The sequence below is a fragment of the Lactuca serriola genome, chromosome 4, assembly GCF_051521515.1.
Source record: "Lactuca serriola cultivar US96UC23 chromosome 4, Lser_US96UC23_V15, whole genome shotgun sequence".
Lineage (NCBI taxonomy): Eukaryota > Viridiplantae > Streptophyta > Magnoliopsida > Asterales > Asteraceae > Lactuca > Lactuca serriola.
Genome location: NC_136411.1, coordinates 372,034,280 through 372,106,368, shown reverse-complemented (window position 1 = coordinate 372,106,368; position 72,089 = coordinate 372,034,280). Strand labels below are relative to the sequence as shown.

The 72,089-nt window shown below is 35.6% G+C and overlaps 3 protein-coding genes and 2 non-coding genes across 6 annotated transcripts; 2 read left to right on the top strand and 3 right to left on the bottom strand.

Annotated features, from left to right (window-relative positions):
• Positions 1-20,794: 20,794 nt before the first annotated feature.
• On the bottom strand, positions 20,795-20,901 carry LOC145103451 (small nucleolar RNA R71). The gene has a single exon (XR_013706543.1). It is a non-coding gene; the product is annotated as a small nucleolar RNA R71 (small nucleolar RNA).
• An 8,131-nt stretch (positions 20,902-29,032) lies between these two features.
• LOC145097724 (COBRA-like protein 4) lies at positions 29,033-32,028 on the top strand. The gene is made up of 6 exons (XM_079035359.1): positions 29,033-29,210; positions 29,286-29,365; positions 29,616-30,072; positions 30,166-30,313; positions 30,626-30,903; positions 31,662-32,028. The coding sequence occupies exons 1-6, from the start codon at positions 29,159-29,161 to the stop codon at positions 31,937-31,939; spliced, it is 1,293 nt and encodes a 430-aa protein (XP_078891485.1). The 5' UTR covers positions 29,033-29,158; the 3' UTR covers positions 31,940-32,028.
• Positions 32,029-32,079: 51 nt separating this feature from the next.
• On the bottom strand, positions 32,080-36,398 carry LOC145097723 (protein COBRA-like). The gene is made up of 6 exons (XM_079035358.1): positions 36,187-36,398; positions 35,488-35,567; positions 34,531-34,987; positions 33,370-33,529; positions 32,527-32,804; positions 32,080-32,448 (listed from the first exon to the last, which is right to left on the bottom strand). The coding sequence occupies exons 1-6, from the start codon at positions 36,275-36,277 to the stop codon at positions 32,165-32,167; spliced, it is 1,350 nt and encodes a 449-aa protein (XP_078891484.1). The 5' UTR covers positions 36,278-36,398; the 3' UTR covers positions 32,080-32,164.
• A 19,860-nt stretch (positions 36,399-56,258) lies between these two features.
• LOC145103533 (small nucleolar RNA R71) lies at positions 56,259-56,365 on the bottom strand. The gene has a single exon (XR_013706619.1). It is a non-coding gene; the product is annotated as a small nucleolar RNA R71 (small nucleolar RNA).
• Positions 56,366-63,379: 7,014 nt separating this feature from the next.
• Positions 63,380-68,669, top strand: LOC145097722 (Mitochondrial substrate carrier family protein). Of its 2 annotated transcripts, XM_079035357.1 has the most exons (8): positions 63,380-63,834; positions 64,336-64,717; positions 65,255-65,451; positions 65,529-65,673; positions 66,222-66,375; positions 66,474-67,716; positions 67,914-68,376; positions 68,520-68,669. In XM_079035357.1, the coding sequence occupies exons 1-6, from the start codon at positions 63,776-63,778 to the stop codon at positions 66,497-66,499; spliced, it is 963 nt and encodes a 320-aa protein (XP_078891483.1). In that variant the 5' UTR covers positions 63,380-63,775; the 3' UTR covers positions 66,500-67,716; positions 67,914-68,376; positions 68,520-68,669. The 2 variants fall into 2 exon arrangements, with proteins under 2 accessions (XP_078891483.1, XP_078891482.1); XM_079035356.1 differs by having other exon boundaries at positions 66,474-68,376.
• Positions 68,670-72,089: the final 3,420 nt, after the last annotated feature.

Below are 72,089 nucleotides of genomic sequence, written 5' to 3'. Positions count from 1 at the left end.
CTTTTATATATCATATTCCATAAGGTGATTCCAGCAAGCACGGGTTTGTTCCAATGCTCAAAACTAGTTCATAAGCACTCATGAACGTCACAGCAACCCTTTGCTATGCCTAATACCATTTAGACAATCTACGCACCAATTCATGACAATCTTCATTCATATCTACTTCCAACATATGAACGATTGTGGACAATTTGAATAATTCGATTATTCTTAATAAACTCAATTATTCTGGAAGTCAAAACATGCAAAGTGAAACAATAGTTAAACAATTAACATAAGACAGTAACATTACTTATAAATAAAACTCCTTTATTTAATCATCAAATGTTAATTACATTTATCTATTACAAGTTTCTAATACTATTATCTAATCTATGCTAATATCATCCTTCAGCCCAATACTCCTAGCATGCTGCAAGTGCTTAACCCTGCTCAGTCCCTTCGTAAGCGGATCTGTTGGGTTATCTTCCGATGATATCCTCTTCACTACGAGTTGTCCTTCTTCTACACGATGTCTAATAAAGTGATATTTTCTGTCGATATGTGTAGATCTACCATGATCCCTCGGTTCCTTGGTCAAGGCAACCGCTCCTTCATTATCACAGAAAATCTCCATGGGCTCCTTTATGGCAGGTACAACTCCGAGATCACCAATGAAGTTCTTCAACCATATTGCCTCCTTCGACGCTTCGCTCGCTGCAATGTATTCTGATTCGCACGTTGAATCAGCTACAGTTTCCTGCTTGGAACATTTCCAAGTCACTGCTCCTCCACTCAGGGTAAAGACCCAGCCCGACTGCGAACGGTAGTTGTCCCTGTCGGTCTGAAAGCTGGCGTCACTATACCCTCGCACCTTCAAGTCATCACTCCCTCCGAGGACTAAGAACCATTCCTTCGTCCTCCGAAGGTACTTAAGGATATTCTTCACCGCAATCCAATGGGCTCTGCCAGGATTTCCTTGATATCTGCTAACCATGCTCAAAGCAAAGGCTACATCAGGGCGAGTACAAGTCATAGTGTACATGATTGAGCCAACTGCGGAAGCGTATGGTACTCGGCTCATTTCTGCTATTTCAGCTTCGGTACTCGGACTTTGAGTCTTACTCAATTTGGCGTTACTCTGTATCGGTAATTCTCCCTTCTTTGAGTTTTCCATACTAAAACGTTTTAGTACATTCTCTAAGTAAGTGTTCTGACTAAGTCCTATTAGTCTCTTACTTCTTTCTCTCACTATCCTTATTACCAAAATGTAAGAAGCCTCTCCGAGGTCCTTCATAGCGAAGCACTTCCCTAGCCAGGACTTAACTTCCTGCAGAGTCGGGATGTCGTTTCCTATGAGTAATATGTCATCGACATATAGAACGAGGAAACTTACTATACTCCCACTGGCTTTGACATATACACATGATTCATCTTCGCTTCACACAAATCCAAACTCTTTGACTTTCTCATCAAAGCAAAGATTCCATATGCGAGATGCTTGCTTAAGTCCATAAATGGACTTCTCAAGCTTACACACTCTATTCGGATGCTTCGGATCCACAAACCCCTCTGGCTGAGCCATGTAAACATCCTCAGCCAACTTCCCATTAAGGAAAGCGGTCTTGAAATCCATTTGCCAAATCTCATAATCATGAAATGCGGCAATCGCTAGCATCACTCTAATAGATTTTATCTTCGAAACTGGTGAGAAGGTCTCATCATAGTCAACTCCGGGAGTTTGAGTAAAGCCCTTCGCGACCAATCGCGCTTTATATGTGTGTACATTTCCATCCACGTAGGTTTTCTTCTTGAAGATCCATTTGCACCCAACGGTCTTACGTCCGGGCACATAATCAACCAAATTCCAAACTTGGTTATCATACATGGATTGGATCTCGCTATCCATTGCCTCTTTCCATTTCACAGACTCCGGGCCTGCCATGGCTTCCTTATAGCTATTAGGTTCATCAAGATTTATTAGTGTACCATCACTAATATACGTATCCCCTTCGGTAGTAATATGAAAACCATAAAACTGGGGTTGAACTCTAACCCTTTTGGAACGTCTAAGAGGTAAGGACTCGTCAATCGGTTCAACCGGAGTTTCCTCCTCGGGTTGAGTGCTAGCGGTGGAGGTTCCTTCATCTATCGACTCTTGAATCTCTTCAAGCTCGATTTTCCTCCCACTGTCTCATTGGCCTATGATTTCTCGCTCTCGGAAAACCCCTCTCCTTGCAACAAAGACAACATTGTCCTTCGGTCTATAGAAGAGATATCCAAAGGATTACTGCGGGTAGCTAATGAAAATACATCGCTCACTTCGAGGTTCGAGCTTGTCGTGAGTATCTCGTCTTACGAAAGCCTCGCAACCCCAAACCTTGATATGTGCCGACGAGGGAGCTTTCCCTGTCCACATCTCGTGAGGTGTTTTGGCAACCTTCTTAGTAGGGACTCAGTTAAGGATATGGGCGGCAGTATCTAAGGCATACCCCCAAAAAGAGATAGGTAGTGAAGCACGACTCATCATAGAGCGAACCATGTCCAACAAGGTTCGATTACGCCTTTCTGCCACACCATTCAATTGTGGTGTCCTAGGTGGCGTCAATTGTGAAACTATTCAACACCCCTTGAGATAATCGTGGAATTCAAGACTTAGGTACTCTCCTCCTCGATCGGATCGAAGCATCTTGATTTTCCTGCCCAATTGATTCTCCACTTCATTCTTGAACTCTTTGAACTTTTCAAAAGTTTCTAACTTTTGCTTGATCAAATAGATATACCCATATCTACTATAGTCATCGGTAAAAGTCACGTAGAAGCGGTTCCCATCCTTCGTGGTTAATCTAAACGGTCCACATAAATCGGTATGTATTAGGTCCAATAGACCCTCACCCCTTTCACACGTACTCGTGAAGGGTGACTTAGTCAACTTTCCAAGTAAACAAGATTCGCATGTGTCGTCTTCCCTAAGGTCGAATGACTCCAACACTCCATCCTTTTGGAGTTGGGCTATGCATTTCTTGTTGACATGTCCAAGATGACAATGCCACAAGGATGCTCTATCCATACTATTGGAAGAATCTATGTTCAAAACATCATTTCCTAAGTTATCAACAATCATAACAGTTTCATATATTCCATTACATGGTATAGCTTCAAAATAAAAGACACCATTTAGATAAGCTAAAATAGAACCATTCTCATTATTAAAATAAAATCTAAAACCTTGTCTAAACAAACCATGAAATGAAATGATGTTTCTAGCCATTTCTGGCGAATAGCAACAATTGTTCAAATCTAAACTTAAACCATTCCTAAGCACTAAATAATACACTCCAATCTTGGTCACACGCGACGATCTTCTGTTCCCCATGATTAGATTTATTCTTCCAGCCTCCACATCCCTTTTTCTTCTTAGTCCCTGCACATTAGAACAAATGTGGTAACCACAACCGGTATCAAGAACCCAATAAATAGCAAGAGATGAATCATTAGATTTGATTGTGTATATACCTGCGAAAGACGGCTTGATCTTTCCTTCCTTAATGGCTTGCAGGTACTCTGGGCAGCTTCTCTTCCAATGTCCTATCTTGTGGCAGTGGTGGCACTCTGCCTCCTTCGGGTTAGGGCACGGTTTAGCAGGATCAACTTTGGTCCCACTAGAAAAGGCACCATCTCGGGCTTTAACCTTACGATAGTTCTTAGACGAAGCCTTCCTCTTCTTTCCCTTTCCTTGTCCAATAGCCAAGACAGGAGCAGCGGGCGGATTGGGAGTTGGTGCAACAGACTTGTCCTTAAAGTTGCTCTCAGCAACCCTCAAGAGACCTTGGAGTTTGCATAAGGTGACCTCCTCTTTGTTCATGTGGTAGGTCATCCTAAATTGATTGTAGCTTGGAGGCAAAGAGTGAAGCACCATGCCAATCGCCAAGTCTTCCCCAAAATCAACATTCAACTTGCGAAGGCGGTCAACATACCTTTGCATCTTTTGCAGGTGCACGGTAAGAGACTCTCCATGACCCATCTTAGCGGAAATCAAGTTAGTGAAAATCTCATAACGCTCCAATAAGTCTTGATGCATCTCGTACGGGTACATGTCCTCATAGGACTTTTGGAATTCGGAGTTCATGGTGGCTATCATGATGCAATGTACCTTCATTGCATCGCACTCATGAGTTTCAAAAGCGGTCATTTCAGCCGGAGTAGAGATTTTAGGGTTGATTTTCTTGAGCTTCTCATCGAGGACATACTCCTTATCCTCATAGCGAGCAATGGTGCAAATGTATCTTATCCATTCGCTAAAGTTCGTCCCATCGAAAGTGACCTTTTGACAAAGGCTCATCAATGGAAATGAACTAGCAGCAGCGTTGTTTGCATTCGACATCTACAAATAGAAAGGACAAAGATAGATTAGAATATGAATCCCTAATTATCACCCAATAAGAAAAATTCGGGCTAGGATCCAACAACAATATTTACATATTAGAAAAGGGATGTCGTAATCTAACATGCAAATAATATGAAGGTAAGTGAATGACGATTCACTAATTCTCCACCATAAAAGCATAACTTTAAGTCCTAAATGTATTGAGAATTCCTAGGTTCATATGAGATTCATTGAAACTATTCAATGGCATGTTTAAATCTCAATATGCCCCTCTTGTTTGTGACTGGGATACCGAGGATCACAAAGTGGGTGTGAATTACCATGCAAATTCACATGGTGCCTTCATTGTAACGATCACCTATTCGATGTGTCGATGAACCACACACGCTCCATCGAACTATGATAAACAATGAATCACCCTTTGCCACCTTTGCTTAGAACCAATTAGTGTGCCGGTAAACCACACACGCTCCACTAACTTCTTAGCAAGGGTGCAAAGTGTAATTTCATGGGATTGCACCAATTCACTTTTCCTAAAGTAACTAAGATTGGGAAATTTTAAAAAATGTGTAGTTACTTTGTATTTCATATTATACTTTTAATGAAAGGATGAGGTTGCCCTATCCTACCCGTTCGGCTAACGACCCTCCACCGATCAAGCAAGCGGTGGGTGTGAGTGTACACCCATTAAGCGCCATTTTATAGGCCGCAACCTTATACCCACCTCATAGATCGGCTTCGAGAATGAGGCCTACTAACGGTAAGACTAGCATTTTAGTTATACGTACACACATATATATATATATATATATATATATATATATATATATATATATATATTAATCTTGTAATATTATATTAGTATAGGGTTTTATTTTAAACTTGTAAAATTCTAGGGTTTGAAATTTAAATTGTCTAAATTAAAACTTTTAATCACAAAACATAAATTTCAAAACTTGAGGACAAGTTTTAAACATTTAAAACATGGATGATCAAATAGCAAATAATCTCAATTAACAATTAATTCCATAATTATCCATATTTGATTTATTTAATGATTTCTTGCAAGATAATTACCAATTTAATCAAAATAATTAATTAATTATCACATAAGGAAATTAAATATTTTATTAGTTGATAAATATCTTTAATTATATCAAGATTATAGTCATATATATCAGAAAATCGGATTAAGGTTGATCTAATATGATAAAGGCAAGTTTCCATAAGATAAATATGAAAAAATCCCGAATCTAGCCCTTCCTGACGCTCGAACTCGTCGAGTTCCCAACTGGACTCGTCGAGTCAGGCCAAATCGTCGAGTCCACCATGGGACTCGTCGAGTTCATGACACAGAGACACAAAATTCGAATTTTGCAAACAAGATTCAAACAAACAAGCAACAATTTAATAGAAACCAATCTAGGCTCTGATACCACTAATGGGTTTTAGCCATAAGAACTTTCCTATGTGCGCATGCAAAACCCTAATGCTTGGATCTAGGCTTTCTAATTAAACATGATTTGAATCCAAGACTTCTAATAACTAATTAGGTAGAAGAACAATACAAAATCAGATCTAGAAGTTTACCTTTGAATCTCTTGTTTGATCTTGTTGTCTTGGAGCTCTAGAGTCACAATTGTCACTCCTCTAATGGCTTACAAACACCAACTAGCAAAGAGGATGATTTGAGAGAGAGGTTAGGAAGAAATCGGCCAGGGGTTCTCTTCTTTTGAAGTGATGCCGATTTCCCTTGCTCAAGGGATCTATTTATACTTGTAGACTCCTTAGGGTTTCACCTTTAAACCCTAGTTCGATAATCTTTCCTTAAAGCAATCCAAATCCTTACCTTAGATAAGCCTTGGACGATTTTGAGCTATTCTAAGCCCTAGAATCCGTCCATCCCTTATCCCTTAAGGATTTACAGTCTAAAGTGTAACTATCAAACAATTGACAGTTTATACCCTCTTATTTAATTAATCTCTTTAAGTCACCAAATTAATACTAATTAATTTATGACTTATATTAATCAAATAAAAATATTATTATTCCTTATATTATTCTCATAATATATTAATAATATTTATTCTCTCATAATAAATCATCCTATCAAGTTGCTATGGTGAAGGCAACCCAAAAGGACCATGCACAATCGGGTCAAATACTTGCCTAATATAGTTGCAGCCTTAGACACTATTCCAACACCTTTATGGATGGCACTACTCCAAGGTATCCAATGAGGCTCTTCAACCATATAGCCTCCTTTGACACTTCGCTCGCAGCTATATACTCTGACTGACACGTTGAATCAGCCACAGTCTCCTGCTTGGAACTTTTCCAAGTCACTGCTCCTCCATTGAGTGTAAACACCCAACCATTCTAAGAACGGAAGTTGTCTCGGTCAGTGTGAAAATTGGCATCATTATAACCAGTAACTCTCAAGTCATCACTGCCTCCAAGAACAAGGACCCGGTCCTTAGTCCTTCATGGATACTTAAAAATGTTTTTAGCCGCTATCTACTAGGCTTTAACCTGTTTCCCTTGATATCGACTGACCATGCTCAAAGAAAAAGCCACATCAGGGCGAGTACATGTCATAGCATACATGATCGAGCCAACTGCGGAAGCATATGGAACTCAACTCATTTTTTCTATCTCAGCATTGGTACTCAGACTCTAAGGCTTACTCAGCTTGGTGTTGCTCTAGATAGGTAACTCTCCTTTCTTGGAATTCTCCATGCTAAAACTCTTTAGCACTTTATCCAAGTAAGTACTTTGACTAGTTCCAATTAGTCTTCTACTCCTATTTCTCAAAATTCTTACTCCCATAATATAAGCAGTCTCTCCTAGATCCTTCATAGCGAAATACTTTTCAAGCCAGGACTTAACTTCCTACAAGGTTGGAACGTTGTTTCCTATGAGCAGTATGTCGTCAACATACAGTAATAGAAAGCTAAATATAATCCAAGTAGCTTTGACATATACACAAGACTCGTCCTCACTCCTAGAGAATCCGAAATCTTTGACCTTCTCATCAAAGCAAAGATTCCATTTGTGAGAAGCTTGCTTCAATTCATAGATTGACTTTTCAAGCTTACACACTCTATTAGGGTACTTAGCATCCATAAAATCCTCTAGTTGACTCATGTAAACATCTTTATCCAACTTTCCATTAAGGAAAGCGGTTTTAACATCCATCTGCCATAGTTCATAGTCATGAAACGCATCAATGGCTAGCGTAACCCTACTAGATTTGATCTTAGCCACTGGTGAGAAGATCTCATCATAGTCAACCCCTAGGGTTTAAGTAAAGCCCTTCGCAACTAGTCGTGCCTTGAACATGTGTACCGTTCCATCCATGTCGGTCTTTTTCTTGAAGATCCATTTGCACTCAACTGTCTTACGACCTGATACATTTTCAACCAAGTTCCAAACTTTATTGTCATACATGGACTGGATCTCGCTGTCCATTGCCTCTTTCCATTTGGAAGGCTTAGGGCCCGACATGGCTTCCTTGTAGTTAGCAGGTTCATCCAAATTTATTAGTGTACTATCACTAATAAATGTATCACTTTTTGCAGTTATATGAAAACCATACAATACAGGTGAACGCTAACCCTACTAGAACGCCTAAGAGGTAACGACTCGTCAATTGGTTCAACAGGAATTTCTTCCTCGAGTTGAGTGCTGATATGTGAATATTTAGTTATATATTTTATGTAGATTCTTAATACTTTTGGCTATTTTATTTCAACTAATGAACAAAAGGTACTTAATTATGTTTAAATTTTATTTTCAGCCTAAAAGACATGCTCAGAAGCAAAAGGAAGCGGGAAATGCAATCGGAAGCTTGAGAATTGAAGAAAGAAGAAAAAGAGTCAAAAAACCGAATGTACTCGACGAGTCAGACACCTACTCGACGAGTAGGCACGAAACTTCGTGAACCAATGGGTGTCTTACCGCACACAGATTTTAAGTGAGGGACTCGGAGAGTCGGTCTATGGACTCGACGAGTCGTCCCTGTTTTCAAAAAAGTATATAATGGGCATAAACCCACGACAAAAGGACTTCTTTCTGGAACCCTTGGGGACTGACTTGTGATTGAAAGTGCACTTGGAGCTCTAGAACTCATGGATCAACCTTAGCATTCAATTTTAAGGGGATCGAAAGGCACGATTATATTCTCTTTTCTTCATCTAGTGTTTACATCATGTTTGAATCATTAGGTTTAGTTTATGAGATGGTTTCTGCTATGAATATGAGCTAAAAACTCGTTTCTTCTATTTAGGGTAGTCAAATTTATGACTATGGTTTGATTTTGTGGTTGGATTAATTTAATTTGGTGAATTTTGTTTTGTTAAGCTTGTTAAAGACCCTCATGTGTTGCCAATAACTATTTTCTGTTAATTATCAAGTATATTAAATTGCATGAACATCTCTTGATTGCTTGTCTCATATAATTTATGTGAAAACAATGTTATATGCCTAGGAATAGTGAACATGAAACTAGGGGTTAATTAGAAAATAAGGAAATCAATGTGTGAGCTTATGTGACGAACAACCATACAAGAAGTTAATTGAATTAGCAATTTAATTAGCTAACTACAAGTATTACTTAACCCGAATCAATAAACTATTAAACTCATTAATTTAACCAATTGGCCATTGTTTGAATTGATTTGTTTTTCTAATGATTAGTAATAGTGAACATGACCATAATCACATTAATCGGTAGCCAATGACAAATTAATCCATTACACGTGCCATAAAATCAACCATAGGAATAAGTAAGTTGAACCTCAACGGAAGTCTCCTTTATTATTGAATTTAGTTGATTTTTACTTATTTTAGCTGCTAATTGTTTTGTTTGAGTGTTAGTTAAGTACTTAAGTTTCTAGTCTTGCAAAACTAGAGAAAACCTCTTTTTGTTTATTATTTGTTTTTTAGATAATTCTAGTAGTTAGTTTACTTATTGTTCCCTGTGTTCGATACCCTCTTACTTAACTATACCACCAGTTGATAGGTACACTGCCTTTTGTGTGTCTAAACTATATTTAAAAAGTGGGATTAAAACTAGTGCATTTAACACACATTAAGTGTGACATCCCTAATTTCACGGCCAGAAAAAACCGATTTGTTTATGCTTTGTTTTATAAAATCAGAGTAATCCTTTGATTAAAAGAGTTGCGGAATTTGTTCCTAAAACAAAATATGATAAAATTTATCAAAACGTTTCTCAAAGAGAATGTATTTTCGTTAAATAATAAAACCACGGGAATTCATGTTCCGATACAGACCAAAAGCATAAATAGTACAATACAGACCTTACAACAGTTATTTGTAACTACTGATCTATAATCCAAAATCTCTCATCAAGTCCACCAATTTATACTCTTGTGCCATTACCTGTAATGCAAAGAAAACTGAGTGGGTCAGGCTTGGGAGCCTGGTGAGCATATAGGGTTTTCAACCTACAATAATACAATTATTATATTCAATCATCAAACAATCAACCCAATTACCCAACCCCATATCTCCTTTATTTCTTAAGGGTTTACCCTAAGAATCAACTATCCTTCATTCACTCATTCCTAAGGATTGACCTAAGGAATTGGCACGAAATCCGTTGCTGTCAAATTTTATCTATAAGATACTAAATCCATAGTTATCAGTGGCTAACTCCATAGTCAACAAGGTTTACTCAACAGGCGCTAACTCTATAGTCACCAAGGTTCACTTAACAGGCGCTAACTCCATAGTCACCAGGGTTTATACAATAGGCACGAAGTCACATCGTCACCAAGGTTTACTCGACAGGCACTAAGTCGCATAGTCGCCAGGGTTTACTCAACATGCACGAAGTCACATCGTCACCAAGGTTCATCAAATAGGCACGAAGTCGCATCGTCACCAAGGTTTTAATCAATAGGCACGAAGTCGCATCGTCACCAAAGTTTTACTCAATAGGCACAACGTCTCATAGTCACCAGGGTTTACACAATAGGCACTACGTCTCATGGTCACCAACTATTCTATCTACCCATGTTCTTGTTGGATTAATGTCTAAGTCCATAACTATAATTGGTAAGACTTGACCCGACCCGGCATGGTCCATTTGGGTTGCATGGCATCATGCATTTGGATAGACTATAATGAGAGAAATAACACTTAAGGTTTGTTAATATATTATAAGTTCTAATATATTAATAAGGTTAATTAATTAGTATTGATCAAGAATTAATTTGGAACTAATTAAGTGATCAAAAGGAGGCTAATTAAATATATGGGTTGATTGTGTAAATCATTTATTCTTATATATGTGGGCTTGTGATCCAAGATTCCTTATGTTGGACTAAGTCCATGGGGTGACCCATGGATACTCCATGGAGGTTAAAGTCCATGGAGCATAAGGAATGGGCAAAGTCATGAGTTACATGGTGTAATCCTAATAGCCACCATATAAAAGAATCTCATGGCTCAAGAAATCGTGCATTATGTGTGAGTGTGAGGGCTAGCCGATTCTCAAGAAGTGTAGAATTCTCTAAAGTTATTCCAAGTGTATTTGGTGTTGTGTGAACCATTTGAGGTGTCACACTTGAGGCACTAGGCACTCAAGCTTCATGAAGACTTTCTACATGAAAGAGGTATGTATTCTATCTTGTTATATTCATTGTCTTGTATGCTAGATTAGGATAATACCTTGGATGTTCATATTTGTATGTATAATAGAGAAAACATAGATCCAAGGTATTTAGGGTTGCATGTACACTTAGGAGTGTTAAAATGCTCAAAACCCAACAGTGGTATCAGAGCCTAGGCTTTTTTTTCTTGTTATACTTGCAAAAGTAGCTGAAAAATCGAGTTTTGATGATGTCTACTCAGCAGACTCGCCGAGTCCAAGGCAAAATGCATCCAACTCGCCGAGTTGGTTCGTGCACTCGATGGGTTGGACCCCCAGACAACATAAATTCAACTTTTTTGGCTGGAATTGGACTAGGAACATTACCCTAAGATGTTTTTGAACTTATAAACTTGTTTTTGGTGTGGTAATGTTCATGCTAATCCAATTTTAAAGATAATTGTCAATAGATTCATGTTTTGTATTAGTTTAAGGTTTAGACTAATTACATGAAAAAGTTTGATTTGAATTATCTTGTTCTTATGAGTTGCTTAGATTAATAGAAAAGTTGAGTGAAATAGTTGTTTTCAATCCAAATTAATCTAAGAGTTGATTCTAAAATGTGTTTTTGTAACTTGTCCTCAAGTTATATGAAAAGTCACATTTAAGTTTCATAAAACTCATAAAAGTTGGCAAAGGTTACAAAATGAAGAGTCTAGTTCTAATTAAATGGTTTTATGACTCCATAACTTGTCCTCAAGTTATGGAGGCCCAAGAGTCTCTTCATTAAATAATAAATTAGAAAAAGTGTAACCTTAATTAATTCCATAAGTTATAAAATAAAGAAAAGTTAATTCTTTTATTAGTTTAAAGTCTTCCATAACTTGTCCTCAAGTTATGGAACTTGAAGAGTTTTTGGATTAAAACTACTTTAAACACATAAGTTATGGAATTAATTAGTTTTGAATAGTTTCAAAACTTGCCCTCAAGTTTTGGAATTCGAAAAGTTTTCACTTATGAATACTTTAATTCCAAGTTAGCCCTTAGAATTTTAAAAGTTAAAATTCAACCCTTACACTTTATAATATTATAAGTTAATAATATTTATATATATGTATAAGAGCAAGTCAGTCTTACCGTTAGTAGGCCTCATTCACGAAGCCGGTCTATAAGGGGGGTATAAGGTTACTGTCTATAAAATGGCAGTTTAATGGGTGTCCACTCTCACCCACCGCTTCCTTGACCGGTGGAGGGTCATTAGCCGAACGGGTAGGACAAGGACTATAATTCTCCCTTCATTAAAAGTATTAATGATAAATACTAAGTAACTAAACCTTTTATAAATACCCAATCTTAGTTACTTAGGAAAATGTGAATAAGGTGCTAATCCATGAAATTACACTTTGCACTTTGTTTAAGTCGGTTAGTGGAGTGTGTGTGGTTAACTGGCATACTAACTCGTATTTAACAAGGTAGGCAAAGGGTAATTTAATGTTTATCAAAGTATCGATGGAGCGTATGTGGTTAACCGGCACATCGTTTGATGGGTAAACACTTTAGGGTACCACGTAATTTGCATGGTTACTTCACACCTTGTTTTGTGATCCTCGGCATCCCGGTCACAAAACCTGAAGGGCACACTCGAGATTGAAACATGCCATTGAAAAGTTCAATGAATCTCAAAGATCTAGGAGTTTCAAAACCAATTAAAAACTAATAATACATTTTGTTTATCTTGGTGGAAATTGGTGAATCGTCATTCACCTACCTTCAAATATTTTATAGCTTGGATTACGGCATCCCTCTTCTAAGTTATAAAATAGTTTGTTGGGTCCTAGCCTTAATATTTCATATTGGGTGTCATATTAAGGACTTTAGATCAACTATCTTGAATATCTCCCAAAAGATGTCTGGTTTAGACATTTATGATCTTCCTAAATCTCTTGAAACAAGCTTCCTAAATGAAGATGATGTCCCATGGAAATCATACTTATTTCACCTCCTCCAATTATTCTCCCCAACCCACAAGTTCTTGAAAAGTTTAAGGTCACTCAAGCCCTATTGGCAAGCAAAGGTCTATGTGTGATCATATCTTGGAGATGTAGTCACATATTGACAAGCCAGGAGAGTTGGGTGTCAGAGTCTTGAGAAAGTTGGTGGCTCAACTACTTTCTAAGTCACATAGTGAGTTCTTTTGGGACTCCTAGGAAACATACTATGACAAGACCCTTAATGATCTTATCAATTTGCTTGGTGCTGCTAAATCAGAAATGATTTGGTGTACTAGTAAAGCAAATTTTATTAGGAGATCAACTTCCCAAAACTTTATGGACAAGGACAATAGTGACATAGGAAATCCAGAAAAGCATTCTCTTCCCAATGGAAAGGGATTGGCCATAGTCAACTTGGCTGACCAAATGGTAAAGAGAAAGGCTAAGTCTGAGATAGTCCCATGTACTATTACCTAAGGGTCCATATGTTTCTATTTCCAAAGGAAGGGGCTTTTGTTACGAAGCTGCCAAACTTACCTAAGGATGGTAAAGTCAATAAGTTTGACTCTACTTCAGGTAAAGTCCACTATCTAACTCTGCTAAGTTTCTATTCTGAGATTCTTGATACATGATGTGACTGGGTCACATGGTGATGTTTTAAGAATCAAAGAAAAGTGAAGAAACTTAAAGAAAGAATATGTTGAATCTGATCGCATAGATGGATTTCTATCGCATAGTTTAAAGATCGGATTCTTGAGCTACTTCTTAGGGGTTATGATATTTTGCTTAGGAATAGATAACAAGTTTTCATATGGATTGTAAGGATAAGTTTTTCCGCAAAGTTTTTAAAATAAAAAGAAATTTTAGATTTTATTTATTTTAAAATATCCTTACAATGGCATTTGGTGAAAAAATTTGTTGCTTATAAGATTTCATTAATAGCAAGAGTGGAAATACGAAATTGATTATGTCATTTGTGGTAATGTCTAAATTTACCAAATAAGGAAAGATTCTCATCACCCAAGTTTCAATTGGACCGGAACTTGGAATCATGCAAGTTGTATAGCATGATGAATGAGAACTTTCAAGTATTGAAAAATTAAGACTAATTATTTGTTCACATGGATGTGTGAGTCAAGTAATGGACTAAGGGATCGAGTACACATTCTTGTGCACTGATTAAGTCCACCACAAAAGATCGATAAGACTATTCGTCATTATTTACTAAGGTTTAGTAAATATGGTTATACTTACAAGCTTAAGAATAAATTCTGAGACATTGGAAAAAGGTTCCAATGTATAGCAGAGCGAATAACAAGAATCAACTTAGGCAGAAAGATAAAAGTTTCTCAAATCTGAAAAGATGGGAGAGTACTTTAGTATCAGTTTTGTGATCATCTTAATGATTAAGAAACCATAGCACAATTAGTTCTCTAAGGAAATCTTAGTGCATTCTTATGACTAAGAAGAGGAACTTGAATTTTTGAAATGGTTAAATCAAGAATATGAGTCATACTTCGTTCCAATACAAGTCTTAGAGTCATACTCCAAGATTGTAACTTGAGTGACATGTCTTAAAGAAGGTTTAAAACACTTGTCAAATGTAAGAGTAAAAGTTTTCTACTCTTGTACATTTGAAATTGGTAAGTTGTGATCTTTTGGATAAAACAAAGACCAACTTAGGCCAATTTTGTGAAGTGTTTGTCTTGATTAGAATCCACACTATCTCTTGAATAACTGACAAGAAAGTCTTATATGTCAAGAGGACAGTGGGAGTCTTAAGAGTCTTGAAAGTCTCAAGAACGAATCAATAATAAAACCCAAAGTTCTTCACTAGCACACGACTTGAGGTTTATAACCTATCATGTTGACATATTATGTGCCCATTCCAGTTAAAGTTGGCTTTGCATATGAGTTCTTAGAGTTCTCAATTGGTTTCATAACAACTTGGAAGCAATGGCAGGCCCTTGAGCTGCCAGATGGCAAGAAATTAAGATTGAGTTCAGTCCATATGAGTTTGGATTTGTCATTATCCTTGTCTTGTGACTATGGGTTTGACAATTCACATGGATAAGAACACATACACCATTAAATCTAAGTGTCATAAGGTTTCTCTCCGATTCATGAAAATGATGGTGAGGAAAAACTTTCACTAAGTAGATTTTAGCTAGATAGCAATTGTAATATTTGCATTCTCAAAGTCGTTATTGGAGTGTGTGTGGTTTACCGGCACACTAACCTGGACTTGTGAGAAGTGGAAAAAAGGTCTAACCATTATGATTACAGCATCCCTCTTCATAATTGTTTAGACACACAAGTGTGCTATCTAAGGGAAGGTGTATGATTTTGATAAAGTTTTATCAAAACAATCTAGTATCAGAAATCTAAACTTTGGTAAGAAAGTCAGTTGATTTCTGAGTACATGTCAAAGCTAGTGGGAGCATAAGTGTCATGATAATAATCATCATGAAAGTGGGAGCATGATAATTATGATAAGTATTGCAAGTTAGCAATGTTAATTATAGAAAACAAAAGTTTCAATTGGGGAAGAGTTGTTTTGCTATAATTAAGGGAGAGGAAATTATACCTCATCTCAAATCTATAAGCTTAGATTGTGAGGTTTTAATCATTTAGTCAAGGATATATATATATATATATATATATATATATATATATATATATATATATATATATATATATATATATATGAATTTCATGTTGGAATGGCTCAACATAAGGAAATTCTATATATGGGTCCATTATTTGCGTTCTAAAATTTGATTATGATTACACCATCCCTTTTCATAATCTGAATTATGAGAACTTGGCAAATAGAAATGGAAATATTATAGCAAAAGACTGGTTTAGTCTTTATGTGAGACATCATGAATCGTGTCCCATATGCTTCGGATATAGGATCGATTACATGTGATATATTCATCCTTTCTAAAATTTTCCAAATGCCTGGGGCATTAAGAAGGGAAAAGGTTTAGAATTGGATATGACTAAAAGGATTAAACAATTGTCGAGGACAATCTAAGGTTTACCAAATATTGGTTGCTCAAGGACAGTTGGAAGTATATATTGACATAATCTGTAAGGAGGCAACTCTTGTTCAGAAGTGATAGTCAAAATGGAATCTGGAAATGTTTCAAAGTTAGAAATTATTCAATCTATGTAAGATTAGGAAACTTAATGCAAGAAGGATGTTTCCAAGGAGTTGATCTCCTTTGGAATGCTCTGTAATGGTTGTTGTCAAGTCTTTCTGACTTTGTGCATAATCATTACAAGAAGATCAATGCATATAAGTTTAGAATCTAACAGATTTCAGTAAATGGCATAAATTTGGAATTCTTGCATTTGCAGTAAGGATTTGGGACTGTGAAAGAGGATCATTGGAGTTATGTTCAATTGATCTAATTCACAAAGTAAAGATCATAGACAAACATAGTATGCATACTTGGTGTGTGGCATAACTAGTGTTTAGAAAACATAGTGTACATGCTTGGAGCATGGGACTACTATTGTTTTAAATTCAAGAATAAAGTTGATAGCTGAAACAGTATACAATTAATAATGTGTAATCATATGGTGATAAATAAAAGGTTTTTTATTTATGTTCATAGGTTTTGATACCATATTGGATTCGATTATTATTGTGTTTCACTTTGCATGTTTTGACTTCCAGAATAACTAGGTCATTGTTCTGATTGACTAAGTTATTTAAACCATCCACAGTCGGTCATATGTTGGAAGTAGATATGAATCAAGACTGTCATGAGTTGGGTTGTAGAGGTCTAAGATGTTGGACAAAGGGCTACAACACTCATGAGTGCTCATAATTTCTGAGTATTGGATTCAACACACGCTCATTGGAATCACTTCATGGATTTTATCACGAGTGATCATGAGACGACAATATCTTATATTCTTCAAACCTAGAGATATGAGTTGTTACTATGAGTTGGTTGTACATTGATTGCACGAAAATGGACTCGGTAACTCAGTGTTATAAAGCGTGCCTTTGTGTATGATTTAACAAGTAGTAGAACAAGCCATATGAGTCAAAGTTTATCCATTCCTTTTACCTTCGGGATAAAAGCGATATCTGTGGGCCCTTCGATGATTTGATGATGACAAATGGAAGTGCTCGGCCGGGCCAGGACTGATTTGATTTGTTCAATTAGTCAGTCGTCATAAATCGGAAATCGGGAAACAACAAATGGACAGAGAGAATGATTATAACCCATGTCTCAGTCCATACGATATCTAGAATGGAGGAATATATGATCCCTTATCTAATGGACAAGTCATTGACAAAGGTCAGAGTTCATCTACAAGGTCAGAGTTCGACATAAGCTTTTGAGAGCTACGATTGCCAGTCGGTTCCTGAAGTCATACGCAATAATAGTTTTAGACTTATCCAAGTGGGAGACTGTTGGATTAATGTCTAAGTCCAAAACTATAATTGGTAAGACTTGACCCAACCCGGCATGGTCCATTTGGGTTGCATGGCATCATGCATTTGGATAGACTATAATGAGAGAAATAACACTTAAGGTTTGTTAATATATTGTAAGTTCTAATATATTAATAAGGTTATTTAATTAGTATTGATCAAGAATTAATTTGGAATTAATTAAGTGATCAAAAGGAGACTAATTAAATATATGGGTTGATTGTGTAAATCATTTATTCTTATATATGTGGGCTTATGATCCAAGATTCCTTATGTTGGACTAAGTCCATGGGGTGACCCATGGATACTCCATGGAGGTTAAAATCCATGGAGCATGAGGAATGGGTAAAGTCATGAGTTACATGGTGTAACCCTAATAGCCACCATACAAAAGAATCCCATGGATCAAGAAATCGTGCATTATGTGTGAGTATGAGGGCTAGCCAATTCTCAAGAAGTGTAGAATTCTCTAAAGTTATTCCAAGTGTATTTGGTGTTGTGTGAACCATTTGAGGTGTCACACTTGAGGCACTAGGCACTCAAGCTTCATGAAGACTTTCTACATGAAAGAGGTATGTATTCTATCTTGTTATATTCATTGTCTTGTATGCTAGATTAGGATAATACCTTGGATGTTCATATTTGTATGTATAATAGAGAAAACATAGATCCAAGGTATTTAGGGTTGCATGTACACTTAGGAGTGTTAGAATGCTCAAAACCCAACAGTTCTACCCAACATTTTTTGTAGATATAAATACAAACACAGTTTAAATCATTTAACACCCGTATAAAAACATCAATTCTGAGCCCATCTCAAATAGACAAATAATATATAACACATAGCACGTATTTCATAGTTAATCATCCCTATACTAATAAAAGAGTAGTTGTTTTGCCATGTGTCACCATATTAGACATCCTAATTAATATGATGCCACTTGTCAATCATTTAATTCTTCATTTCAAATTTATTAGACCTCCTAATTAATGTGATATTACTTGTCAATCTATTTATTTTCCATTTTAAATTTTATATTATTGTTTACATTAATTCACAAATAAAAGTTATCCGATATAAATTAAAAATTAATTTCACATATTTATTTGAATCAACGAATATAATTTTACATAACTAATAAAAATATCTCTTAATTAATAATTTATTTAAAATAATTGATTAGCAATTTTGAATTTTTACAATGAAATTTTAATTAATTTTGTAACCGTGGTTCTCACAGGTTATAAACTAGTACTTTATATTTATGTGTTAGAAGAAAGTAACTATACACTCACTTGATCAGAAGATGATCGGACAGCGCTACGACTTGTAGAAGTAGTATTCTTCGGTGAAACCGGGAGATCTTCACAAAAACCAGGCTTCTCGCGGGCAGAGCTTCGGCTCGGGAATTTCACTTCTCGGGATGTTCGGGGCTTCGGGACTTGCTTCGGGTCTCGGGAATGATACTGGGGCTTCAGGATATTTCTTTCACGCAAAACAAGGTAAAAACGCGAGAGAAAGGGAAGAATGAAGCACCAAAACTCGGCAGCCCTCAACATCTATTTATAGGGTGCTGGAAGAAGGATTACGCTGGGCGTAATCTCTAGTTACGATGGGCATAACCTGGATAAGGTCGCTGACTCCCCTCCCCTCCCTTTGGATAATATTGAAATTTATAATTAAATTTAATATTTTAATTATTTAATAAACTTCAAAAATTCATATATTCCTCATACAAACTCCATTTTCGACATTCTTTATATCCACGCGTAGGTGATACTACACTCTATAACTTTCGTTTAGACCCTGTCAGCTAATTTTGACTTTATTCTTATTATTTATTTTTAGTATGCCAGGACAAGAAAATTCCGTTATAAATTCATAACTTCTTCATCCGACGTCTATTTTCGTCTGTCTTGTTACCGTTGCACTACTATCAACAAGATCTTCGATTCTCGTTTAGATTGTTTCGGCTAAAAACCACTCGATCTCAAATCGAATATTCGAGTTGCATACCGCTAAGTCGAAACTTAGAAAAATCATAACTTCCTCATACGAAGACAGATTTGGACGTTCTTTCTATGCACGCTCACAGTTTAACGAACTCTACGACTTTCATTTAGATCGCTAAGGCTAAATATCGCTCTAACGTAAATTCACCTTTTACTTCATTCAGTGTCGTGTCGGTTCTGTCGCGAAACTTCGACAGGTCATAACTTCTTCGTTATAACTCGGATTTTGCCGTTCGTTATATGTACGAAATCCTTGTAACATATAATATAAATTAGTTAAGATTATTCATTCTAAATAATCTTTCATCAAAATTTCATTTTTGATGTTTATCGTCTCTAAATTAACTAGCCCTAATCTACGGGCGTTACATTAAGTTTTTGGCGCCATTGTCGGGGAACAGTTCAAAAATAAAAATTTTAATTGCTAGTGTTATCGATCCTTTGTGTGAGATCTATCTTACACAAAGTTACTACTTTAGTAAATTAGTTATTAGGTTTGAGTTTTAGTTTATCTGTTTTTAGGATTTTTGATTTTTTTTTATGTTTTATCTTTGACTCGTCGAGTCCAGTCATAGGTACTCGAGTCCAAAGCAATTTTTCAATTTCGTTTTTATTTCATTTTTTGTTCTTTTTACGCGTGTTTCTTGTTTTCTTGCAGGTATTATATGACCCGCGGTACAAACACACCTCTGGTTCCTCCATTCGAAGACCCGGAATCCGCTCTTAGGAAGAACAAGGATAAAGTCGTTGAAGACTCAAACCTGTCAATGAAATCACATTTCAAGGACCTTAAATCAGTATTTGAGAAGAAGAAAAACAAGAAAGTAGGTGAGTCTAGCAGACAAAAGAGCGAGGAAAGCAAGTTTGAGAGTTTTGAAGAAAATCCGATCCCAAAAGTAACCGAATACGAGTTTGAATACGAAGAAGAAAGTGAGCAAGAAGGCGAACCCGACAACACCATGACGGAAATTGCCGACCTCTCGAAGGAGGCATACAAAAAGAGGATTAAAGACAAGACCGGTCCGGAGCTTGTGCAACCCGCCATACCTGCCACTACCACATTTGAACTTAAGGGGTACATCCTCTGTGCATTAAAGGAGATTCCTTTCACCGGAAAGGATCATTAAGACGCTTATAAGCATCTCGATGAAGTTAATGACATCGTTGACTACTTTAACATTCTGAATGTACCAAGAGAAACGGTGTTGTTGAGGATGCTCCCTGTCACCTTTAAAGGGGCTGCAAAGGATTGGTTGAAAGCACTACCACCGGGTGTGATTACTACATGGGCAAAAATGTGTGAGAAATTTTTAGAACAATTTTGCCCACCATCTAAAGTTGCTAAACTCAAAAAGGCCATTGCAAAATTTGAACAAAAAATGGGTGAGTCGCTATATGAAGCATGGGAGCGCTACAAGGGTCTAATTAGGAATTGCCCACAAAATGACCTCAATATGCAACAAGAAGTATCGATCTTTTATGATGGGGTAAACATCACCACTAGACAACTCCTTGACTCTCAAGGCCCGTTAACAAAAAAAATTCGGCTGAAATTAGGGAACTCATTGAAGAATTCTCTAAGCACTCTAGAGAATATCATAACCCAAGGAATGACTCAACTCAAGAGGTGGTGAATGCTATAACCGATGATATGGTAGCAGTAATGGCAAAATTGGAGAGCATGGATCGAAGAATGACTAAGATGGACCAATCCATCCATGTCATTAGAGTGGGATGTGATAATTGTAGAGGACCTCATCTTACTAAGGATTGTGATCTTGATGAGAACGGGAACCGTGAAGCCTAAGTATGGTACTCAAGCGGTGATAGATATGATGATGATTGGTGAAAACCCAAGAAAGAATGGATACCATGTGATGAATAGAAGAAGGCGAAGGAAGAAAAGTATAAGCAAAAAAGCAAGAGGTTTTTATCAAAAGGAGGAGTCGATGCAAGAAAAGAAATTAGACTTTAAAGATATGCTTACAAGATTTGCAGTTGCATCCGAAAAAAGGCACAACGATACCGATGCTACAATAGAAGATCAACAAAAACATGTTGAGAGATCAACACAACATGATTAAAGAGCACCAAATTATGATGAAAGATCAGCAAGCTCTACTTAGGAATCAGCAAGCCTCCATTCTCAACATTGAAAAAACAGCTAGGCCAACTTGCACTTCAAATAAATGAGAGACGACCGGGTGGACTTCCTAGTAATACCGGAAATAATCCGAAAGGTGCACATATAAACATCGTGACAACAAGGCTTGAAGCTTAAGGTTTCATCATCGTTGAAGGTATGTATTTTGAGTGTTTTATTTCCATATTCTTTTTCATAGAAATTTGTTACGAAATCATATTTGTTAATATTGATTTCGGCAAAGAAATTTTTATTTTTCGCACACATAGTTTCAGATTTAGAAGGCATCTATTTTTGCCCGCCAACTGTTTGTTAAAATGTTTGAATCAAATATTTCGTTCATTCAAGTATTTATACGCATTTGAAAATCAGCCAATGTAGTTTTGTTAATATGATCTGGTGTTAGTCTAATAAGGTCTTTATTTTATCTATTTTGACTTTGCTTATGATTAGTTATTTCATAAACATGATGATTTAATTTAATTTATTTGAATTAAGTTCATACTTTTTAAGAATATTTAGAACCATTTTGGGAGAATATTTACGATATCATTCTTGCAGATTAAAGCTAAGACAATTGGATAATGCACAGAAGGTGTTCGATAGAATGCATAAGAGATGTTTCAAGCCAAATTCTCATTAATTGACTAATTCCATATTTAAAACATAGTTTCTAGTAATCTTAGACATGGATTTTGTCATATTCTATGTATTATGTCAAAATGTATTCTATTTTTATGTCATATTCTATATATTATGTCATATTCTACGAGAATGTATTCTGTAATATAATATGTATTCTGTCAAAATTACTGGTAACATATATTTTATGTAATATTTATTCTCATAGAATGAACAGGCCTTAGCTTTCATATAAGAAACTCAGTATATAATAAAATGTGTGATGAATCATTTAAATTGACTCTTCCCACTCAATCGTTTTCTTTCCATAGTTCTTTAGGAAATCGAATGGATGAATGTTTGAGTGTGTACACAAAATAGTTGATTATTTGACATTAAAAAGTAAATTGAGTGGTTGCATCTGATTTTATAGTTTTATTTTGATCAAATTTACATATAAAGGTTCAATATCTATCACATTCTATCAGAATGGTTGTATTGTGTACTTATGAAAGATTTCACTTCTTTATTGTTTACCATATTTTATTAGAATTTATAGTTTTATTCTTTTATAATGTACATAATTTAGAATGCTCATGGTCAATGTATAGAATGTTACTCTTACATATTCGATTTTATGACAGTTGTTCTCATAGAATTCTCGGTTTTAAGGAAGATATTCTCAAAGAATGCATGAAAGGAACATGATGATCAAGTGCTTGATGGTTGGATGATGGTCTGTGGGATTAAGATGAACAATGGTTAATGATCTTCACAAAAGAAAGCACTGGCAGAATAATTTACAATATAATGATAAGACTATATTTTATAGTATATTCTTCTAGAATATTCAGTTAAAATAATCTACAAATTGTGTTTGTTTTGTTATTAATGAGTGTTTCATTACGATAGAATAATATATTAAGATTTTTATTTTTTTGAAAATGTAATGACAAAAATTTAACTTGTATCAAAAAAAATTGTTAATCTTAAAAAGTTCATTCAATCAAAAAATATTGTTATTTCGTTTGAAAAATGATATGATCTGATATTCTCATAGAATATAACATTCTAACAAAATGTCATTCTAACAGAATAAATTCGGTTATTATAAAAAATACATTAGAATTAATATTGAATTACTTGAAAAAATTAGATTGTAAAAAGTAAGAGAATTAATTATCCCTAAATTTCCGAAAATTTCCTTGTGTAAATATAGTTAATTGTCCAAAATACCCTTATGCTAAAATTTATGTGATTAAATTGATTATTTTTAATTAGTTAATAAATATAAAATTCATACTTAAATTACCCCAAATGATTGGCTCAGAATCAATTTCATAGCCACACAATACTTAGTAGAAACAAAATAACCTAAGCATATATATATATATATATATATATATATATATATATATATATATATATATATATATATATATATATATACAGAGAGAGAGAGAGAGAGAGAAAGAGAGAGAGAGAGAGAGAGAGAGAGAGAGAGATATATATGTTCAAATGTGGATTGACATCTATTGTGTGGGCGTGTGGACAATACTATTCTGTGATAATGACAAATAAAATATATTGTTTGATAATATGAATACGTTCATTATTATATAATTATTGTAATTGTTAAGCATTTCCACTAATTAAATTGTCTATAAGGTTATTATAGACTTTTTTAATTATTCTCATTCTGTCAGAATGTTATCAGGATGTTTATTGAGTTCTATTCTGTAAGAATTAAAATAAATGAAAAACGATGCATGAGAACAAAAATGAATTAGAATTAGTTAGAATCCATTAAAATAACAATAGTTCTATGAGATTGAACGTATTCATGTTACTAAACAACATATTCTCTTAGTAATTCTCATAAAATAGCATTATCCACACGTCCGCACAATAGTTGTCCATCTACATTATAACATATATATATATATATATATATATATATATATATATATATATATATATATATATATATATATATATATATATATGGTGAGGTTCAATAGAGAACCATAATTAACCAAGGAACCAATCGTGACCATCGGAAATCATAACGATCAACGGCCAAGAAAATAAATGTACACTTTTACATTGGACGCACACACACTAGATTATACCAAAAAATCCACCCTTTACAAAAAAAAACCCACCATTTTTTTTTCGTTTAAAAAATTTTTTAGGCCATATTTTTTATCAAAAAAAAAACCGAATATACCGTTGTTCACGATTTTTCGTCCCTCTTTTCATAGAGATCCATGATGATATGTAAAAAACGAATTTTTTTTTCGAAAAAAAACCCACTTCATTTTCTTTAATGAAAAAAAGTTAAGGTCTATTTTTTATAGAAAAAATTAATTAATATATCAAAATTCATATTTTTTGTACTTTTTAAACATGGATTCATATTCATATTAAAAAAAAACGATATTTTAGTTCAGATTCACATTGTGAACTTGTTCAGATTCATATTGTAAACCTGTTCAGATTCACATTGTGAACCTCCTCAAATTCACAGTGTGTATAATAATAAATCAGATTCACAGTGTGAATCTGAATTAATAGGAGTTTGTTCACACTGTAAATGTTAAAATTTAAAATATTTACAGTTTAGATTCACAATGTGAATCTACACTGATCGAGTTTTTTTTTGTGAACCTTCTCAGATTCACAATGTGAATCTAAACTGTTCGATATTTTTCATATTGTGAATGTTAAAAATTGAAATATTTACAGTTTAGATTCACAGTGTGAATCTACACTGTTCGAGGTTTTTTTTTAATCGGTGTTGATGTTTATTAATAGAGAACAAAAAATTAATATTTTTGGTATAATTAGTTTTTTTTAGAAAAAAAAAAAAAGTTAAATATTGAAAAAAAAAAATAAGAAAATTAAGTGGGTTTTTTTTTCGAAAAAAAATTCGTTTTTTATATATCATCATGAATCTCTATGGAAAGAGGACGAAAATCGTGAACAACGGTATATTCAGATTTTTTTCGATAAAAAACATGGCCTAAAAAAAATTTTAAATGAAAAAAAGGAAGTGGGTTTTGTTATAATCCGATACATGTGCGTCCATTATAAAAATTTAAAACCCTTCCTTTTGCCGTTGATCGCTTTATATTCTGACGCTTTGGATTGGTTCCTTGAATAATAATGGTTCTCTATTAAACTTTTCCTTATATATATATATATATATATATATATATATATATATATATATATATATATATATATATATATATATATATATATATATATATATATATATATATATATATATATATATATATTGGATTTTTCTATTTATTTTGCATTTTAAAATTATTTTTTAGAATATGTACAGTGTAATATTCTATTAGAATATTTCACGTATTTTTCAAAAAAAAAAACGGGATTTTTTTTATTTTTTTGAGTTAATTCAAGTTCCGAAAATAATATTTAAAAAAAATTAGATTTTTCCATTTATTTTGCATTTTAAAATTATTTTTTAGAATATGTCAATTTAATATTCTATTAGAATATTTCACGTATTTTTCAAAAAAAAAAACGGGATTTTTTTTTTAATTTTGTTTAGTTAATTCAAGTTCCGAAAATAATATTTAATTTTTTTTTTGGATTTTTTCCATTTATTTTGCATTTTAAAATTAGTTTTAGATTTGGTCTCACGGTCTCACAAAATTAGAATGGTTTCAAATGAGCCTGAACCTATATATATATATATATATATATATATATATATATATATATATATATATATATATATATATATATATCATGGTTGCAGAAATCGGGATTAATCGCTTAGTGTTCTCCAACCGTCGAGGATTAAGGCATTAATCAGAAATTGAGGATTAATCGGGTTTGGCGGGATTAATCGATCAAAAAAAGTCAAAAAAATCCAAAAAAAGTCAAAAAAATCGAAAAAAAAAAGTCAAAAAAAGGTCAAAAAAATTAAATTTTTTTTAGAAAAATTCAAAAAACCAACTTTCTTTTTTTACTCCAAAATTTTCAAATTTTCAAAATTTCAAATATTATACCAAAATGTTCATATTTTCGTATTTCCAAATTTCCAAATTACAACTTTTCCAATTTTCTAATTTTGAAGTACTTGTTTTTCTTATGATATATTAATATTTAATTAATTTTAATATTTTATTAATAATTTATGGTCCCCGATTAATCCTCGATTAATCCTCGCCAAGACCGATTAATCCCTTAACACCAGTCGACCATCGAGCTACCGTCAAACGATTTTTACAACCTTGATATATATATAGGTCCATTTGAAACCATTCTCAATTGAACCCACCTATATATATATATATATATATATATATATATATATATATATATATATATATATATATATATATATATATATATATATATATTGGTGGGTTCAATTGAGAAAATAAAAAAGGTTAAGAATGGGGGAATCATTCTCAGTTACTTATTTAATTTAAGCATAAAAAAACATGGTGGCAAACTTGTAAATATGTTAATAACCTTCAATCTCAAATACGTAACTATAGAGAATTCGATAACAGTTCGTTCACCATCAAAATTTTTCCTCCAACCTTCAATAATCATCCAGATTTCTTCAACTAAACCAGAATTTCTTCGTTGTTCATGAAATTGGAATCGGAATTCTGGACTCGCAGTCACAGTCGACATTGAAGGACTCAGAATCGGTACTCACAGGTTCCCAATCGGATTTTCGGAAATCAAAATCAAAATGAGAAATCGATCAGACATAGGATGTCGCATCTGAAGTCGAAATCGGAAGTATATGATGATTTGGAATTGATAACTTGATGTTTTTAACATTTTTAAAATAGTTAACTTGTATGCATTCCAACTGTTTGATGAAATGCATAAACTAAATTACCACGTTATATTCACATATGAATATGTTTTCTCACCTGAATCAGTATATGATTATTAACAAATATGCAAGTCTGTATGTTATTCATATGTGAATAACATATAAAAATTATATATATTTGTCAAAATACCTTTAAATATTCATAAGTGAATATATTCACAAGTGAATATACCTTGTAATATTCATATGTGAATATACTGTGTAATATTCATAAGTGAATATATCATCTAATATTCACGAATGAATACACAATGTAATATTCACATGTGATATATCATGTAATACTATATAATATTCACATATGAAATATCATTTAATATTCATAAGTGAATATATCATCTAATATTCACAAGTGAATATACTATGTTAATATTCACAAGTGAATGCATCGTCCAATATTAAAATATGAATATACTATGTTTATTATATGCTATATTCATATATAAATGATACTTAAATTGTAAAAAAAAAAAAAAAAATCATACTTTTTATTCATAAGTGAATAACAAATGTACTTTAATAAAATCTGATGCATTTTTATTCGTTTATGAATAACGATAGCTGAAAATATAAAAAAAATATATATTTTATCTTAAAACTATATCAATATGGATGTCTATTTGTAGAGAATAAAAAATCATGAATTTTGGTATATTTAAAATCATTTTTTGATAAAAATAGTTTCTAAAAATTAAAAAAAAAAAAAACGAAAAAAAAAACGATGTTTTTGTATATATTAAGGTAATGATTAGCATATTTAAGGAAAATCCTCATATATATATATATATATATATATATATATATATATATATATATATATATATATATATATATATATATATATATATATATATATATATATATATATATATATATATATATATAGGGAAAGGATCAAATGAGAACACCTAAAAGGTTGAGAACGCGAGAACATGTATATTCATTTGTGATTCTATGTATTCATTTGTGGAGAAATGATAAATTTTTATGCACAATCAACATGAATATGCTTTTTCTCTTCATTTGAAATTAAAGGCGTAAAAATTTATCATTTCTCCTCAAATGAATACATGGAATTGCAAATGAATATATTTTGTTCTCGCATTCTCAACCTTTTTGGTGTTCTTATTTAATCCTACTCCTATATATATATATATATATATATATATATATATATATATATATATATATATATATATATATATATATATATATATATATATATATATATATATATATATATATATATATATATATAAAAGACGGGTCTTTTCATGTCGGTCTTTTTTCGGTCGGGTATCGTTTTAGACCGGTTCGATCTTGGTCTTTTTTTAGGACCTGTCTAAAGCCGGTCTTTTTGTTCATTATGCCTATCTTTCATACTCACCGATCTTTTTTCCATATGATCGTTACCCGATCTTTCATATTCGAGAGTTCAATTTGAATTAGTCGATCTTTATAACTTGTTAATCACATTATAATTAGGTTAGCATGTTCATTTCGAATTTAATATGAAAATGACGGTTATACCCCACAAAATTGTCAACAAAAACCCGAAACCAATACCTATTTCTCACATGTCTAGAAGTCCAATCGAACTTCAAATTACAAAAAAGGACAAGTCCTAGTCAAGTGATGATTGAGTAAAATGCGATCAGTTTAAGTGTCACATTCTTGACAGAACAGGTGGCCGTTGGGAATAATAGCTCCCGCTTTCTTTTTCCTATTTTCTTTGCTTCATCTGATCACAGAAAGTCTTTGCTTCAAGAAACAGAAACCCCAACAGACAAATTTAAAATTCACACAATGAATGTCAATCCACATGTCCACATCTAATATATATGTGTTTTTAGTGTGTGTATGTATTCTATTATATAAATATTTCAAAATCTAACAACCAGTAGGTAAGCCATCGATCTTCAAGCTCTATAACACACTCACCCCATCCCCAACAGAAAAGCTGTGAACTTGCTCAATATATCAGAATTTGTCAATTTGAATCTTTAATTTTTGAGGAAATTTCAAGAAACGCGAGAAGTTGAGATGAGAATTATCATCTCTACTTGTGTTTTTCTTGTGTTATGTTCTTTCTCAGGTACGTATTACGAGTTTTCAAATTCATAAAGCTACAAGAATGTGAGTTTTTCTAACAGATTTGATCGTTTTGCAGCTGCTTTTGATCCTCTTGATCCAACTGGAAACATAACGATCAAATGGGATATAATGTCTTGGACCCCAGATGGTTATGTGGTATGAAAAATATTATCTTCATGGTTTCTTGAACATTCTTAATGTTTGCTTTAAGATTCTTGATATTTTCTAGTTCATCTTTACTTTCAGTTTTATTGCTTGTATATTTTTTTTCACTTTAGTCACATATCTATTATGAACCCATGAGCATGGACCCGGGTTTTTTTTCGTATGTTAGGAGGTCATCTATATATGAAAACAATATATTTTCTTGATTATCACTTGAAGATTCTTGATGTTTTGACTATAGGCAACAGTAACAATGAACAATTTCCAAATGTATCGCCATATCCAGACACCAGGGTGGACCCTAGGGTGGACATGGGCTAAAAAAGAAGTGATATGGTCCATGGTTGGGGCTCAAACCACCGAACAAGGCGACTGTTCAAAGTTCAAAGCCAATGTTCCACATTGTTGCAAAAAGACCCCTACAGTTGTTGACTTGCTACCTGGAGTCCCTTACAACCAACAAATTGCAAACTGTTGCAAAGGCGGCGTTGTGGCGGCATGGGGTCAAGATCCGTCAGCTGCAGTCTCAGCCTTCCAGGTCAGCGTTGGGCTAGCCGGGACAACAAATAAAACGGTCAAACTTCCGAAGAATTTCACTCTTCTAGGTCCTGGACCAGGGTACACATGTGGACCTGCAAAGGTGGTTCCTCCAACTACTTTCTTGACTCCTGATCGAAGAAGAAAAACTCAAGCCTTAAGTAAGTGCTCTTTGTTTTGAAGAGGATGTAGTCTAAGTTCGAATTTGGCTTTGACTTTGACTTTGACTTATGGGTGGGGTATGTTTGATGCAGTGACGTGGAATGTGACGTGTACATATTCACAATTTTTGGCTACAAAACACCCTAGTTGTTGTGTTTCGTTCTCATCGTTCTACAATGAAACTATCACGGCTTGTCCTATGTGTGCATGTGGTTGTGAAAATAAGAACAAATGTGTCAAGTAAGATTAACATTTATTGAATGTAAATTAGGCTGCTTTTGTTACATGGGACATAACTTGACAAGTCTTCTAGGGTTGTTTCAGATAATGAGAATGAGAAGGACATTCACATCTTTTGCATAAACAGATGTCAAGAGCGAGTATGTCTTGCACCTTTTGTGGGTGTTCATTGACATCAATCTTATGTCCAATTTAAAATCTAATGCATGCAAAATGTTGTACACCATGTTTTTTTGATGTCCCATGTGACAAAAGAGACCTTAGGGTTTCTATAATCTTTTGATAACCTAATGGTTTTGATGATGATTGTAGGAGTGAATCTAAGCTTCTAAGTGTTGTTGGAGTAAACACACCGAAAAAAGATAATTCACCATTGCTTCAATGCACTCGACATATGTGTCCCGTGAGGGTTCATTGGCACGTAAAGCAGAACTACAAAGACTATTGGCGAGCAAAGGTGTCGGTAACAAACTTCAATTATAGGATGAACTACACGCAGTGGACGCTTGTGGTTCAACATCCTAATCTCAACAATGTTACTCAAGTTTTTAGCTTCGACTACAAACCCCTTGTTCCATACGCGTCTATAAGTAAGTGGTGCTTCCAAAAAAAATTATTTGATTGTTGATCGGAAGAACATGTGGCATTACTTGCATTGACATGGGTATGAAATGCCTTTTTCATTTCAATGTCATGTTGGAACAAGGATAATCGTCACATGTCCATCCAATTAACGATTCTATCAAAAGCTACAAAAGCTTACAGAAATTGTTAATAGAATGAACATGTGGCATTACTTGTGTATTTTTTTGCTGACGTGCAATTAGATGGATTTTTATTCATGAGGCCAAATCAACACAAGGATACATGTATAATGTCACATATCCATCCAATCAACATTTTTGTCAAAATCTGACAAATTTTATTGATTGCACGATCATATGGCATTGCTTGTGCATCTACTTGCTATGTGGCAATGAATTGTCTATGTTTTATTCTCAATACTACATTAGCACAATGATAGACATACATAAGTAGAACAATTGTCCATTCAATCAACAATTCTATCAAAACTTGACAAAATTGTTGATTGGATGAATTTATGGAATCATATGTGCATTTGTGTGCAAATGTAGCAATGAGATGACTATCTTTTATTCTCAATGCCACCTTAACACATGGATAAACATGTAATGCCACTTGTCAATCTAATCATCAATTTCATCAAACAAATCGAACAATGATGGTGATGGTATCACTATTAAGAAAACACAAAGACCAAAATATTTGTTAGTGCTAAGTTGGAAATCAATGTGCTAAAGGACATTTTTGTAATTTCACAATGTAGATGACACGGGTATGTTCTACGGCATGAAATTCTTCAACGACTTACTAATGGAAGCCGGGCCCACAGGAAACGTACAATCCGAAGTCCTACTACAAAAGGATCAAAACACATTCACATTCAAACAAGGATGGGCGTTTCCTAGAAAAGTCTACTTTAATGGTGACGAATGCATTCTACCTCCACCCGAATCATATCCATTCCTACCAAACTCCACTCCCAAAACCCTAATTGCTCCCTTAACATTATTCATTTCTTTGTTCATGTTCTTACTCTTTTAATCTCCACACAATTTATCTTCCACTTTGTTAGTACTTCAAGTTTTGTAACAACACAAGAGATTATATACAAATGTTGTTAAGATACACAATTTCACGCAACAATAATTACCACCACGATAAATAAGTTAAACTACAAACCAAGAACAAAAAATCATAAGTTTTATATTATTGTGTACTACAAATTTATATATTCAAACACTCTACAAAATGATGCATGGATTTCACCTACTCAAAGAGAAAGAAAAACGCTAAAAATGTGATCAAGAGACCAAATAAAGTGAAATTTACACGAGAAGTTGCATTTGGGAGATACGGGTAGGCATCAGGAGGTGGCATAACACAATTATCTCCATTAAAATAAATCCTACGTGGAAAAGCCCAACCCTCTTTGAAAGTAAAAGTAGTTTTATCTTTTCTAAAAAGTAATTCGGATTGAACATTTCCCAAAGGTCCCGCTTGATTAAGAAAATCATTGTAGAATTTAACTCCCCATAGCATAGCAGTATCATCTGTAACACAACACACATGTTAAACTTATAACAAGTAGTAATTATTAATCAAAGAGATGAAGAGAATGATTTACTTACTTATAGTAGAGTAAGGGGTTAAGGGCTTGTAGTTAAAGCTGAAAATTTGAGTGAGGTTATCAAAGTTGGGGTGTTGAACAACTAAATTCCATTGTGAATAATTCATTCTGAAATTGAAATTTGTGATTGTGACTTTCACACGCCAATACTCCTTGTAGTTGAGTTTCACATGCCAATGAACACGAATTGGACACATGTGTCTTGTGCATTGAACAAGAGGTGTTAAGCTGTTCTTACCAGGTCCATTAACAACTGAAGCTAGATATGGTGAGTTTGGGCTGCAAAATAGTTGAAAATTTGAAAGAGAAATTATCAAATTTGATATAATGATGATGATGATAAAGATAGAAACATTAGAAGATTTAGCAATGATATTGTTTAAAAGAAAAAGGAGTAAATTACACGAATGGTCCCTATGGTTTGGGGTAATTTGCATGTTTGGTCCCTAACTTATTATTTTAACTCGGAAGGTCCCTAGAGTTTGTTTTTGTTGCACGTTTGGTCCCTGTCTTACCTAAAAAGACTATTTTGCCCTTGATTTTTTAATTTATTTAAATAAGGTGGGATAGGTAAGGTAAGGTGAGGTGGAAGTGGGTTTGAGGGTGTGTGTTTATTTAAATAAATTAAAAAAATCAAGGGCAAAATAGTCTTTTTAGGTAAGACAGGGACCAAGCGCACAACAAAAACAAACAGTAGGGACCTTCCGAGTTAAAAAAATAAGTTAGGGACCAAATGTGCAAATTACCCCAAACCATAGGGACCATTCGGGTAATTTACTCAAAGAAAAGAAAAGCTAATTATTTTTTGTGTTTTATGTATGAGAGAAAAGAAATGAATGCTTACTTTACACAACTTCCAGGATGAGTGTCATTGTTTTGGCATCCACAAGTGCATGTTGGACATGGCACAATGGTATTATTGTAGAAGGATGAAAGAGAGACACAACAAGTAGGAGTTTTTTGAGCTAAAAATTGTGAATATGTGCATGTAACATTCCATGTCACTGCCAAAACACAAGTAATGAAATTAGAAATCTTTTAAGGGTAGAATCATCATTTCTAACAAAAGCTAAATGCAAAAAAATAGCATCGTACTTTTGTTTCCTTCTATTACACCATTATACTTTCAATTTTTTTTTCTTATCGAGGCATTGTGGTTTAAAAATCAACGCAATTAGAGCAAATATAATATCAACTTTTTTTCTTAAGAGAAAAATTGCTTTGTATCAAGACGATATTTGTTATAATTAGGTAGATTTCTAAAGTAGAATGCATTATTAGCCAATATGAAGAAATGGAAGTATAGAATTAGAAATCTTTTAAGGGTAGAATTGTAATTTCCAACAACGACTAAATGCAAAAAAAACAAAAATAGCCAAGTACTTTCATTTATTTGTGTAATATGGCATCCTACTTTAATTTCCTTCTATTACAACATTCCACTTCCAAATTTTTTTCTTATCAAGTCATTGTACTTTGAAAAATCCACCTCATTATTGCATAATACTTGCAATATTTTTCTTATTACCACATTATACTTTGAAAAATCTATCCAATTATAATTATAACAACAAAAATTTGCTTATATATGAATGATATAACGATACTACTGTAATCGGATAGATTTTTCAAAATTAAAATGCTTTAATATGAATAAACGAAAGCAAGATGCTATAATAAACAAAGGGAAATCTCCGATAAAGTCCCAATATTTTGGGTCAGTTAACGGTTTAATCCCAACATTTATTTTTTGAACATAAAACTCCCAATCATCTAATTGTATACGATAATCTATCATTTTATGTTGAAAAAAAGTTTCTTAATACATACGAAATACAAAATATTTAGGACTTTTCTGTTCAAAAAATAAAAATCGAGATTAAACCGTAAACTGACCGAAAATATTGTGACTTTATCAGAGATTTCCCATAAACAAATCAACAAAAGTACATTGCTATTTCTTGCATTTAACCTTTTTTCCAACAACAATCAAACGAAAACTTACTCATAGCTTGAGTCACTCGTCTTCCATCCGCAGTTACAAACTTTGAAGGTTTACCAACGACAGCGGGCCCACACGTATACCCGGGACCCGGTGCAAGCAGAGTAAAATTCTTAGGCGGTTTAACCGTCTTGTTAGTGGTCCCCGCCGCACCAACACTAAGTTGAAAAGAACTCGCGTAATTATTGGGCTCTTGGGCCCACGAATTAATAACTCCACCTTTACAACAATTTGCAATTTGTTGATTGTAAGGTGTTCCTGGTAATAAGTCAACAATTGAAGGGGTCTTTTTGCAACAATGTGGTGGTGTGGTTTTGTATCTTGAACAGTCTCCTTGTTCGGTGGCTTGACCGCCCATCATGCTCCATATCACCTCCTTTTTCGCCCATGTCCACCCTAACGTCCACCCTGGCGGTGATATGTGGCGGTATTGTTGGAAGTTGTACATTGTAACAACCGCCTATAGGAATTGTTAAACTAATTAGGAAATTTAAACAACATGAAAATTGAAAATTAAAATATGTCCATGTGAAGTGTGTATCTCACCTTGAAATTTTGTTGTTAAGAAAGAAATAGCAATGTAGTTTCTTGAATTTGTTTGTTATAGCATTATACTTTAGTTTTGTCATATTACAACATTGAAAAATCTAGCCAATTATAGCATTGTATTTTCAAGTTTTTTTTTTCTTGTTGTGACATTATATTTTGAAATTTTTACCCAAATATAGTAATGGAAATTGCTTTGTATTTAGATGACAATGTTACAAATTGGTTGACTTTTCGATGTACAATGTTGTAATAAGAAAAAAGAATTTGGTTGCTATTTCTTGTATTTAACCAAAACTTGATTATTGAATCATAGATTAAATCGTTTGATAATACTAGAAATCTTGAATCCCTATACAATTTTTTTTATTAAGAAACTTAAACTGAGGGAGAATTTGAGTTAATGATACTTACAACATAGCCATCTGGAGTCCAACTAATAATGTCCCACTTGATTGTGATATTTCCATTTGGGTCAAGTGCATCATAGGCTTCTGCAAGTAAAAAAAAGAAGAAGGTTTTATTTGATAATCCCGAAAAATTTTGTAATTAGTAAGTTATTCTTTGGTCAACGATTTCTATATGATTAGAATTAGATATACAAATTAGAGTTGAGAATCTAAGCTAGAATATTATTAGAAAACTTCACTTGACCTTTACTGATCTTATTTTATAAAAACCATCTTATATAGAAAAATGATCGATTACATTCTTCTTTCAATCGTCAAGAAGAAATGAGAACTGAAACCATTTCGGCGTAAATTAAAGAACACCCACTTGAATTTACCAATTAGTTATCATTAATTTCATAAAACTTTGAAATTTCTCAAATCCATTAGTCAACTAAGTCAGTCAAGAGGAAAGATTAAACCTTTTTTTCTAAATTTCGTAACCCATAAACCAATTTGATCGAAGAACAACTTCCTCATTCACCGATAATCAAAATCTTGCATGTCCATTAGTTAATTTAGTTAATGAACAAAATTTCTTGATATAAAAACTCAGATCAATTCTATCAAATAAACCCTAGAAGCAAATTTGATTAAACTCGCAATTAGAAGCTTCGAGAACTCAAGTAATTCAAAAACCAAAAACAAAACAAGAAATTCGAACCTGTGCATGTGAAACTGAATAAAGAAAGAATGATCGCAAGAACAATGGTGGAAATCGAGAATCGTGTGAGGGATCTAAAGCAATAATCCATCACTTGATGAGGAATTTGATTGATTTGTTAGTTTCTTAGCGGGGAAAAGAAAGATTTTGTTGTGGGGGCGGTGGATGAGCTTGTAGCCCTCACAAATCCAGTGATTGAGAGGAAAAACGTGTTCGAGACTTTAAAAAGAGAGTGGAAACATTAAAAAAATAATAATAAAAAAAACATTACACGCCCTGGATAATGCTGTACAGGATGTGTGTTGTTGTTTTGAGTTATTTGACTTTATGCCGGACATTCTTTTTGATTAATTATATAAAAGTACAAAGATATATATGTTAGATCAAATGTTTCGTATAACTTCATTTATATAATGCAAGTATAAATAGGGTTAATATTATAAAATAACTTATATTTTGATTTTTTTTTTTTCATATTAAATATTAAGTATTTTTTCTGAAAAAAGACATTATAGTATGACTAGATTTCTTATTTTCCGTATTTATTAAGTTTTTATGTCATGAACCGGTTACAAGTGGATATTGCGTCCCATATGATAAAAACATGAAGTCCTCTCTTAGAAACCCTAGTTTCACGAGTTCTTCTTTTCTTCTTATTCTTCATCCATGGTTTCTTCTTCTTCCATGTCTACCATCTACCATCAGGAGAAATCTTGTAACACCGTAAATTTTCAAACAAAATTTTCATTTAAAATCACATTAATCTCATTAGCACAATCACAAAAATCCCCAAAAATATCAAGTTATCAATACACACATGTTCAAAATTGTTTATAACACAATCCAGGATCCTCCAAAACACATCTCCAAGTCGTGTGTGTACAATCAAGTCGATGCCTTCCCGTGATCCTGAGAAGTACCTGAAACACATAACACATAACACGGTAAGCACGAAGCTTAGTGAGTTCCCGAAAATACCACACATATCTCTTTAGTCTCCCATGGCTATGCTCAAATAACATCATTCGGTTATCTCAGTGGGACCCTCCAGTCCTACAACTCGGGTGGACCCTCCAGTCCTAACTCAGTAAGCTCAGAATAATACACAGCATAAATCGCAAAGACATAATGCAGGATATCACAATACGCAATATAAACACATAAGACCCTCCGGTCACACAAAGATTACCACTCTAGGTAAGTATAGTGAGAAGACTCACCTCGTAAGCAAGCAAGCAAATAATCTCGTACACGAATCTCGAAATAGCCTCTGCCTAACACATAGGATAATTAACACTTAAATCACGACTCCAAATAAACTAAGTTATTTTCTCTCTCAAACTCTTGGAATGGGTAAAAGACCATTTTACCTCTCCATGGTCCCCAATAATCCCTGTCTTGACCAACTCTAAAGTCAACAGAAGTCGACACTCGAGTCAACAGTCCATGTTGACCTGACACGCCGAGTGCATCTATGTGACTCGCCGAGTCCCCATTGTTCCTTCAGAATTGTCGCGAAAACCCAACTTAACTCGTCGAGTTGTCTCATCAACTCGCTGAGTTACCCATGTCCAGACTCATTGGGGAAAACCCTAGCCGACTCGTCAAGTCAGCTCGTTAACTCGGCGAGTCCATTCAGTCCATGTGATCATTCAGACATTTTAAGGCAGAGCCATGACCCCAAACTCTAGATCTGGCTCCCTAAGGCTCGAATATCACGTAAATATGCGAGCTTTACATCCATGCATGGCATATTAAGCTAATAATGCCAATACAAGCTCCAACAAGGGTTAGATGCACAAAAGTTTGCCTCTAGCTCAATAAAGTTCGGGCCTTTGGGCTCACTAGACCACCTACAGTCCAGATCTGAGGTTTCAACCTTAATACATGCTCAAGTGACTCAATACCATCACAATGGATGGGAGAAAACCCTAAAAACACCATAACCCAAAATCTCATAAGGAAATGATCAAGTTAGCATATCTTTACCTCCAACTGAAGCAAACTCCTGAAAACCTATAGATCCAAAAGCCTCCTCTTGATCCAAGCTTGATACTCTCTTCTTCTCTTCCATTGTATCACAAAAACATTCAAATCTTAGCCCTATTTCTCTCTGAGCTCACTATGGCCGATTAGGGTTTCACAAAGGGGAGTTGGGTGGCTGGTGAGGCGGTAATGAGGGCTTAAGGCCCTTTAAATAGGACTCAGCCCCAGAGAATTAGGGTTTCCACACTCAGTGCCAGCTCATCGAGGATGTCTCTCCGACTCGCTGAGTTGGTCGTAAAACCCACGTGGTAAATTCGTCTCTACTCGACGAGTTGGGGCACCCACTCGTCGAGTCGCTCAGTTTATTCATAAATAAATATGTAAATATTATATTTGGGAGTTGGGGTGTTACAATTCTCCCCCACTAAAATTAGACTTTTCCCTCGAAGTCATGCTCCGAAAATAACTTAGGATACTGCTCTCGCATCTCGGAATCCGGCTCCCAAGTTCACTCGGATCCCTTCCGATGTTGCCACTGGACCTGAACCAGAGGCACCTCTTTATTCCTCAGAACCTTCACTTTCCGATCCAAGATCGCTATCGGCCTCTCGATATAATTCAGGATCGCATCCACTTGAATGCCCTCTAATGGTACCACGGCAGTCTCATCGGCTACACACTTCCTCAACTAAGACACGCGGAAAGTGTTATGAATCTAGCTCAACTCTGTAGGTAGCTCCAACTGGTAAGCTACCTTATCCACTCTAGCGGTCACTCTGAAAAGACCAATGTATCTAGGGCCCAGCTTGCCCCGTTTCTTGAATCGGATCACCCCTTTCCATGGGGATACCTTTAGGAGGATAAAATCTACGACCTGGAACTCTAGCTCGGATCATCGTCGGCCTGCGTAACTCTTCTGGCGACTCTGGGCTGTCAGTAATCTTTGTCTGACCTGTTGAATTTGCTCGGTCATCTTTAGCACTATGTCAGTGCCACCCATCACTCGCTGCCCTACCTCTCCCCAACAGATGGGAGTCTGACACTTCCTCCCATATAAGAGCTCAAAGGGAGGCATATCGATACTGGCATGGTGGCTATTGTTGTAATAAAACTCAACCAAGCTAAAATAGGTGTCCCAACTTCCTCCAAAGTCCATAACACATGCAAGTAGCATGTCCTCGAGCGTCTGAATTGTCCGCTCACTCTGCCTGTCTGTCTGCGGGTGGTAAGCGGCATTGAAATGCAAACGGATACCCAACTCCTCATGAAATTTCTTCAAGAACCTGGAAGTAAAGCGTGCATCCCAATCTGACTCTATCAAGGTCGGCACTCCATGCCGTGCTACCACCCCTCTCACATAAATCTCGGTCAGTTTCTCAGCAGAAGAGCTCTCATTGATAGCGAGGAAGTGAGCACTCTTCGTCAACCGGTCTACAATCACCCATATCGCGTCAACCCCACGCACAGTCCTCAGTAGCTTGGTGATAAAATCCATCGAAATTAGTTCCCACTTCCACTAGGGAGTCTCTAGTGGCTGTAACGGGCCATGCGGACGCTGGTGCTCCGCCTTAACCCGACGACAGGTCAAGCACCTCTCAACTAATCATGCCACATCCCTCTTCATACAGGGCCACCAGTAATCTCTCTTCATGTCCAAATACATCTAAGTGGCCCCCGGGTGGATCGAGAATCTCAATCTATGTGCCTCCTCCATCAATATACGAGGGGATCCACCTGTATAGGGCACCCAAATCCACCCTCGGAAAGTCATAAGCCCAAGACTATCTGTCTCAAACTCGTAAACCTGCCCAATCACCTGCTCCCTCTTGTGGTTCTCCGGACTCACAGCCTCCACCTGGGCCTCTTGAATAGTATATAAGACTGGAGTCATCACTGTCATCCTCATGCACACATCTCGGATCAGAGCACTCACTGCTCTACGGCTCAGGGCGTCGGCTACCACATTAGCCTTGCCCGGATGATATAAGATCTCACAGTCATAGTCCTTCACTACATCCAACCACCTCCTTTTCCTCATATTCAGGTTGGGCTGATCCATGAGGTACTTTAGGCTCTTGTGGTTCGTATATATGGTACACCAGACTCCATACAGGTAGTGGTGCCGGATCTTGAGGGTGAATACCACCGCCCCAACTCCAAATCTTGGATGGGATACCTCGTCTCATGAGGCTTCAACTAGCTCGATGCATATGTTATCACGTACCCCCTTTGCATTAACACCGCACCCATCCCGGATATAGAAGCGTCACAATAAACTACAAAGTCCTCCACTCCCTCGGGGAGGGCTAACACTGGGGAGTCGCACAATCTCTGGTGAAGTTCAAATGATGCCTACTGCTTGAGCCCCCAGGCAAAAGTAACAACCTTCCAGATTAATTTGGTGAGAGGGACGGCAATCTTGGAGAAATCTCTGATAAACCTCCGATAGTAGCCGGCCAAACCCAAAAAACTCATGATCTTGGTCGGGGATCTCGGCACCTCCCATCTCATAACTACCTCAATCTTGGTCGGGTCGACCAATATCCCATTTTGATTAACGAGGTGTCCCAGGAACTAGACCTCTCGTAACCAGAAATCATATTTTGAGAATTTGGCATAAAGCATCTTTGTCCTCAATACTCCAAGAATCTCTCTAAGATGTTCCTCATGTTTCTCTCTAGATCTCGAATACACCAGAATATCGTCAATGAACACGATCACCGATCGATCCAACATAGGCCTACACACCCGGTTCATGAGGTCCATGAACGTTGTCGATGCGTTGGTGAGTCCGAAAGGCATCACCACAAACTCGTAGTGCCCATAACGATTCCTAAAGGCCATCTTTTGGATATCCTCCTCACAAACTCTCATCTGATGATATCCAGATCTCAAATCAATATTGGAGAACCAAGACGCCCCCTGCAACTGATCGAACAAATCGTCGATCCTCAGTAGTAGATAACGGTTCTTGATCATCAGCTTGTTCAACTCCTGGTAATCAATACACATCCGGTCTGAACCATCCTTTGTCTTGACAAAAAGGATCGTCACTCGCCACAGTGAGCTACTCGGTCTGATAAAACCCTTGCCTAGAAGCTCCTGGAGCTATGAGGATAACTCCTGCATCTCTGGTGGAGCAAGACGATAAGGTGCCTTGGCGATAGGCGCCGCTCCCGGAACCAAATCAATCCGGAACTCCACCTGCCTCTCGGGAGGCACACCCGAAAACTCCTCGGGAAAAACATCTGGAAACTCGCACACTATTGGAACCTCGACGATAGAACTCGGCCTCTCTGTAGCAACCCGCATATCCATCACGTATGCCAAAAAGCCCATACAACCCTGATGTAGACTTTTTCTCGCTCTAGAAGCAGAGCAGAAGGCTGATCTAGATCTGGTACCCTCGCCATACACCATAAGCACTCCCCCACTAGGGTCTCGTATAGTCACCATCTGATGCTCACAGTCGATCACTGCTCCAAAACGACTCAATCGGTCCATGCCCACAATGACACAGACATCACCCATCATGACTGGTACTAGGTCTATCAGGAACTCAACACCAAAAAACTCTAGTACACACCCCTGGATCACATCAATATCAAAAACTGCATGCTCATTAGCTATGGAAAACCTCAGAGGTCGACTCAACGCCTCATGTCGGATACTGATGTGACGTGATGACTAAAAGCTAAATACACGAAGGATCGACTCACACCCGAGTCAAATAACACCAAATCAGGTACAGAACTCAAAAGAAAAGTACCTATACACAGCACAATATAAGCACAACATATCTCAAAATAGTATAAATAAACAAATTCGTACCAGCCACGACGTCAGGTGTTGCGCGGACCTCCTCCGCTATCAACTGAAAGGCTCTCCCACGAACCCTTGGTGTCTCGACCTTTGCTGGCCGATTCTCAGTAGCACGCAAAACGACAGGTGTAGATCTCTGTGTTGATCCCTGAATGAGCTAAGGGCACTCAACCTTCTGATGGCCGGTCTGGTTGCAGTGAAAGCAAACTGCAAACCCCTTGGGGAAATCCTTCGCAATGTGCCCCTCTTTGCCACATTTCTAGCGAATCCCTGCCCGACACAACCCCTCGTGACTCTTGCTGCACTTGCCACAAATGCGACCCTTCTGCCCACAACTCTCGTATCAGTATGCTTAGCCCGCTTCGTCTCCGACTACGACTGTACTGGTCTCCTACCTCAAGACTCATCCTCCTCCCTGGTCTGTAACTCTAGCTCAATCTCCCTCCGCCTGGCATTAGTCTGAAGCTCAGCCAATGTTTGGTATGATGAGTTCGCCACGAACTCTCGTATATCCCTCCTCAGTATGCTTAGATATCGACTCACAGGTGCCTGCTCGGTGGTCACGTGCTCAGGGCCGAACAACGCCCTCTCGTGGAACATCCTCGTAATCTCAGTCATTAACTATGTATTCTGCTTGAGAGACAGAAACTCATGTGCCAAACGTTCTCTCTCTACTAGGGGAACATATTCATCTCAGAAACACTGAGTGAACCTCTCCCACGTCATTGCAACATGTTCTGCAGGAGTAAAACTGGTAGTCACAAACCTCTACCAGTCCTTCACCCCCGAGCGAAGCTGGTTCAGCGCAAACCGAACTCTCAAATGATCAGGGTATGAACACATATAAAACACCCATCAATATCAGAGATCCATCTCATGGCAGCAATCGGATCCTGTGTCCCATCAAACTCTTGTGGCTTCGTGTTGCTGAACTCCTGGAACAACAACGAGTCACCTCCCGGTGCCCTATCATCGGCGACAACTACAGTGGCTGCAGCAGCTGCCGCCTCAGTAACAGAAGCATATCGCTCATCAAAATGTCTTAATCAGTGTGTTATTAATAGACCCAAACATCACCGATATCACCTCTCGAATGGTTGTGGCCACCTCCTCATGAATCATCTGGCGGATCTCCTCATCACTAGTCCCCCTTTTCCTGGGGTTGTGGCGTGTACCCACCATGATGTCTCTGAAACACAACACAAAAATCATCAGAGACTCGCTTGAGTATACTCACACTCGATCACCCGTCCCTACTTGCTCCTTAGCATCCTAAGGATTCTTACTTGCGTTGCATATAGATCCGATGCTTTTAATAGTACGGGCTCAATACTACCTTCCACACCAACCTGTAGTCACCCTAAGTCCTCCTCCTAAGATCCCAATTCATAAGTACTCTATCTCTCACTCATAACAAACTACTCTCTCAGTAGACCCCTCATATGCTCATCTAGGTATCTCTCCTAGATTATCCCTCAACTCAGAAATACTCTCTCTAAGTGTTTCCTGCTAAATACTCTTACTCAACATATACTCAAGGCAAATAACAGATAGCAACAACTCCTAGGCTAAGGCATCACAAATCAGGAAACTCTAGCCCTAAATATGAAATACCTAGCCTATCCTCTAGCATGCATCCCTAACATCTCATAAATATCTCATAACACAAATAAGTAAGGGTATTTTGGGAAATCACCGTTTGAGCTTTGGCTGATTGTACACACTACTCCAACTTATTTTTCTCTTTAAACTCTTTCTCATTTTAGAAAAATCATTCTTATGAATTTTTTTCAAATCCTCAGTTTGAGTCCAGACACACCCGAAGGTATATCTAAATCCCTCAAACCAAGGCTCTAATACCAAACTTGTAACACCGTAAATTTTCAAACAAAATTTTAATTGAAAATCACATTAATCTCATTAGCACAATCACAAAAATCCCCAAAAATATCAAGTTATCAATACACACATGTTCAAAATTGTTTATAACACAATCCAGGATCCTCCAAAACACATCTCCAAGTCGTGTGTGTACAATCAAGTCGATGCCTTCCCGTGATCCTGAGAAGTACCTGAAACACATAACACATAACACGGTAAGCACGAAGCTTAGTGAGTTCCCGAAAATACCACACATATCTCTTTAGTCTCTCATGGCTATGCTCAAATAAGATCTTTCGGTCAATGTGTCTCAGTGGGACTGATGTGTGTGAACTCAACTAGTTTTAATCCTACTTTTAATTATAAAATTGACACACAAAGGCAGTGGACCTATCAATTATGGTGTAGCTAAATACGTAGGGTATCGAACTCAGGGAATGGAAAACTAAAACTAAAAATTAGAATTAACTAAAAACAAGTAATAGAAAATAGGGGTTTCTCTAGTTTTGCAAGACTAGAAACTTAACTAAAACTTAACTACTCAACTAAAAGTTGAAAACACGTAAAAACAAACTAAATACAATGATCAAAAAGGGTTTCTGTTTAGGTTCAACTCATTTACTCCTATGGTTAATTTTTATGGTAATATAATAGATTAATTGTTATTGGTTACTGACTCTGGTGATTAGATTCGCATTCACTATTACTAATCCTTAGAAAACATACCAATTCAAGCAGTGGCCAGTTGATTAAACTAATAGATTTCCTAGGTTAGTTATTCGGGTTAAATAAGACTTGTAGTTAGCTAATTAAATTTGGTGATTCAATTAACCTCTTATTGATGGTGTATCACACAAGCTCACACATTAATTTACCATTCTCTCATTAATCCTAGTTTCATGTTCATTATTCCTAGGAATATAGTATTGTGTTCACATAAATTATATGAGATAAGCAATTAAGAGATGTTCATGCAGCTTAATCACTTAGCAATTAACAGAAAATAGTTATGGTTAATGCATAAGGGTCTTTAACAAGCTTAATTTAACAATATCACCAACTAACAATTAATCAAAAGAGTAAATTAAACCATAGGAGAAAAAAAATTCCCCAAACAGAAACTAACGAAATTAGTTCATGATTTCAGTGTATGAAAGCTTAAAAACGAATTCAAATAAACCTAACATAATTCTATTCAAAGGTAAAGTGGAAAATTAAACCTAAAGCGCCTTAATCTCTTAAGAATGAAGGATTAGGGTTCTTCAACATTTTCCAGAGCTCCAAGGGCTTCCTTGATCGCTAAGTGTTCCACCAAAAATATCCAGAAAAGTCCTGAATTCGGGTTTGTGAAGTCTATTTATAGTTTTCTCAAAACAGGGGCTAATCGTCGAGTCCAGTGACCTACTCGGCGAGTTCGTCACCTAAAACCCGTGTACGGCAAGGATTACACGTATTGCTTCGCGAACCTTCATGTCTACTCGTCGAGTAGACGACCCTACTTGTCGAGTAGCTTCAGAATTAAGCCTTTTTTCTTCTTTCTTTCGTTCCCGAGCTTTCGTTCATATCTCCTGCTTCCTTTTGCTTCCGAGCTTCTTTTTTGGACTGAAAATATAATTTGAACAATATTAAGTATCTTTTGTCCATAATATGCAATTAATTAGCCAATAAATGATAAAAATCCAACAAAAAATAAAGCTAAATATGCAAATATCAGGGACCCTCCAGTCCTACAACTAGGGTGGACCCTCCAGTCCTAACTCAGTAAGCTCGGAATAATACACATCATAAATCGCAAAGACATAATGCAAGATATCACAATACTCAATATAAACACATAAGACCCTCCGGTCACACAAAGATTACCACTCTAGGTAAGTATAGTGAGAAGACTCACCTCATAAGCAAGCAAGCAAATAATCTTGTACACAAATCTCGAACTAGGCTCCGCCTAACGCATAGGATAATTGTCTCTAATTAACACTTAAATCACGACTCTAAATAAACTAAGTTATTTTCTCTCTCAAACTCTTGGAATGGGTAAAAGACCATTTTACCTCTCCATGGTCCCCAATAATCCCTGTCTTGACCAACTCTAAAGTCAACAGAAGTCGACACTCGAGTCAACAGTCCATGTTGACCTGACACGCCGAGTGCATCTATGTGACTCGCCGAGTCCCCATTGTTCCTTCAGAATTGTCGTGAAAACCCAACTTAACTCGTCGAGTTGTCTCATCAACTCGCTGAGTTACCCATTTCCAGACTCATTGGGGAAAACCCTAGCCGACTCGTCGAGTCAGCTCGTTAACTCGGCGAGTCCATTCAGTCCATGTGATCATTCAGACATTTTAAGGTAGACCCATGACCCCAAACTCTAGATCTGGCTCCCTAAGGCTCGAATATCACGTAAATATGCGAGCTTTACATCCATGCATGGCATATTAAGCTCATAATGCCAATACAAGCTCCAACAAGGGTTAGATGCACAAAAGTTTGCCTCTAGCTCAATAAAGTTCGGGTCTTTGGGCTTACTTGACCACCTACAGTCCAGATCTGAGGTTTCAACCTTAATACATGCTCAAGTGACTCAATACCATCACAATGGATGGGAGAAAACCCTAAAAATACCATAACCCAAAATCTCATAAGGAAATGATCAAGTTAGCATATCTTTACCTCCAACTGAAGCAAACTCCTGAAAACCTATAGATCCAAAAGCCTCCTCTTGATCCAAGCTTGATACTCTCTTCTTCTCTTCCATTGTATCATAAAAACACTCAAATCGTAGCCCTATTTCTCTTAGCTCACTATGGCCGATTAGGGTGTCACAAAAGGGAGTTGGGTGGCTGGTGAGGCGGTAATGAGGGCTTAAGGCCCTTTAAATAGGACTCAGCCCCAGAGAATTAGGGTTTCCGAACACAAACAGGAATAATTCATATATAAATACTCATCAAAATTCAGTACCATAACAATATAATCATGAATAAAAATTAATCAGAAGAGTAAAAGATACACACCTACCACATTTGGTCCTGCTCGTGGCTCCACTGTAGATAACTGAAAAGCCCTGCCTCCTACCACAGGCGCCTCTGCTCGACCCTATCGACCGTCTGTAATCCTCAACGCCGCAGGGGCAAGTGCTATCATCCGTCCTGCTGAAAGCAAACTCGGACACTGGGCCTTCTTGTGGCCCCGCTGACTGCAATGAAAACATATCAGGTCTGATCCATGGGTGGTGGTCGTAGTACAATCTCTGCTAAAATGATCAATTCGGCCGCACTTGAAGCAGCCAGAATCACCACCACTACTACTCCTACACGCACCCTCATGCGTCCTGCCACACCTGCCACAACGACTGCCGCCTCGAATATCCCCCGATCTCCCATCTGGCCCCTTGGTCCTCTTGCCGAAACCTGTGGCTACCTGACCCTCATCTGGCTTTTTCTTCCTCTCTGTCTCCAAATCAATCTCCCTTTCTCTGGCTCGAGCAATCATATCCTCCAGCGTCTTACAGTTGGACCTGCTCACAAACTGCCTGATGTCACTCCTCAGCATCTCGTGATATCAAGCTTTCTTCATCTCCTCGTCCGCCACATACTGCGGGACCAGAAGAGCCCTCTCCTTAAACTTGGCGGTGATCTCCGCCACAGTCTCAGTCGTCTGCTGAAGGTCTTGAATCTCCTGTGCCAACTGTTGCACCTCAATAACTGGTATAAACTCAGCCCTGAACCTGGCTGAGAAATCACTCCATATCATCGCGTCTAATGCGACATCATCCCCCATGGTATGACCAACCTCCTCCCACCAATCCCAAGCTCTGTCCTTCAGAAGGCAGGAGGCGAATCTGACCTTGTCCCCCTTGGGACACCGACTCGTACGGAAAGTGTTGGCAACATCGGCCAACCACATGCTGCTAGCAACGAGATCCCTAGGCCCATGATAATCTAGTGCTCCACAAGCTCTGAACTCTCGAAAAGTCAAGGTACACGCCCCTACCAAAGCCATCATCTCAGTGCGGAAAGCTCTCAACTTCTCATCCATAAGCTCCAAAATACCCTCCTTGACCGAACCGAAGATGACAGGAGTCTGATCTAGAATATTTTGTGTAACCTCAGCTGAAAGAAACTCCCTCATCTGCTCCTCGAGCTGCTCGGCTCTTGAACCCGAGCCTGATCCCTCTCTAGCACCTGATCCGCCCACTGGTCTCTCACGTAATGTCGCCATGCTGAAAACATATCACAATAACCATCAGAATACTCATCACTGCTGAGGGATCATACACATACACACTACAAGTTTCCTGGTCTCATCTCAGCCTTTCCCGAATCAAGTACGGATCCTCTGCTTTTAGTAGTACGCGCCCATACTACCTTCCACATTTATCCATACTTTCTTCAAGAACTGCCTCGACTCCACAAAGTCACTACTACTGCTACCGATCTCTGCTACTCTCATCCTAGGCTTACCGTAGGGAAATCTCCGAACCAAACTAGTCCTCAGCTACTAAAGGCCTCCTTGTAATGCCAATTAGCCATCACCTGAATACTATCACATGTGACGAGGCTCGGATAATCCTTCGAGTAAATGACTCGTCCCCACAACGGTTAGACTCAAACAAGAGTTGCGCAATGGGGCCAAATCCAGCACTCTGAGATTATTCAACCCTGATCACATGTGACATGATGTATTCACCTAATGGCTAACTCCCATCACTCAAAGTCCCACAAAGCACAAAGCAAGTAGCATTCAGACACAGGAACTACTCAAGCAAAAATATTCTCATAACGAGAAACTGTACTAGCATACAATGCTAAGCTCATACTATCAAGCATAACCTAAACAGGCTATCCAACTACTGTCTACTCAATACTAGCATGCAATTACCATAAAGCTGAAACACATATAGCAGGCACATAAGGCATCATTCTTAGATCCTTAGTCCTATTCTAGCATGATGTTCTACTAAAACTGAAACTGATAATCATAACATAAACTTGTATGGGTAATTTGGGAGTACTTACTTGAGCTCGGCTGATTGCATGCACCACAACCTTTTTCTCTTTTCAAAGTTCTTTTCTTTCTAAATTTCTTTTTGCTTTTTCTAAAACTCTTTTCTTTCCTCAAAACTCCTTTTATAAAAAAATGATTTCCCTTTTGAAAATTTCCATACCAACTCCTTAGTTTGAGTTCAGACACACCCAAAAGTATATCTGAATCCCTCAAACCAAGGCTCCGATACCAACTTGTAACGACCCAAAAATATAGTCTAAAAATTTCCTTTTTAAAACATTACTTAAAACATAATTGTCAACCCATAAATAAAATCATAACATAAATCAGAGTGTTAATTCCAAAACATATTTTCATTATCAGAGCAAAACATCCCAGGCTGACTAATCAATGGTGTGTGCCATGCGATCACCCCGAGCTCTTCCCTCCACTACCGGAAGTACTTGAAACCAAAACTGAAAACCGTAAGCACGAAGCTTAATGATTTTCCCCAACCTACCACATACCACACAAAACTGCATACTGCAAATACTGGGCCTTGCCCGCTACAACAGGCCCTGCCTGGCTTCGAGCCCCGCTCGGTGTACAAATATGTTTCTCTCAGGCCCCGTCTGTCTTTGGGCCCCGCCCGCTAACATATATTAACACATAAACATACCACAACACATAAACTAAACATATACTACTGAATCCTGTTATAAGGCCTCACCTATCTTGGGCCTCGCCCTTGTCCTGCTACTGATGAGTCATGGAACCCAGTCCACACTCCTTCTGATAGTGAGATACGGGCCCAACCCACACTCACTCCCTTCCTAAATTGGGCCTCACCCCTGCTCTGCTGCTAATGAGATATGGAACATTGTCCATACCCTGCTATTGGTGAGATACGGGACTTCGCCCACACTCACCTCCCTACCAGGCACATACATGTATCACATAGACAACAAGTATAAGCTATCATATAAACCATTCCTTGGGCACCCGCCCTCTATCATTGGGCCTTGGTCCTGAATACTATACTAGCATACTGTGCCTAGGGCTAACCCCCGGGTCTTCCTACTTATAACTACATGGGCCGACATTATGGCCGTAGACCCATCCACACAAAAGGAAACTCACCTTCCACTGCTGAAGCTCTGAATGATACTCTTCTGACTGCTATATGACAACTCCCCAAACGATGCTCCAATAGCTCCCCGAGCTTCAATATCAATATAACATTTAGTACCAAACTGACCTCCAGAAGTCAAACTAAGTAAACCCTGGTCAAAGTCAAAGTCCTGGTCAAATTCAATCTTCCAGGTTGACCCTACTCGCCGAGTCAGCCTATTGACTCGCTGAGTTCATGGATTCAGAATCCCCCAAAATCGCAACTTGACTCGTCGAGTCACCCCGCGACTCGTCGAGTCCTTCAACTTATGAGTCCTAGTCTTGGTTCTGACCAATCCACCGAGTCACCGCCTTAACTCACTGACTAGACTAGCATCCAGAAGAGGTTAGGGTTTCGACCCGACTCACTGAGTCCAAGAACAGACTCGTCGAGTTCACCTTCATCATTTTCATTCTGTCGATTTCAGTCCATTCCATTGCTTCCCAATCGTAGATTTGGACTCCTAAGGCTAGCATCACACGTAAAGTTGCTAACTTTACGTGCATGCAAAAGGTTATGAAGCTAAAACACCAAATCCAAGCAAAATGGTGGTCTATGACATAGAATGGAGCCATGGATGAAAAAAAGCTAACAACTCTGAGTTTCTAGAACCCAAAAGTACTCAGATCTGAAGTCTTCTTCATCCTCAAAGGCACAATACTCGGATTGGCCTTGGAAATGGCCCAAAAGTGACAAAATCTAACTAGGAAAGGGGATCTAAATGAGTTACAGCCAAGATATGAGCTTCACACCTTCAAATGATCTGAAACATCACACCAACTCTGGATCTACTGCCCCTTCTTGAATCACCAAAGGTTCCTTTCTTCCTTCTAGCTTCACTAATGGCAAGGAAAGCTTGAGAGCACTTCAATGAAGGCTTAGGGTTTCGAGAGTAGGTAAAGGGAGTGATGGAGGCTGGGGTGGAGGCCTAAAATGATGCTTAAATAGGGTACTAAGTCCGAAAATTAGGGTTTTCCAACCCAGACCTGACTTGCTGAGTCAGTCACTCTGACTCGCCGAGTCGGTCACTTAAATCTCGACGCGGAACCCGCTCAGACTCGTCGAGTTCACCCATGGACTTGACGAGTTGACCCCTTTAACCTAGGGGTTTCCTTTCCTTTCTTGTTCTTCCGGATTTCGGGTGTTACATGGAACTACTTTTTAGTGAATTACTTTATGGGTTTACTGCCATAGGAAGGGGTTTGCAGTCATAAAGAATGTGTTTGCTATCCAACATGACCGAAATCATCCTAAATCACTCATAAAAGAGTGATTTCGGTCCTAATGGACCTTAAAGAAGAGATTTCGGTCCCAAAAGGTTGGGTTTTCGGCCCTATTGGGCTTTAGACATTGGTTTTTCGGTCTTGGCTAGCTCCTTGAAGGTGATTTCAGTTCTAGCTTCTTAAAAGTAATTGATTTCGGTCCTATAGTGTTCCTAAGAAGTTGATTTCGGTTCTATAGTGTTCCAACATTCTAAAAATCAAAATCTTTTAAGTAATATACAATAACATGCATATAGATTTATTACTTGGACTTGTGTTGACTCCTTTGAATCCTTGATGGCTTTTTGACTTCATTTACCTTTCAAAGGTTCATTACAACTTGTCTATCACACGTGTATATATATATATGAACTTGTATAAGAATGCTCTCTTGGTTTTCAAAGTTCCATTGCATCAAGTTATGTTGTGAATTCACTTATGCTTGGTTAGGGTTTAGGCCTTGTTGGTTCTAAAATTTCCCAGTTATGATAGAATACCACCAAATCATGTAGAAAGAAATACTCAAAACATGTCGATCGTGAAATTCCAACAACCCTTAAATCCGGAAATGTGCCCAAAAAACTTAAATATACACTTGACTTCCTGACAAGTCATCACCAACCCATTTCCCCCGTGAGCATAATGATTATTCCTCCAAGCATCTTACACTGAATCCAAATCGCTCATCAGTTCAGGTGTACATCCCCTACAAATCTCTCGAGGCGTTCACATGAACTTCATGAATCGAGATTTCAGAACCAATACCTAACATTGGTACCCAAACTCCTAATAAACAACCCACATGAAAAAATGGGGTTCATAATGCAAACATTTGGAAGGAGACTTCTGATGCAGAATTAATACTCCCAACAACCTTTTACTGTTCACATGATCCAAACCAACTGGTCACTGGGTCTTTCGACTCCCAACAATGCACTAACACCCAAACATGCCAATAAGACTAATGATCTTAGACCAAAGAGTCTCAATCAAATGACTTCCAAGTCCCTTTCATGTAAATCACACAACCGTTGGTTCACGATAGATCGTGACACCTTCTAACCACTAAAACGATAAGCTCACAGTACTACGCCGATCTTGCCACTATTCCATCACTATCCTAAGGACTCACGACTAACACCACAGGAACCTAAAGGTACTTAACCATCAACCTACCGACTTGTAGGAATCCAATCGACATCCCTCTCAATCACTAATTAAATACATCACGCGCCATACCCTCCTATAACGCACAATTCCTATTACATCTACCAACACAAAATTAGACGAAAACATGTCACACACAACCAACAAAATAGATAGGAGGTTGTACTCTTGATATAAATCAAAATCTACTAACCGAATAAGAACCATACCAATAAATTCTGACCAAGTGTTCTCATGCTATCTCACTCGGTCCACATACACCCCCAAGGGAAACACACAACCAAACTTAGAACTACAATATTCCTCCTTCCTTACAACCTTACCCAAAGGGTAAGATACCAGTAGATCTAACCGAAATGATGAACCTCCGCCACTAATATAAACGTCCTCATGGATGGCCCAAACAAAGATCTCATACTTTAACTGAAACTAAATAGATCCTACCAATACGTAACTAACTCGATAAATCTTCCAAAGTTATCCAGAAATGTTTTTAAAACTTTGGGTCTGCTACGAACAATACTTCCATAATTAACATTTAAGGGTACCCATACCCATAGATTAAAAGGTATAATGTACATATTTTGACGATGGTTGACGCATCCATTGACTTTCGCTGATACATCTTGAAACTCCCAAATAAACTCGTCTATTGATAATGAACGAATGACCAATGATCGTGTAACGTCCCAAAATTAAGACCAATATTTTTTGTTTTTAAATTAATAAACCTATTATCCAAAACTTCATCATAAAACAATAATGGAACAAAGTGTATCAAATACATCATAAAACATCAAAGTAATCATAAAATGCGGAATAAGGTGGTGTGTGCACTACAATCATCTCGGGCTCTTTGCATTCAAACCAGAAGTACATGAACAATAAACTGAAAAACATAAGCACAAAGCTTAGTGAGTTCCCCAAAATATCACATACCATACATAATAAATACATAATGGGCCCCACCGGACATCGAGCCTCGCTCGGTATACAGATTTTTCAGTGATCGGAGCCCCACTCGGTATACATATAATCATATAACAGATAAACACATAACACATGCAATAGTCACAAAGATAAATAGCATACAAAATGGTCATCGGGACCTACCCGACAAGCACATAAGACATGCAAGAGTCACACAGACATCTAGCATCCTAACATAACAAACCATGGGCTGACATTGATGCCTCCGACCCGCTAAATACAATGAGGAAACTAACCTCTAGCTGCTGAATCACTCAAATGAAACTTTATATGTGATATGTGTGTATTTATAGACATAATTATACATAATATCTTAATAGTCCTAATTACTTTTATGCCCTTTATTGAACAAAAGGTACTTAATTTCTTATGAATTGTGTTGTATGGGTAAAAGACATGCTTGGAGCAAAAAGGAAGCAGAAAGCTGGAAGCTAGGGGTTTAAGCTAATATTTTAAAATGAAGAAAATATACTAAACACGCCATGGTGACCCTACCATGACGTGGTATTTTGAAGTTTCCTAGTTGATTTTGAAGGCTTGCTGAATACATGATAATCACGAACACCACGACGTGGTGGCCTCAACACGTCGTGGTTAGACCTGGAAATTCGTGTATTCGTGTCATAAAAACGTGCCAGCCGTGAATTTTACATGATACAATTACACATTGAAAAATAAGCTTTATCTCAATTTTTAAGATGTACTCGTGTCGTGTATTCGTGTCGTGTCGTGTCTCTCACAGATTCGTGTCTTCGTGTCTGAAATTGTCAGGTCTAGTCGTGGTGCCCTGATTTCGGGAAAACTATAATTGTAACTCATTATCCACCTAATTAAGAACCTTTTGGCTAAAGCTTCTGACAGTTTTCGAAGACCAAAGTTCAAAATTAAGGCTTGGAAGTGAAGAAACCAATTGAAGCTTGGGAATTGAGAGCATTAAGGCAAATAAGCTCTTAGTTATGATTTTCTTTTCTAATTTAATCATGTCTATACTTATGAATTTCGTTTTTATTACTTTAGTTGCTAAAATCATGGGCTAAACCTCGTGACCTTCATTTAGCCTAGGATTGTCTGCTTAATTATGAATTGATTTATGGATAGGATTTAGTTTTTATTAATTATTTGTTGATCTACCTTATTAAGGAACCTCGCGTACTTGTGATAACTATCTTCTCTATTTATTTCTCAATTTAACTAAGTTTGCATGACCATCTTTCTTAGTTAAATTTGTATCTTATGATTTTTTGACCACCAAATTGTAGGACTAGAGTTTTGAACAAAACTTAGGTTTAAGTAGGAAAATTGGTAAAGAAAAGTGTAGGAGCTAATGTATGACGACCAATCATATACAGAATTGAATCAAACAACCAATTTGATCAATTATTTATAAGTCTAATCAACTCGAACTGAACACTAGTAAACTTGTTAGTTTGTCCTCCGGGTCACTATATAAATAAGCTTGGTTGCTAAAGGATTAAATGAGTGAACACTAATTTGGTCATCTTAGAAATCGGTAACCAATGAAACTAAAATCCATTTCACTTCAATAAATCAATCATAATAACAAATAATCCGAAGCTAAACGGAAGTATCTCAATTACCTTGATTAAATCATCTTTGTCTTCCTTGCTTCAGTTTTAGTAATTACTTCATTAGTTAATAGTGATAGTTAGTTTGGTAATTTAAGTTTCCAGTCTTGCAAAACTAGAGAAAAATCCATTTTTCTTATTTTATTAGTAATATAGTTAGTAGTAGATAAAATTTAGCTAAAACACCGTTCCTTTTGACACTTGTTCTTAGCATAGCTATACTGTTACATGATTAGGTATACTGCCTAGTGTGTTTAATAGTTTAGTTGAAAGAAAATTATTTTTATAAATCTAAAACTTGAATAACTAAAATATACATTAAAAACATGCATCAAGTTTTTGGCGTCGTTGCCAGAGAACGGTCCTTTTTTAGTTACTTTAAATCTGCTATTTTATTAGGACTTTTTCTGTTTATTTGCTTTTAATTTTCGTTTTAGGTTTTTCTTCTTTTTGACTCACCACGTCGTGATAACTAGCACCACGTCGTGGGGTCGTAACAGTAAACCTTTTGTTTTTCGTTTTTGTTCTTTTTACATGTTTTATTTGTTCTTTCGTAGAAGTTTATGACCAGAGGATCTAACACACCTCTGATTCCACCACTTGAAGACCCAGAGTTTGCCTTTCGTAAACACACGGATAAAATCGTAGGAGGAGGTGCAACACCAAAGAAATCACCTTTTTAGAATCTAAAATAGGTTTTTAGTGAGAAGAAGGGAAAGCAAGTGGGAGAATCCATCAAGGCACCAAAAGACGAAAGCACATACGAAACAGAAGAGGAAGGAAGCAAAAACAAATCGGAAAAAGGTAGAAATCAAGAAAGCGAGCCCGACAACATCATGACAGACATTGTAGACATTTTGATGGAGGCATACAAGAAGAGAATTTGTGATGACACCGGACCAAGACTTGTGCAGCCCACCATGCCTACCATTGCCACATTTAAACTCAGGGGGGCACATCCTTGCTGCACTTAAGGAGATTCTATTCACCGGAAAAGATCATGAAGATGCCTACAAGGATCTTGATGAAGTCAATGACATCGCCGACTAATTCAACATTCCGAATGCTCCATGAGAAACGATGTTGTTGAGAATGCTTCTGGTCACTTTCAAGGGAGCAACTAAAGACTGGTTGAAGGCACTACCACCGGGCGCGATAACTACATGGGCAAAAATGTGTGAGGAATTTCAAGAACAGTTTTGCCCACCATCCAAGGTGGCTAAGCTCAAAAAGGCCATTTTTAACTTTGAACAACAAGTGAGGGAGTCACTGTTTGAAGCATGGGAGCGCTACAAGGGTCTACTTCGAAATTGCCCCCAAAACGACCTCAATGTACAACAAGAAGTTTCTATCTTTTACGATGGGGTGCATGTCACAACTAGATAACTCCTTAATTCTCAAGGCCCCTTAACTAAGAAAAATCCCACGGAAATCAAGGAGATCATTGAAGAATTCTCTAAACATTCTAAAGAATACCATAACCCGCGAAATGATGTAATAAGGGGATCGACTAATGCTGCTTTGGAAGACATGTCAGCAGTTTTGGCAATGTTGCAAAACATGGATAGGAGGATGACTAAGATGGATCAAACAATCCATGCAATAAGAGTTGGGTGTGAAAACTGTAATGGGCCACATTTGAATAAGGATTATGATCTTGATGAGAATGGAAACCGAGAGGTTCAAGCTTTCTACTCGAGCGACGATAGATTTGATGAAGACTAGAGAAAGCCTAAGAAGAAGTGGTTACCTTATGATGAGTACAAGAAAGCCAAATAAGAGAAATATAAACAAAGAAGAAGAGGCTTTTACCAACGAGAGGAACCAAGCCTAATAAGAAACCCGATTTCGAGTCAATGCTTACCTGTTTTGCTGCTGCATCCGAAAAAAGGCATGAGGAAACAAAAGCAACAATTAGAGAGCAAAAAACTATGATGAGGGAACAACAAACTCTACTTAGAAATCAACAAGCTTCCATTTTGAGCATTGAAAAACAACTTGGGCAACTAGCTAAGCAAATGAATGAAAGATCACTAGGAGGACTTCTAGGAAATACCGAACAAAATCTGAAGGGAGCTCACATCCAAACTGTAACGACAAGAAGTGGGGAAATCATTACATATCTGACTCCTATTAACAAAAACAACTCGGATGTGGAGCAGGAAGTTCGAGAAGAAAGACAAAGAAAAGAAACTGAGCAGTCACTACGACGTGGTTCTGATGCCACGATGTGGCAAGATTCTGAAAAGAAACATTCTGAACCCGTTAAGCCATACTACCCACCATTGCCCTTCCCAAGTAGAGCAATCCAAGAAAAGAACGCAGAAGACCACCAGAAGTTCTTAGATCATATCAAGTCCCTTGAAATCAATATTCCATTCCTTGAAGCCTTGGATGAAATGCCAAAATATGCTAAGTTTCTCAAAGACATGTTAACAAACCGCAAGAAAATGGAGGGATTATCTAAGGTGATACTGAATGAAACTTGCTCCGCTGCAATGCTAAACATGCTACCAAAGAAGATGGGTGATCCAGGAAGCATAACTTTACCGTGCCATTTAGGGAACATAACCACTAGTCATGCTCTAGTCGACTTGGGAGCAAGTGTTAATTTGATGCCTTATTTGTTTTTCAAAAAGCTTGATCTCCCTAAACCAAGACCGGTCCGAATGGTCATCCATTTAGCTAACAAGACTATGACCTTTCCAAGAGGTATTTGTAAAGACTTAGTAGTAAAAGTTGACAAGTTTTTATTTCCCACAGATTTTATTGTATTAGACATGGAGGAAGATGAACAAGTCCCAATCATCCTTGGAAGGTCCTTCTTGAGCACCGCCCGAGCCTTAGTAGATATTACAGAGTCCAAACTCACTCTTTGAGTTGGAGAATAAGCAGTCACTTTTGGATTGAATCGAGCAATTCAACATTCAAGGATAAATGATGACATGGCTTTTTCAGTTGATGATGTACTTGAAAAAGAGCTAAGAGGGTGGAAAGAAAAAGAGACCGAGGGATATATGGTGCTAGGAGACGGTGATTTTGATGCCGAAATTGATATAAAAGAATTGGTGAAATTATTGGAAGAAAGTGAGTACTGTGAAGTGAAGAAAGAGGCAGAAGAAGCAACATGATGTGACACTATCAACACATCGTGGTCATCATTTTTTTCCCGATATGACATTAAAAACTTCGACAACACGACGTGGCAAGAGGTCCACGTCGTGGCATATGACGAAAAACAAAAAGTCGAGATTAAAGCTTTGCCCGAACACATGGAGTATGCATTATTGGAAGTTATCTAATCTCTAAAATGTAACTCTACTTCCATAACAACAATTACATAATATAAGTCAATAAAAAATCTATAAACCTTACATATATTTATGATACAATGGTATTTATTCATGCTATTAAATTGGTCTAAACTTTGATTTTTTAGATTCTAAAACATCTAAACTATGCTCTATGCCATTGTGATGAGAGCTTAGTTATTGAGTGCAATATTCCACACAAGAGGTTCGGGGTTAAAATCATGACACGCCTAAAATATTGCTAGAGTTCTACGATTGACCTCCCATATAGACTTTAGGCGGATTGACTTGAGTCACTCAACGGTTTACCATTTTAACAATTTTTGTTAATTTTGTCCCTACATGATTGTCCAACTTGTAATGAAGTGTACATCCAAAAATGGGGTATTTGGAGTTAGTAGGCTTGAGGGTGTGGTGTCACCCTTACGACATGCGATCTTATCTTGCCACCAAAAGAACCACGCACCATGCATGATATATAGTTTTCTCTATGTTATAACATGTGAACACCATTTCCTATCTAAATAATATGATATTAAGGATGACGTGACATGTGAAGTAATAATTTGTTGATTTTATAACACCGACCCAAACCCACCAAATTAATAGTGCAAAATAAAAGTATTAAATAAGTTATAGGTTTTAATTGGAAAAAATCTTTTGATTTAAACCAAAAAACATGAAGATTTTGGGTGATTTTTAAATAACCCAAAAATAAGAGCTCAATTACTCCAAATAATATCTAAATAAAAAATATTATGTTTTTATACATTTTGCCATGTATTTTAAACAATTTTAAAAATATTTTATATTTTCATTAGAAAAAACACTATACTTTTGACCAACGTAAGATATATCACATCGTTACGTTTTATTGAGTTGTTTGGGTGAATTGATTTGGACTATGATATTTTCGACAAAACTTAGAGGTTTGTTTATTTTTCTCAGAAAAACTATTTCTGATCATTTTTTGTTACGCCGTGCAGTTAGGAATGTCAAAAGCTTCCGTGAAACCCCGATTTCATACGAGATTAATTTTTTAAAAATTTCGGGGGCGGGGGCCAGAGTAGGTATTTCTATCCCATACTCCCGTGTGGGGACAATTTATATATATATATATATATATATATATATATATATATATAACAATACATTATCTAATTTTAGGGTGTCTTGACTTTCTTCCACTTCACAACATACGACGATAAGACAGTGAATTGGTCATATATTTTTGTTGGATTTGTTGTATTTTATATTTGTAAGTATGTTGGATTTGTCGTTTTGTAATGTTGGATTTTTAATTTTTTAGTTGTTAAAAAACTAGATTTTAAGTTTTTAAAGTTATGAAAAATAGTTTTTTAGCCCAAAATATAACAATTTTTAGCAAAAAAGTCAATTTTAAGCCTATAAAACGGGGAACCGAAGCGGGACCGAGGGCGATGAAGGTATCCGGGGCCGGATCGGGGGCTATGTATTAGAAACGGGGGCATCGGGGTTGGGGGCGGGTGCGGAGGCAATAACTGATTTCGGGAGCGGGATCGGGGGCAACTATTTTTGCTCCCGTTGACATCCCTACGTGCAACACACACATAACACTTGGATTTTTGCAGTTGTTTGTTGTTTAGAAAATTTCTGACTTAAAAACTATTACGTGTGTGCTGTGTGGCGCAATACTAGACTGTCTCCTCTCTAAACCACTTATAACCTTACTTTAAGTTATACTATTTAAAATAGATTTGTTTTAATTTTTTTCGACAATATGTTTATTATTTTAATAATATTATAAAAGATATTGTAAATAATATATTTATTATTTCAATAATATGTTTACATAATTTCAAAATCATTTGGTAATTTTCATATTAATATTTTTTGTGTTACATCGTTTATAACCAAATATTAATTAATTATAAAGTTAATCACTAAAATTATCAAATTTATTGAAGCTACCCGAAAAAATAACCATCGTGTTCGAATATATAACAAAATGAACATGTTGTTTGCTAAATTAAGAATTTTATTTATTGATATTTAACAAATATTATGTTGAATTATTTTATAGGGAGAATTTCATATATATCCCTCTTAAACTTTAAAATATCATATTTGCCCAGCTTAATTTCTCAATATCATATTTACCCTTCATAAATTTTCAAAATATAATATTTGCCAAAATCCTTTTTTATAATGTTTTAATATTTTATAATCACTTTTTATACCTTAGAATTATTATAATAATTAAAAATTTAACTATATTATCCTTACGTCTATGATAATAGAATGTGAACTTTTAAATTGTTGGAATGTCAGCCTCTTGACAGACAAAAAGATTCATCTTCAACCCTTTCTATGGAATATATATTTTGATCGTTTAGTTTTTGTTGTTGTTGTTTATTAATATGTTGTAGATGGAGGATATTTTAGATATTACCATTAGTATTTTGATGTTTAAAAAGTGAATATACGATATTTTGATATTTAAGAAAGACATATATAATATTTTGATGTTTAAAAAAGGCATATATATATATATATATATATATATATATATATATATATATATATATATATATATATGATATTTTGAAATTTTATAAAGGGTAATATGATATTTAGAAATTTTATAAATGGTAAATATGATATTTTGATGTTTAAGAAGGGCATATATGAAATTCTCCCTATTTTATATAAACGTAATTAAAAATCATATCATCACAATGATCTTTGTATTTGATTTACATACGTATTAAACTAAATAAAATTTTGATTTAGAATTAATTTTAACTATCGTATGGTTAATTAATTTTTAAAATTTTATTTTGACATTTGTGGTCCCTCTTTTGGTATTCTCGCTGTTTATGTAATAACTGACCAATAAAAATTGGATTAGTGTCCCATTCACTGATTGTGTAAGCCAATAACAGTTAGATTGTTGCCGATTCTTCTCTTTTTTACCCAGGTATCCCTCCCCATCTCACACACACATATACATACACACACATACCGACTTACTAGTCAAAATCTCCCTCTCCCGTTGGGCACCTCAGTTGGCCATATAATGATGACACTAAAATCACCAACATAACATAACGACTTGTTGGGTTCTTTCATGGAACACAAAGAAGAACTCATCGACGAACATATCGTCGATAACATCATCGGGGTTAAAAGAACCAGCGGGGAGTTATACGTGAGTGGGACGTGTTTAACTATTTAGGACACACGGTGGCGGAGCGGCGGAAAACAAGGTACAATGGGAAAGGCGATGACCTGAAAAAGAGATACAAAGAGTATATTCAAAAGAGAATAGAGTGAAAAGAGACAATGGAGAGGAGAAAGAGGCAGCTTGGCCTGACTTGTGTTCTCCAAGGTTGATGATTTGGGAGATTACAAACACATTAATGTTTATGGTCTACATCATCTTCAACCACATGTACAACATTCAAAGAGTTGGGTACACATATATGTTTATCTAGTTGTAGGTTTTGGTTATTGTAATCAATATTGATCGTGCGTTTCATTTACCAATTATGTTTGTACTGAAAGGTGGTTGAAGATAATTGTTGAAGACGGGAAGACGTTGTTAGGAGGTAAAGAGGTGAGATGGATTTAATTAATTTATTTTAATTAATCAAAAGCCATTTTTACATAAAACTGTATATAAAATGGACTTAATTTATTTATTTTAATTACGTAAAAGCCATTTGTACATGAAATTGGTAATAGTCGGTGAGAAGGACTAAATAAGCAGGTGAAAACTAATATTGTTCTCTCAAAAGGCTCGAAAATAACTTAAGAGACTGAATGAGCAAATGTGCAATACATAATAGGGCTAATATGTCATTTCCTTTTGTTTTTTTTTTAATAAAAACCACTTTTGACCATTTTTGCATGGTTGTGCCGCACAACACACACGCATCATTTGGTCTTTCACAGTTGTTTGTTTTTTAGAAGATTAATGATTTAAAAACTGCTGCACATGTGATGCGCGTGTGTTGTGTGGTGCAACACAACTTTCATCTTCAAACCACTTCCAACCTTACTTTAAGTTATATTATTCAATATAGATTTGTTTGAATTTTTTTTAAACAATATGTTTATTATTTTAATAATATTATGAATGATATTATTAACAATTGGAGTATATTTTACATAATTTCAAAATCATTTGGTAAATGTCATATAAATATTTTTTGTGTCCTATCGCTTATAGCCAAATATTAATAAATTATATAGTTAATCTTTTTTTGAACCGACAAATTAACCTACTCTTAAATACCACCTATGTCTCCTAATGAGACTTGAACCCATGACTTCTCATTTGAGAGTGTCACTCCTTGCCACTAATCACTAAAATTACCAAATTTGTTGAAGCTACCCGAAAAGGTAACCATCGTCTTTGAAAATTTAATAAAATGAACATGTTCGCTAAATTAACAATTTTATTTATTGGTATTTAGCAAATATTATGTTTAATTATTTTATATAAACGTTTTTAAAAATCATTTCGTCACAATGATCTTTATAGTTGATTTCATATGATTAAAATAAATAAAATTTTGATTTATAATTAATTGTAACTACTACATGGTCAATTTCAATTTATCTCAGCAGTCTGCAAATATTAAAAAACAAATATATATTTATTAAAGGCTGCAACCATTTGATTCACGTCTTCTACAACAAATGGTTACAGATGTGGTTTAAAGACTTCATATATTTTTGTTTCGAAATAACAAGACCACCTTAGATGTATCCAAATTAATATTAGTAACATGCTAATCGGTATTAACAAAAATATATAATGGTTCCAACAAATGTTTTTGATCATCAATATTTTGTCTGATGTTTTTTAATTATAAGTTCTCAAGTGAAAAGCTGAAATATAGTATTTTTATTTATTTATTTAGATCTATTTTTAAATTTATTTGTTTAAAATTTGTCCTATAAATTTAACAATAACTTGGTGGACAAGGCGTGGACAAATGTTTGGGCTTATTTTGTAGGCGTGAATCGTGATGAGCCGGAGACCGTGGATCTAAATCCACCTCCTTTTCCTTCTTTCTTTGAAAAAAGGAATAAAAAGAATCAAATTGGCAGACGCAATTGGACTGAAAAACCTAACTGTCATCGTGGAACTTTTCGACAGTTGATTTATGGTTCTTCTTCCCCCTTTCCCCTTTCCCCTTTCCCATTTCCCATTTCTCATTTCCCATTCTTTTGGACCATTTTGTTCTTCCCCCAATTTTTCTGCTGAGATTCTAAAACCGTAATCAAGCGCGATTTGATTTTCAACAACCCTAACAGCGAGAAACTTGTTTGTAATTGGAAGAAAATAATTGTCTTGGGGTTCTGTTAGGGTTTTGTTTTCTATTTCTGTCGTGGGTTCTTGAAATTTTACATTTAGCAAAAGATTTGATCGAGTTAATGGAGACCGCTCGTTCGGAAACAGGATCTTTCGCCCAAACCGAAATTAATTGGGACAAGTAAGCAATCTGTTATTCCCTTTTCGACATATTATCTCCATTTAATATTCATTCCTCATGCATTTCACGAAGTTTGTCATCTCTTTTATGGGTGGTTTTGAAGGTATTTTTGTGAACATATCGCAAATTTTGGGTAATATCTTGACATTGCATATGAATACTGTTTTCTCTCTGTAAATAAAAGCCTCCTTATGAATTTTGTGTTGAATAAAATATCTACTTCTAACTTTAAAAAATTGATTTAAGGGGGTATTTGCATATATGAGTTTTACAAAGTTAAGATTATTAGGTGCATCAAAGTAATCAAAGAAGCGAATGTTTTAAGAAAAAAAACGATGACTACATTAATTGTGCTTTTTCTTTTTTACTTTAGATTAAATAGGGTAAGCTATATATTTACAACATTCCCATGGTCATCAATATCCTTACACTTTGTGGTGAATTGTTATTCTGTTTTGATTATTCTAAAATCTAATAACATGTAATTTAATTTTTATACAGGCTTGATAAAACTAAGTTTTACGTGGTAGGAGCAGGAATATTTACAGGACTTACAGTTGCACTCTACCCAATATCTGTGGTAAAAACAAGAATGCAGGTAGCTACAAAAGAGTCTGTTGAAAAGAGTGCTTATGATGTTATTCGAGGTTTACTGAAAACAGAAGGCATCCCAGGTTTATACAGAGGTTTTGGCACAGTTATCACAGGGGCAATTCCGGCAAGAATTATATTTCTGACAGCATTGGAGACCACAAAAGTTGCTGCTTTCAAAATGGTTGACCCGTTTAAGCTTTCGGATCCTACAAAAGCTGCTATTGCTAATGGACTTGCTGGAATGACAGCTTCCCTTTGCTCTCAGGGTGTCTTTGTTCCTATTGATGTGGTATGCTCTTTGCTTTCATCATATCTTTATTATACTAATCAACTTTAACATCAAGATTCAAGATCAATACCCAAAAATGGGGTGACTTTTTGGTTTTGCAAGATAATTTGTTAGATTTTCCAATGTGTACTTTGCTCTTTTTACCATTATAGACAATGTTACTTTATTTTTTTACAAATAAAAACATTCAGTTTTCTACAGATAGTATCAATATGTAACCAATAATAGCAAATTGCTTACGTGTCATGGTATTATTGGTTGCACTTGCACATTGATATTATCTGTAGAAAATGTAAGTAGGATGCTATTTTTGGTTTACATATTGATATTATTTTGTAGATATTATGAGGGCGTTGCTATTATTGGTTAGATACTGATGTTATTTTGTAGAAAATGTAAGTAAGTTGCTATAATAAGTGGTTACATCATATTGATATTATTTTGTAGAAAATGTAAGTAAGTTGGTATAATAAGGGTAAAAAGAGTAAATAGTAGGTAGTGTAGGGGCTAATGTTGTAAATATTGAAACATGAACAGATAAGTCAAAGATTGATGGTTCAAGGGTATTCAGGGCATGCGAGCTACAATGGAGGGGCAGATGTTGCCCGTAAAATCTTAAAACAAGATGGAATCCGCGGGCTATACAGAGGATTCGGTCTGTCTGTCATGACTTATTCACCTTCTAGTGCCGTTTGGTGGGCCAGCTATGGCTCTAGTCAACGTCTTATATGGAAGTAGGTCTTTATTATTATTATTTTTTTTAAAACAAAAATATATTCGTATTGTTGTATAATTTGTTTTTTTTTTGTAGTTTATTAGGTCATGGAAATGATAGCAATGGATCTCTTCCAAGCCAAGGGACAGTTGTTATGGTTCAAGGTGCGGGTGGAATATTCGCGGGGGCCGCAGCGTCATGTGTCACAACTCCACTTGATACTATAAAGACTCGACTTCAGGTATAGTAATATACAATTTTGGTCCTTATTTGAGGATCTTGTAACGTTTTTGGTCCGTGTTCTAGATAAAATGACTACTATTGTGGACTCTGAGTATAGCTGATTTTTGCAATTTTGGTCCCAAAAGTTTATTTATTTTAAGCGACTCGTTTTACTTTACTTAGGACAGGGACCAAAAACGTTACAAAAACAAATTTGCAAGAGAAAACTTTTCGAGACCAAAATTGAAAAATCACCCAAACTCATGGACAAATGTTAGAATGGTTTAATGGGTTAAGCCAAAAAACCTGACTTAGTGTATTAAGACACCAACCCTTTACCTATTTTCCCTTCTTTTTTCCACCGACTTGTTAAAATTGATGATCTTGTGAAAATTGTTTGTTGGAATGCAAGGGTAAAATGGTCATTTAGTCTGATTCAGACGGTTTATTTCGTCTAGAAAAACAACATACCTTATGTATACAACATTTTTTCTCTACATTACCCATGGCATTCATTCACTTTATCCATACACTTTGATGCTCATTTAATTTAATTTTTTGTAAAAGGTAATGGGACAAGAAAAGCGACCCTCTGCCCGCCAAGTCATCAAAACATTGATTGCGGATGACGGTTGGAAAGGTTTCTATAGAGGGATTGGTCCGAGGTTTTTTAGCATGTCCGCATGGGGAACTTCCATGATACTCGCATATGAATATTTGAGTACGATTTCTTCCCTTTTCTTTTAACCCTAAATGCAACAAAATTAGCAAATCTAATTTTATATAAATAACCCTTTTTCTTGTTTTTTTTATTTGTAGAGCGGATATGTGCTCAAGATTTGTAGTTAGTGCGTTGACTACGCGTTTCAATCCATGGGGTTTGTTGGATATACTTTTGTGGTTCTTACTTGTTGAGGATTCATGCATGTATACATATACTCTATTATATAGTGTCGGAAATGGCACAAGGCTCTCTCTCTCTCTCTTTGGTTTACATGAAGAGTAAGAATTAGATCACTTCACATAAAAAAGCAAATGTATGGATTCATACATCATTCTTGATTCTTTTAACCATTTTTGACATACTAGAATTGATTCGATGATTCAAGGTTGTATTTTGTAATCTCTTTTTTATCACATAAATGATAAGTAGATGGTTTTTTTTTTCATGTTCTATATAGCTAAATGTATGGTGTTTTTGGAATGTTTAGTTGGTATTTTTAAAAGCTAGGCTAATAATAAGTGTGAAATTACATCTTTAACCCTTGTTTCTAAACTCTCTTTCATTTTGGTTGTTACTATTTTTCAAGTGTTACATTTTTACATTTGGTTAAAAGGTCAACCGTTTTTAATTCATGTTACTTGCTCAAAGTTCCTGTTACACATATCCATATTAACACACCAAGCAAATTTAAAAAATCAAAAAGATAGAGATTTGGAAGAAATTTGCAAACTAATTGTAAAAATCTTTAAAAGTTTACATGAAGCTCCGATAGTAGGGAAGTTACAAATTGGAACTAAATAAAATTGTGTATTCAAGGTTTGTCTTCCATGCCTATAATTTAATTATTTAAAAAAGTAAAATCCTTTTAGTATAAAGCATATAACGCACAATAAAAAGATATAAAGTAGGATAAATAAATTTAAATAATAAGACTGGGATATATGAAACGAAGAATAATTCAAAACAACTAATAAGGTGCTAGAAAAAATTTATTCCAGAAAATTATTTTACAAAGTATTGAAAGCATATCTTGCTCTACAAAGATGATAAAGTCATGAAAAATCTTTACTATATTAGTAAACATATTGTTTATTTCTTGAAATTTAAGAGGTATATCTATTACAACATTTTCTTGAAATTTAAAAGGTATATCTATTACAACATGATCATACCGTGTAACTCATGGTATCTTTACCCTATCTTAATCCTAACCTTATCGACACAACATCAGACGCCGTCAAACCCACATCTCTTCTATCTCTCTCCTTACTCACTTCAGTTTCCAATGGACCTTCGATACCACCACCCTCCTTCCGCCGTCGCTGCAACCTATAGAAGGTCATCGAACATCCCTTCCTCCATTAATTGTCATGTACTCACTCAAATGCTGATCCTTATTCAACCTTACATATGTGAAAAACCTAGACCACAAAACATAGCCATTGTCAATTGTCAAATCTGCCTTCTCTAGCCGTTGTCAGTTGCATCTGTTTTCATGTGCAAGTTAACAAGATTATATTTTGTAATCGTTGCAGACTTGCAGGTTTACCAACGTCCATCACACAAGCAGCGTACCACCACAAATTTGCCGCCCTCATCACCCATGCTCTCTCTCTCTCTCTCTCTCTCTCTCTCTCTCTCTAACTTTGTTGTTGTCGATTTCAAGTTTCTTTTTAGTTTTTGATTTTTCAAGTTCCTCTACTTCATCTTCTTTTTGTATTTTTGACTATGCCTTCCTCTCATTCAAAGAATGTGTACGATAGTCTGCTTCAACCTCTTAGTTCTCTTTCCTTTTCTATTAGTTTGCCTAACTATTTGTGTTTTATTTGCTTTCAATTTGTTTCTGTGTAAGAACATTTGGGAGATGATTCATCTACTCCAATTCTAAAGTTGAACACGATGATCAAAGAATCGGGTGATAATGAGAACATGTCTCCACACCCTGAAACTCTCCTTTTGTTGCCAAACGATTTCCTCTGTTTCCCCTCATATTCAAGTGTAAGCCCTAACTCCATTGAAAATAAAAATTCTTATTATTTGTTTTGTTAATTTTTTCAGGGAGCAAATTGAGAATTAGATTTAGTATCGGATTAGCCCTGTTATATGTTGGATTTTATCACTCACATGCCTTTTTTTTCCAGTTGTTTCAGGTATGGATTGTTCACATTCTCCTGATGTTGGTTTTTTCTTGGCTTGTTCACATTCTCCTGATGTTGGTTTTTTCTTGGCTTATTGTTGTATTGGGAATTTTAATGTTATATACAAATAAATAGTTTCTATTGTTATGTTTACATTCAGATTAGCTTTTCGATCTGTTGAATTGCAGGCAAATAAATAGAGATAAGAGTAAATTACACGAATGGTCCCTATGGTTTGGAGTAATTTGCACGTTTGGTCCCTAACTAATTTTTTTAACTCGGAAGGTCCCTATTGTTTGTTTTTGTTACGCGCTTGGTCCCTACTATTTATTTTTGTTACACGTTTGATTCCTATCTTACGTAAAAAGACTATTATTTAAGTAGGAAAAAATGGTGAGATAGGTAAGATAAGGTGAGGACGGTGGGATTGGGGGTGTGTTTATTTAAATAAATCAAAAAATCAAGGGAAAAATAGTATTTTTAGGTAAGACAGAGACCAAGCGTGTAACAAAAACAAACAATAGGGATCTTCCGAGTTAAAAAAATAAGTTAGAGACCAAATGCGCAAATTACCCTAAACCATAGGGACTATTCGTGTAATTTACTCTAGAGATAATCATGTAAGCTTTTATTTGTTTGTTGAATGACAAAATTATAAAGGGGTCAAGACTATAAAGTGTTTGCTGACCATTTTCTCAGGTTTGTTTGGATTTTGTCGATTACTGTTTTCATATTCTTGTTTGATAAGTTCCTGAACCTTTTATTACATGCTGATGCAATTTATGTGTTGCTTTTATTGGATTGTGAGAGCCTCATACATATTTAAATGGGAATACTACAATATGAATCATGCAATATCTTTGTCCATTTATGTTGTGTTTTGTCTTGATAGTTAGCCTCCTTTCATGTAACCTTTGTTCTTATGTTCAAATGCCTTATATTGGTTCAACTTATGGTTGGTCTTCTATTTTCTGCTTTATATATTTTTTTCTAAAAATATTATATATTTTCGTTAGTTTTAACAAAATTTGGTTATCTCTCATGAATTTTAATAATTGTCCATATTTCTCATGACTATTAAATGTTGCACAATTTGAAGCTTAGAAAAATTTGTTATAGCATTCTACAAAATTTTCTAAGCTAAGTGATTGGCAATGTAGGTAAACGGAGAATCTGAAACGATGGACGATCTTGAACTTCATTATCTTGAGGATTACCATCTTTAGGGAAAAAACTCAATAACCATTTGAATTGGCAGTTATGTTGATGAAATGTTGCATGTATGCATTAAATTGAAATTTGATTTGGACCTAATACCTAACTGCGATTAAAACAATCTTCACCAAAAAAGTTTATTGCAACTAGAGACCAACACCAAGGAGTATTTGAGTTTTTCCTGTTTTGTTTTTCTTTGATATCCAAACCTAATAAAAAGTTATTTTTATTCTTTGTATTGGCCCTCAATATTCTTTATCAACCAATTTTTAGCATTTTTCCAATATCCATGCTTTGTACCGGATCGTGCCATACATGTTGTGTAAAAGTTGTTCCATTGCTTCACTTTTGTATAGTTAGGTTTTAGTTGCAACATGGTTGGGTGTGTTTGGTTTTTAATTCCGCTTATGTGGTCTATGGTTATAAACTTAGCCTCATAGGTTAACTATATAGATATGGCAAATTTAGAGTCATCAAAGGGCAAATAGATAATTACTCCAATTGGCGAGTTAAAGCATTGAACACAAGTGCTCATGGAAGTGAACCTATTTAGAAGGTTATAAACACACATATGGTATGTATCAAGTTAATGGTTTTAGCACAACATGGGTAAAGATAGATATAGTCTATCATAAGTGGATTTATATATCATATTAGTTATGTCCATACAAATGGTATGCGGTAGCTTTTCCTATGTTTCAAGTTGTATTGTGTTTCTTAATCTTATATATATATATATATATATATATATATATATATATATATATATATATATATATATATATATATATATATATATATATATATTCTATTAAACATTAATCAAAATTTAATACTTTGAACTGAACTCAACGAATAAAATAATCAATTTTTCTTTCCAATATGTAAAATTAAATTTAAAATACAGAAAACAAAGATCTAATTTATAAAAGTACAATTAACATTTGAGAGAATACAAAGATCTTATTTATAAAAGTACAATTAACATTTATTATTTAATTTAATATTAAAAGTTGTTTAAAAATTGTTGAGAATTTATATCGAAAAACATTAGTTTATATTATTTATTTAATTTGTTTTAACAACCTGATATTAGTTTCAAGTTATGCATATAGTAGTTAATATGAGAAAATATGACACTTATTTGAGAAAACAAAACTATTTACTTTTATTAATACCTTCTATCTGTTAAGAAAAAAAATAACATTTATATATTTACATTTCTAACTTTGATACATTTAGAAGGGATATTTACGTAATCATGTTTCATATTTTTGTTAATTTATTCAACACATGTAACATGGTGAATATGCATTCGAATAATGACTTATTAAAGAATCCAACTCAAAATTTCAAAGAAGAAACTTAACATTTAAACAACTATCCAACATTATACAAAAACAATTATTTGTAAATTTATGATTAACTTTGAAATTAGTTTGGATAGATAAATGTGATAAGTTTTATATCATTGCCCTTATTATTATTATTTTTTGTTTAATTTTACTTTAGTTATAAAATATAGGGTGGTGGTACCAACAACTAAGGAGGTGATATGATAGTTTCGATGTAGTAAATTATTTGTGTAAAAAACTAATCGCCCCTGCAAATTAAATTCTGAAAAATTATTCGTACCCATCGTTTGGCGCGGGCAAACGGCAAGTAAATAAAAGAATCTTGGGAACGATTTAATACCCATTAATCTATGTTGCAATGCGGATACAAATATTGACTATAATTTGCAATAATCTTTGTACAAAAAAAGATCACAATTTTCGTGAAAAATAGCCATCATTAAAGTAGGTTCCATAAGGCTAAGTAATATACACTAATATGTCACTACAATTTGAGTGGGAGGTCTTGGATATGAAATTCATGAATAAAAACGTGGAAAGGTCATTCGTGAAGACGTCGACATACTGATGGCTAGAAGATACGTTAAGGACAGAAATTTGTGTGTTTGCTAAAGTTTTGAAAACAAGAATGCAAAACAAATAACCAAAATATCTCTTTGATTAATTGGAAAATCACTCAAAACCAATGTTTTTACAATCTGTTCTCATAATCATAAACTCGATTATGAACATGTATATATAACCTAACATACCAACTTGTATTAGACTAGGAAACTTATGACCAACTTGCCATAAACTAAACTTTCCATAAATTAGATTGCTTGGTCTCCAAGTCCTCATCGACTTTAGGATTCCAACAATCACCCCCGAATCTCTAAGTCCTTCTAGAGAATTCTTCGACCCCGATCAAGCTCCGCATTTCCTTGAACTTGGTTCGAGCTAATGGTTTCGTAAGAATATCCGCCCTTTGTTCTCCACCGGGAATGTATTCCACCTCCACTTG

Bases quoted from the DNA above. Each gene is read 5' to 3' on its own strand.
- LOC145097724 (XM_079035359.1), top strand. From the start codon at position 29,159: ATGAGAATTATCATCTCTACTTGTGTTTTTCTTGTGTTATGTTCTTTC. The intron at 30,073-30,165 runs GTAAGTGCTCTT...TGTTTGATGCAG, and splicing joins AAGAAAAACTCAAGCCTTAA to TGACGTGGAATGTGACGTGT. The intron at 30,904-31,661 runs GTAAGTGGTGCT...TTCACAATGTAG, and splicing joins TGTTCCATACGCGTCTATAA to ATGACACGGGTATGTTCTAC.
- LOC145097723 (XM_079035358.1), bottom strand. From the start codon at position 36,277: ATGGATTATTGCTTTAGATCCCTCACACGATTCTCGATTTCCACCATT. The intron at 32,805-33,369 runs GTAAGCATTCAT...ACTATTTTGCAG, and splicing joins CATCCTGGAAGTTGTGTAAA to CCCAAACTCACCATATCTAG. The intron at 32,449-32,526 runs GTAAGTAAATCA...GTTGTGTTACAG, and splicing joins AACCCCTTACTCTACTATAA to ATGATACTGCTATGCTATGG.
- LOC145097722 (XM_079035357.1), top strand. From the start codon at position 63,776: ATGGAGACCGCTCGTTCGGAAACAGGATCTTTCGCCCAAACCGAAATT. The intron at 65,452-65,528 runs GTAGGTCTTTAT...TTTTTTTTGTAG, and splicing joins AGTCAACGTCTTATATGGAA to TTTATTAGGTCATGGAAATG. The intron at 65,674-66,221 runs GTATAGTAATAT...TTTTTGTAAAAG, and splicing joins CTATAAAGACTCGACTTCAG to GTAATGGGACAAGAAAAGCG.